General features: G+C 37.7%; 3 protein-coding genes across 7 annotated transcripts in view; 2 read left to right on the top strand and 1 right to left on the bottom strand.

The window, feature by feature from the left end:
- GLRX2 (glutaredoxin 2) overlaps positions 1-256 on the top strand; it is a 6,011-nt gene extending 5,755 nt beyond the window's left edge. Inside the window, exon 4 of the mRNA XM_067535183.1 lies at positions 1-256. This exon is cut by the window's left edge and continues 1,013 nt beyond it. The gene's annotated coding sequence lies outside the window, so the exon portion shown is untranslated.
- Positions 257-12,821: 12,565 nt separating this feature from the next.
- Positions 12,822-34,865, bottom strand: RO60 (Ro60, Y RNA binding protein). 3 transcript variants are annotated; one of them, XM_067535201.1, is made up of 9 exons: positions 34,507-34,865; positions 23,927-24,526; positions 22,451-22,671; positions 22,063-22,209; positions 21,195-21,332; positions 19,473-19,589; positions 17,082-17,195; positions 14,988-15,134; positions 12,822-13,564 (listed from the first exon to the last, which is right to left on the bottom strand). In XM_067535201.1, exons 2-9 carry the CDS (start codon positions 24,504-24,506, stop codon positions 13,412-13,414), a joined length of 1,617 nt encoding a protein of 538 aa, XP_067391302.1. In that variant the 5' UTR covers positions 24,507-24,526; positions 34,507-34,865; the 3' UTR covers positions 12,822-13,411. The 3 variants fall into 3 exon arrangements, with proteins under 3 accessions (XP_067391302.1, XP_067391300.1, XP_067391301.1); XM_067535199.1 differs by having other exon boundaries at positions 34,084-34,864; XM_067535200.1 differs by lacking the exon at positions 34,507-34,865 and adding an exon at positions 25,918-26,374.
- On the top strand, positions 34,745-61,588 carry UCHL5 (ubiquitin C-terminal hydrolase L5). 3 transcript variants are annotated; one of them, XM_067535203.1, is made up of 11 exons: positions 34,745-34,880; positions 38,905-38,968; positions 40,788-40,893; positions 52,034-52,159; positions 52,253-52,314; positions 52,403-52,533; positions 54,817-54,880; positions 55,446-55,548; positions 55,990-56,103; positions 58,251-58,349; positions 60,893-61,588. In XM_067535203.1, exons 1-11 carry the CDS (start codon positions 34,856-34,858, stop codon positions 60,935-60,937), a joined length of 939 nt encoding a protein of 312 aa, XP_067391304.1. In that variant the 5' UTR covers positions 34,745-34,855; the 3' UTR covers positions 60,938-61,588. The 3 variants fall into 3 exon arrangements, with proteins under 3 accessions (XP_067391304.1, XP_067391303.1, XP_067391305.1); XM_067535202.1 differs by lacking the exon at positions 34,745-34,880 and adding an exon at positions 34,997-35,239; XM_067535204.1 differs by lacking the exons at positions 34,745-34,880; positions 52,034-52,159 and adding an exon at positions 35,004-35,239.
- Positions 61,589-68,273: the final 6,685 nt, after the last annotated feature.

Genomic DNA, 68,273 nt, shown 5'->3' with positions numbered 1-68,273 from the left:
TAAGTACTAGTCACTTTGAGAAACCAGTCTGTTCTGTTTCAATAATGTAGTTAAATAGATTAGTTACTATACCTACTGCTAATTCCCCCTGCCAATTCTTTTATTTTTAAATGTGTGAAAGCCCAATATACATGGTAATAGTGAATCTGACTATATACAAATATGTAAAGTGAACAAAACTTTTGTCTAATCATTCAGGCACTGTAATCTTACATGTTGCATGTAACTATAAGCAGATTTTTATACAAAAATATGATTTTATGTTTCTGTGTTCAATTGTCTATATGCAGTATGAGGCATACTTTTAAAAATGTAAGTTCTGTACTGACTCAAAGCTCCTTTGTAAAACTTTGAAATAAGCAGAGGTTTTTTTCGTTTATTTTGGCTTTCCACCTAACCCTTTCAGTCCCTGACACGTCACACTACTAGTTACCTACTACCTAGAGGTCAGCATGCAAGACTGGGGAGGTCTACCTCTGGTTCTGAGGCAATAGCTGAGGTGCCACAGGTGTACCTAGCTTTTCAGCAATAGTGTGAAATTCACTCTTTTGTCATTTTCCTCCACAGTCCACCTGATTCTGAATACCAGCATGCCAACTGGCTAGAGGGCTATTACTTTCTTTGATGATTGGGAGAGCTTTGAGCAGTACCAGAGGGACTAAAACAATCTGTCTTCAGTCAGGAAGACAACATTGCTTCAGTTTATTCAAGTTCCTCCATAGGTGGCTATCCTCACACTTATAGGGGCTAGAAATTAAAAAAAAAAAAATCTGAAAACAGATGGTTTAGGCTTCTTGAAGTGCCAGGGAAAGCTTTGCTCATCAGGTGCAAGTAGATTTTAAGTCATGGCAGGGAACTATTGGAGTAATACAAATATAGCAATTTAATTAATGTTAATACTAGTAAGGCACCAGTAGATTGTCAGAGGTCCTGGAGTTAACAGTGCACACTAATCAGGTAAATACATGGCTTACAGAAGTTTTGTTATGGCATACAAGTTACTTGCAGAAGAGAGGCTTTGAAAACATATGAATCATAAAAACAGCCTGGGAAACTATGTAGTCCCTATGCACAATATTATAGGTCAAACACTGCAAATTCTATACTAATATCTAGAACAGTATAAGATATTATACTGTTAACAGCAGTTAATTAAAAAAGGGCAGATAGGAAGTCAAAGAAATTTTCTGAGTTGGTCAGTCAGTCACAGAGCGGTCCTTGAGATAAGGCACTGAACTGGGACTCACCCTTGCTTTATTTTTGGCTGTACCACTTACCTGTGGGACATGGGGGAAATCATTTCACCTTTCAACTCCACTGTAAAATGGGGACAGTTATATTTACTTTCCTCTGTAAGGTGCTTTGAGATCTTTGGGTAACAAACATTCCTTTCCCTTTCAGTTCTCCATAGTCAACCCACGTTCCCCTCAACTGTATGGTTCTCAGCATTTCCATGCTGCAGTAGAATCATAGAATCATAGAATCATAGAATATTAGAGTTGGAAGGGACCTCAGGAGGTCATCTAGTCCAACCCCCTGCTCAAAGCAGGACTAACCTCAGCTATATCATCCCAACCAGGGCTTTGTCAAGCCTCAGCTTAAAAACCTGTAAGGATGGAGATTCCACCACCTCCCTAGGTAACCCATTCCAACGCTTCACCACCCTCCTAGTAGACAGACTCATCCTAGCATCCTATACAGTTGAAGATCTACCAGCAGTCACATTGCAGCAGCGTAATGGACGCAGCTTGAGAGACTCTTAAAGCTTCATTGTACAATAAAACTGCACAGCTATTGCAGGAAAGACAGCATTTTTTAAAACCTCCTTTGGCTACTGTTATGTATATCTGCCTTGTAATGTAGATATCAGTCTTATAGCTACTGGCTACCTTAAAGCTTAGTGCTAAATTGGTGTAGAGGGAAGGGGAACAGTTAATCATAAAGGCTTAGTTGTAAAACAGTATCAATGCTCTGACCTCTATAAGCTTTCCCTAGCGCTCCAGGAAGCCTTTAATTGAAGGTAATGTCAGATTTTTAACCAAGACATCTTTTTATCTCTGTGTCAATTAGGCACTGGCATTAAATAGGTGTTAACAAAAGTTCTAAACAGTCTAAAAATCCCTTCTTCTCTTAAATGCTCTGCTTTCAGACTCAATCTTGTGTTTCACATGTTCTTCAGTCACCACACCATCTACCAGCATAGACCCACCCTGAATCACTAAGGGCTGGTCTACACTAGAGAATTTTGTCAACAAAAGTCAGCTTTTTTTTGACAAAACAGTGGAGGTGTACACATTGCAATGCTCCTCTGATGTAACTCACTTGATGTGCCGACATAATAAAACCACCTCAAGGAGAGGTGTAGGACTTATGGCAGGAGAGAAAGGGTGATACCGTGTCGATGTAGACACTTCCCTTACATCGGTAGTTATTTGCAAGAAAACCAGCTGGGAGTGGGGCAAAAAGCCCTAGGCAGCTGGACCCCCGTTCCCAGCTGGGATCAGGTGGGCGAAAAGCTGGTGGCTGGACTCTGGGTTCTGACTGTGAGCTGAGACAGGAGAAGCTATAGGCAGCTGGAATCCAACTCCTAGCAGGCAGGGGAGAAGCCCTAGGCGGCTTCTCTGTCGACTCCCCCAACCTTGTACATTTGAGGAGGCTGCCTGGCTCCCGGTGGGGAGCAGATGGGGTGGGGGGAGAAGCTGGGCAACTGGACCCCACTCCCCAGCGACAAGAAGCCCTGGGCTGCTTCCCCCTGGGAACTGGAAGGAGGGGAACTCCTGGTGTTTTCCTTTGGCTCCCAGCAGGGAATGGGGAGTGGAAGGGGGCAGCCCGATGACAGCATGGAAGCCTTTGGGGTTGCTGGCAGGGATCTGAGAGCTCGGTGTCTCAGCTTCCCACATTGCCCCTCTTAGGTCGGTGAAAGTGCTCCTGGTGTAGACATATTCCACCTCCCCAAGGAGGATAGTGTGGATGTCAGCCACCACAGAAATTATTATAACCATTAGGCAAGATATAGATAATAAAACAGTAAATATTATAATGCCACTATATAAATCCATAGTATGCCTACACCTTTAATACTGGGTGCAGTTTTGGTCACCTCATCTCAAAAAAAGATATATTAGAAATGGAAAAGCTATAGAGAAGTGCCACAAAAATTATTAAGGCTATGGAGCAGCTTCTATGTGAGGAATGATTTAAAGGACTGGGACTGTTCAGCTTAGAAAAGAGACAACTGAGGGGGATATGATAAAGGTCTATAAAATGGTGTGGAGAAAGTGAATAAGGAAGCATTATTTACCCCTTCACAAGAACTAGGTATCACTCCATGAAATTAATAAGCAGCAGGTTTAAAACGAAGAAAAGGAAGTATTCACACAACACACAGTCAACCTGTGGAACTCGTTGCCAGGGTGGTTGTGAAGGCAAAAGCTCCAACTGGATTAAAAAAAGAATTAGATACATTTATGAAGGATAGGTCCATCAATGGCTATTAGCCAAGATGGCCAGAGATACAACCCCATGCTCTGGGTATCCCTAGGCCTCTGAGTGCCAAATGCTGGGACTGGATAAAGAGATGGCTCACCTGATGATTGCCCTGTTCCTTCCCTTTGAGGCATCTGGCATTGGCCACTGTTGGAAGACAGGATACTGGGTTAGATGAACCAGTGGTCTGACCCATTATGGCCATTCTTGTGTTCTTAGTTGGAGGGGCTAGTGCACAGCCCTGGTGGTACTTGTTCTGGCCCTTGTGGTTCCCCTTCCTTCTCTTCAGACCCACAGAAACCCTTATTTGCCCTGTGGGAGGTAGGTTTCAGTAACTGGCACCTCTGTCTCTTTTTGGTTTGGGAATAGAACTGCTCAGACATGTGCTTATGAAAATAGTTTAGAACAGGGGTTCTCAACCGGTGGTACGCGTACCACTAGTGGTACGCGGAAGACGGCTCGGTGGTACGCGAGGCAAACCTCGCCGCCGATTCCGCCGCTGATTCCCCCCCACCGCCGCCGAGAAACCCTGTCGCCGCCTCTCCCCCGCCCGCCGCCGCCGCCGACAAACACTGTCGCCGCTCCCCCCCCACCGAGAAACCCTGCTGCCGCCGCCGACAAACGGTGCCACCGCCGCTCCCCTGCCCGCCGCCGAGAAAAGCTGCCGCTCCTCCCCCCCCGCCGAATCATGGCCCCCTTGCCGCCGCCGAAAACGGGCAAAGGGCTGCAGAGTTTCTGCGGAGGGCACTGATTGAAAGTGCTTACTACGCTTATTTTCCGAGTAGTGCTCTGGACAGGTACAGTCAGGTGAAGCGGTACTTGACCTGACCCTACCTGACCGGAGTGGTACTCAGGAAAAAAAGGTTGAGAACCGCTGGTTTAGAACAATGGTGTTCACATTTAGAGTTTATCAGGACTAGCTATTTTTTTTTTTTTTTTAACAACATCCCAGGTCGACTAGCCCTTATTCCAGAATATGACAAACCCTAAATAATTAAACAAGCCCTAAATAATTCCACTCAGAACTAGTGAAAAGTGCCACTTCTTGGCAATATCAACAGATTTAAACACATTTGGAGGTTGTAGGCTAACTTGTTGTGGAATTTATCTGGGGCAATTTCAAAAATTGGAAATCTTCCATTCCCATCTCAAAGGTTATATCTGATTAACTTGAAATTTGGTCCAAAAATTCTGCTTCAGAAATTTAGGGTAGATACGCTGAAGTTGAGAAGTCAAAAGGGGGCTACTTGCTTAAGTATGGGGAGACTACGGTCTCAATGCTTGGCAGTGGCTTTTCATATTTCCAAATGCTTTGATTTCTTTAAAGTTTAACCTTACCCGTGAAGTTCCTGGTTTGTAAATGTGTTAAAATAAAAAATTACAACATTCTTGTCAGAAATGTTACCCCAAATTACTGATATGAACCTCCCTTTAAAGAAGTGAACAGCTGTTCACATTGTCCATGTAGGATGAAGTTAATGTGACTGGATGTGCCAACTTGATACATCATGGTCAAGATTTTGAACGTTTTCTTAGAGCCTTCTTCGATTAAGCCAATCTGGGGGCTGTCAGAGGGTCTGATCAATTTTAAATTGTTTTAATGAGATTATCTTCTAAAGGTTTGAGGGATCAGATAAACCTCAAGAAATCTGGTTGCTTATTCAAAGCTATGTAGAGCTCTCCACAAAGTTCTCAATCTGTAACCAACTTTCCCTAATAGGCTTTTTATTTCTGTAATTATCTTCTGGGAGAGAAGTTCCAATGAATTGCTACTACTCTCAAGATACCTTACAAGAATAGGAAAGGTCTGTTTTCCATCGAAACACTGCAGACTCCTCTGTTTACAGGAGATAGGTAGGTATGAAGAATCTAACTTCATTGTTGCTTCTTTTTAAATTAAGGGAGATTTGGGTTTTGACTTCCTCATCTTTCTGTGTCATTCTCCCCCATCATCCTGGCCCCAAGATATAAATCCAAGGCCTTGAGAAAATGGAATATACATTAATGTGAAATTAGACTGGCAAGTGATTGATGCCTCTCTCTGTTTCTAGTTTGTACTACAGAGAATCTGTTTTTCCAGCCCTGACTGAGCAAAAAACTAAACACCATTTTCCAAATACAAAATCAAGATTATTGTCTTAGGATCTAAGCAGATTTTTCCTCACACCAAAATGCACAAACCATAGATTTGTTTAATATGAAACTAAATAACCAAACAAAAAATTGTCTGATATGCATAGTTTATTTAGTACTCATATCAAATTCTACAGTCATAATGCAGTTTACTAGCATTATTTCACTTGCAATTAAACATCTAAAACTAATAATTGCAGTATAATGTATTTCCAAGGCCAGGATATGGGTAACATAAGGTCCTGCAATATTTGCAAAAAGTTGTTAATATGCAAACAGGAAAGTACATCCCTTTCTTCCTCAAGATGGACCATTACACTGTTAAAGGTGCACTATTCACAACAAAAAAAGGCTTAAGGCTGATGAATTATTATTAGTCACTATTTGTATTAACATGGTGCTCGGATCCCTCAGTTAAGATTGTGATCCCACACTGTAGTGTACAAATCCACAGTTCCTGCCCCAGAGATGAAGCATCAAATTTCTCCTCTGAGCAGAGAACAATATGATTAGAAAGAGACCCTGTGAAATTTAAGACCTGCATACTTATTCTCATAATACAGTTAACTTGAACTTTTTAGGTTGCAGTAATTTTTCAGTTTAAATAATACTCCCTCTCCACAGTTTCTGAAAGGCATAGTGCATCTTTTACACATGTAAAGAGTTAATGAACACACTGATGCTGGTTATGTATTTTATTATTATTGTAAAGTTTACTACATTTTGCTAAGTTCTTCAGTGCCCTATTAAAGTTTTGATTTACAAGGACAGAGCCATGAAATTAAATGCACCTAAATGTATACCTCTCATACTAAATTTTGTACTAAATAATTATTTTGCACATACGGTAGTAAAGATTTTTCTTCCTTTTTCTATGTAGATTACTGAGGTCTGTTAATTCAAAACAAGACTTCAGATGAAGACTGGTAACTCTTCCCATAGTGTAAAAAAAAAAATAGCATGCAAAAGAATTTTTTCCAAGACCTTACTTTTCATTTCTTTTACTGTACAATTTAAAAAATCTTCCTAAAATACTAACCCTTTGAGTTCTACACTCTAGAAATCTGAGGGAATTGTTTAAGGCAAAATTCCGTTAACAGTTCAGGAAACATGCTGTATGCCTATAGATACTAATGAGTGCCTATTTATTAAATAAAGATGTATTTGTTAAGGCACTCAAAGGGTTAATTCTGTTATTATTTACCAAATTAAGGCTCCTTCTTCCAAAGATCTTTTCTCATATTAATTTAGTTTTATTTTATAGAAAGCAGCATTCATTTTTGGGTGGCACGAAGCCATATATTTATTTATTTTAAAGTGAGGTTTCTACACTAAAACATGATTAAAAAACCAGCTTTATGGGCTGGTTCCACGTGTATTGTTTATCAATTACTTCAGATCAAAATTGTACAGCTTACAATTACACACTGTTTTTCTAATTGCAAGCCTGCAAATTCACTTTGGGAGTTGAAAGTTAAATACATGCATCACCAATAATCAAGATTCTGCAACAGGAACATAGTTGTTAATTTTGATGATAATGCTTGAATCAAACAGAATCAAGCTTCTCATCTAGATCAAACTATGCATTGCTAAAATGTATGATAAATGGGAGAAAACACATGACTGTAAATCAGTTAAGTATGCATATAGAACTTGGAACGTGCTTCAGGTACAGAACTATTGCATAAGAAAGTGACTTTTAAAAACAATTTTTTCCATACCGTACTTTAAAATGAGAATGTAGTAGAAGAGTCATTTTATTTGTTATCTGTTGTGCTCAACTATAAAGAAGTTGGTAACATTTATTATTTATTATTATTTCTATTAATTATTTGTTAATGAAGCATTTTATATGTTTTTACCTTTAAGCATTACCATATTTTTATATATATAAACAAATTCAAAATGCAGAAATATCTGAAGGAAAAATGTCAATATTAGAAACTATAAACCCACATGTAACACACAAGCACACATATTTACAGACGTCATATCTCCTGCTAAGATTTGCTAATCTTAACCTCAATTTTAGATATGACGAGCAGCACATATACCATTTTACTGACTTACCTTTTTACCATATTCCACACTCAGACAATATTGCCAGTAATGTTATATACTATGCTATCTTATGGTACGGTGAAACATGTAAAAACTTCTACCTGTTACAGGAATAAATCTGTTCAAACAAATGTATTTACTGTACATATGTCTCTATGGAACCTTTGAAAATAGCTAGCATAAACCTGTAAATGCTGAAACATTGTCAAATCAATTAAATGTATGTACATGATAAATGAATCAATCTCCTTTGCTCAAGTTTCTGCCTACAGTCAAGACGCAAGAAAATTCCACTAACCAATATTGCAAAGCTGCTTATCTACCCAGAATATGAATTTAATAGGTCCCTTTTATTATGCAAATAATATAAACAATACATTTTTAAAAGAATAGAGAGCATAATCACTATACAAACTCTAGAAATAGAAACTTTAAAATTGCACAAGCCAATTTAAAAATAATTTTCTAAAAATAAAGCCTATTAAATCATCATACAGGTAGGTATTGGATTATCTTTGAGAAATGTTTTCCAAAAAGAAAAAAAATAGGAAGCAGAGTTTATGCTACTGTACTCATTTGATTTTATGTGGAATGATATATTTTCTGTATTTTACAGATCAGACTAGATGATCATAATGGTGCCTCTTCTGGCTTTATCATTTATGAAAAATTTGATCTAGTTGGTCACAAATGATTTTTCCTACAGATTTGTATGCTAAAGAAAGGGAAATTATTTAAGTTTTAAAATATTTAAGGCAAAACATTGTAAGTAAAAATAATGCTCTAGTGTTAGTTGTTATTAATGAGCAAAGACAGCAACCAACAATTTTACTATATGCACAATGAGATCATAAGCTCAAGCCAAAGTTAGAAGTTAAATGGGACTAAAGATTAAAGACCAGATCAGAGGGGGAAGAGAAAAAACCCAGTATCAATTGGAGAACAAACAAGAGAGAGAACAATAGATAGTATTAGCACAACTAATGCCCCAGCCTGGGGTGGAGGACCAGCTAGCTTCATGATTAAGTGGAGTGTCTGCAATGGAGAAAAATGGTTAGCTGAAGACTGTGCCTTTATAGATCAGACTTAGGTAAAAAATATTTCCAGATTAATTTATATACATTTTAAACCAAGAATAATAAAGTTTGTGCTGTACAACCTTTTAAGAGCTTAAAGGAATATAAAAATGTTGCTTATTATATTGAACTAGTCTGTCTACAAGCTAGCGGACTTAACAGGTGTTTTAGGCACTAAGTGGTTTTATGGCCAATTACTAATTACTGCTGTTTTACCAAATTGGCCCCAATACATCCAGAAGCTGAGTAGACTTATTTTTAAACTATCATTTCCATTGTTAGGATTGTGGGTAAATGGCACTATTTTTCCTGTATTTAAAAAATACAAATGGAACTCAAATTCTCCTTATCTGTTGTAAGTCCAAATTTCTCAGTGCAAAACCCAATTCTCGACAACCTATTAACTTCCCTTTTGACATCTTTAATCACTTGTATATTATATAGTTTAGATGTCATTATTTTAAATTAGTGTGTGATATATAATTGGTATAAAATGTAAACAAATGAGGCAGAACAGGAAGGGGAATTTTAAGTGTTTTCAGGAAATACACCCCCCCCCCCCCCCCGTAGTCTTAAGAAGCTACCCAAATTGGGATTTTAAATCATGGGGTTTGGTTTTATTTTTTGAAGTCCTACCTCCATATACATATTCTTCTAGCAATGGGTCTAGAGCTTGGGCTTCCTTGTCACTACTCTGATCAAGAAAGTACCCTCTCACTTCCTTGAGGCAAGCTTTTGGCATATAGTCCATGAGCACTTGATCACTCTTTCTGTATTTTACCTATATATTATGCTTCCAATTCTACCCCATCCCCACCAAAGCACAAGCTTGTCACCATTACATTCTTAAATATAAACAGTAGTTAGAGGTTTATTTTCAGATGTTAGGATAATGTTAGCTATTTCTGAAATGCTTCCAAATCCCAGTAGCCTCATTCACAGCACCACTTTATAGTATAAACCCAGCTATTACTAAATGTTGCTCATTCTTTAACGACCAATGTATGTATTCTGTAGCTGTCAAAAACTCTTAATGAAAATCTAGGACTAGCATGTGGGTTCCTAATGAAATGGAAATAGATTTGAAAGCCTATCATTTATTCAATCAGGTATCAGGAAATCAATCCACCCACCTAATGGACTTTTGCCTCCTGCAAACATTTGGACATATTTGCTTTGAAAAACTGAACTTAATTTCAAACTAGCTCTTAATTTTCTCCTTTCTGCAATAAATCTCAATGCACAATTATACCTTATGGCTTTTTTGTTTGTTTTTTTATCCAAAGCCAAATGGAAACAAAGTGTTCCAGTAATGCAAATAACAATATTAACTTGATAGGGTCATCTCTCCTCTTTGGTGAAAAGGGTAATTCAGTATATTTACCATAAATAATTTAATTACAAGGATTGGCAATTACGCCTTTAGCTCACAAATTTTACTTGTTTTTTTTTAATGTTACTGTAACTATTAGACTAGTTCTCACCCACACATACATCCGCACTCCAATTTGCCAATTATCTTGACCTATTCACTCCGCAGACTAAAAACTGTTGGGTAATTGGATTTAAGACTAAAGAACATAACAACCATAGCAATCATGTTATTCTCTATGCCCCCAAACCTTAGGGTTCAGAACCATATGTAAGAAGAGAATGAGGTGAGGGGCAATACAATGTCCTCCAGACTTGCAAGACTTCAGCATGTATGCTAATACTGCCCTTGTCAGCATTGACTTTCACTCTAAAGGGGAGGCTCAGGTGACAGCAGCCCCTCTGCATTTCCTCCCAGGTCCTGCCAGAGGTAAAGCCTTTGTGGATCTCAAGCAATCTGCTATTTGAAGAAAGGACTCCTCTCTCTACCACTTCCATGAAAGGCAGGGGCAAACCCTAGCCATCCACTAATGGAAACATTTAGGGGAGCAGCCCATGTAAGGGACAATATTGTCCTATCAGTACAAACAAAACCACTCAGACTGTAAAATTGTATCCTATTAGCATCTTTTAGTAGAGCGAGTAAGGTGAATATTTAGGAGCATATTCCACACTCCGTCTGCTTAGCTATGGAGAGGATATGACTAGGTGTGGTGCACAACTCTAACAAATGTGCTTCATGTCCTGTAGACTATACTGAATGTTTACCTTCAATCTGCTTATCTAGTTCAGTGATTTAGGTTTTAAACTGGACTTCTTTCAATTATTCAGTATTAGCATAATTCTCCATAATGAATCTGTTAGTAAAGTCATTAGTCCAAACAAATCCTTTTAATTATTATAGGTTTATGCAAGAATAGCATACGGTCATTTCACATTTCTTTTCTAAATTTACTGTTTCCTAATTTTCCAGTCCATTTACATTTATACCAAAACACTAGACTCCTTTTTCCAACAAGAAACTATAGTTACAACACCTACCCAGTTTTCATTAATGTTTCTGGCTCAGCAGTAAACATTTATATTAGATATGTATCTATTGTGTGATTTAGAAAAACATTACTATATTTAAAATAAAAAACAACTTAGTTCCTTTATTTGAAATCACTACCAACGTCTTGTTCAAGTGAATATGGTCCCTACGTTCACAGTGCCTCTTTTTGTAAGAGGCTTGATGTAAGGAAATTTTTCACTCAAAAAGGATAGGTTACAAGGAGAAAAACAAGATAGGGAACCTGCCTCTTGAAATCCCTTTTGCAAAAAAAGCAGTGGAGCTGCTTCTGGATGTTGTCACCTGCAAAACTGTTGGTAGCCCTCTATTCTGTAAACTTTATTCTACTACTATGCTATCAATTACGAATGATCATCTGCAAGAAGTTCCATTCCCTTTGACTGAAAGCCACCACTCTGTTACCACAAGTTCTTCAAATGACATGATTTTAAAACTGTCCGTGTAAAATAATGAAAGAATGGGCTTTTTCACTGTTCTGATTAATCCCTTGAATTAGGGCATAAATGGGAGTATGACACCTTGAACATCAGTCTGACAAACTAAGGCAGTAAGCATGGGGCATGCAGTCACCTGTCTAATATTTTAAATACTGTCAGAGTCTAAAATGTCCATCCTACAAACACTAACCTCCAATTTATTTGCTTTATACTTAAACTGAATAATGAAGTATCAAGAGTTTATCTATTGTTAAAATGTGAACATCTCCTCTACATCTCAAAGTATATTTTCAGCATAGGAACCAAGTCTGATGTATTATTTACTATAATTAGGTTACTTTATAACTACAATCATTTTCAAACAAACACCAAATTAATCTTTTAAAATAACTACACATAGCAGGACACACGACAGCCACATGTATACAATTTAGGGAAGGATGTAAAGTATTACTAAAAACCTTAAAGATAAAAACTTGTGTCCTTAGTCTGTGACATATTGAAAATACCCTTTGATATAGATACACATCCTACTAATTCCTGCTCTAGAACAGAGTCAAGAAATTATCTGTAGACATAAATTTCTTCCCTATGCCTTTTGTCCTCTCCTTTCCTTGTCATGCAGAAATTAAGACTCATTTGAAATCCATTGCTAAACAAGTAAGATTTTGAGAGTGTGAAGGGGGCAGCTGTACAATACAGAAAGATCGCTGTAAGAATGTCACTATGAAATGGAAGTACTTTTGAAATCAGATTACTGATTTAATTTCTTTTTGAAATCAGAGAACTACAGTTAATCTTTAAATAGATTAAATGCCATGAAATGCTCTGCTTTTTTAGGATGATCATTTCTGTTTTATGTGCACATTCTTTTGAAGAAAACAATTTTTTTCTGGTGATGATGACCAAAATTTAAGTTACATAAATCAGTTGCATTTAGTCTTCCTCATCAAAAAAGCACTTGAAACCTCAGCAAGCTATCCCTTTGGAGGATGGGACTTATTTTATGACTTCAGGGATTCTTTCCTTTGCTAAAAAGAGTTTATACAGATCTCTTACAAAGCATACAAATTCTACAATAGTGCTGCTGAAACTGCAATGTACAAAAACTGCCTTTCAATTTACCAAAAAAGTTACATATTTTATTCCAGAGGAGCCAGATAGTAATCTGTTCAGAAAAAGTCTGATTATCACAATTTAATCACACATATTTCCACTTTCACTTTATCAGTATAAAATTTGACAAGTAACTTTCACACTCCATCACAGTTACATGGTCTAGTGCACCCCAGAAAATATTTTTCTTTTATAGATTTGAAACTGAACAATGGAAATGGTTATATCTTACTTATTCTTTTCAAATACAAAGACTTAAAAAACCTCAAGTAAGCTGCTGTTAAACTGACGTTATTTTAAAACATTAACACCGTTTCCATTCCCTGCTCCACTCCCTATAGCAGAAGTAACAATTTATTATTGAAGACAAAGACATTGTACAGTGACTTAGTATTGTTAAACTATTATAAATAGAATTTAATCACACTGTGTACTCCTGTAGCTACACTTAACAGGCTTCCCTTTTGTTATTTTTAAACTATGTGCAACAGAAAAATAGTAATTTCTCATTTGCTTTCTTGGTTTCTCTTTACAAAAAGGTATCATTCTGATATGTGCATCATGTGCCATATATTAATATAGTACATTTGGCTGGGAGTTCCCAGGGCAGTCTCTTGCCAGCAATGGACCCATTGTGAATAGCAGGTTTCCACAGATCAAATCAAATCCAAAGTGAAGTTTTGAATGACATCTAGAGCTCCTGTGTCAAAGCCACATATATCCAACATGCCTCTATCATCTGGGTCTGCGATGGTAAAGCCATTTGATGTCATTCCACAAACGATCAGTTTAGATGGAATACCCATTTTCTACAGGAAGGAAAGAAAGCAAATAAAGTATTTTCAGAACACACATATACACCACAATTTATAAATCATCTGGGACCTAATCATGCAGTCCTTACCCAGGTACTCCACAACACACTGACTCAATGTTGATGGTAACATGAGATTTCCTTAGTAAGGATTACAAAATCTAGCCCCTTAATATTTTTTTAAACCAAAATAAAAGTTTCAGTTTGATTTATATGCAAATGAAATAACTGCAATCAGTTGCTTTTAAACATCATCACCAAAGCCTATGGACAGGAATACAGAGTTAACCCACTTTTCAGCACTGACTATTTGAAATGGAAACATTTCAGTTTTTTATGGACTACATTTCAAATGATGACTGTTGTCAGTAATGACCATCCAATCATCTGATAGGAATGACAGCTGCCTTTATGGGTAAAGCATAGCTTTCACAGTCAGAAGATCAGGTCTCAGCTCTGCCATAGACTTCTAGGTGACCCTTGGCCAAGTCACTCAACATCTCTGCCTCAATTTTAATCAACTGCAGAACAGAGATAATGCATACCTACCTCAGAAGGGTGCTAGCTAAATCTTTAGTGTTTGTGAAGAAATTTGAGGTTCTCAGATGAGTTATATAAAGTACAAAGTAGAATATGCATATAAATTAAATCTCTCTCCTACTGATGATGTGGAAAATCTATTATGTTCAGAATTTGAATAAAATTTTATTACAGTGAAACGTGTTTATAGTGAAGTCATTTTTCTGCAGTTTGACTTCATTGTAAGTGAAGTTTCATTTCAAGTCAACTTACAGAGCCTACAAGATCAGCATGAGAAAAGCTACTGGAGGCTAGTAGCCTGCAGAACTAGTAACTCCAGTAGCTTCCCTTCTGAAACATAAGATCTGCTTTCAGTGGCTTTTTCACTTCTGTGGATCTACCTTCTTTGCGGACTCCCATAACCTCACACTGGAAGCTATTTCTACACAAGGTTGTGCTTCATTACAGAAAACAGCTCCATCACAAAACACTGAGGAATATCAGAACTTCACTTTTTTTTCTTGTATAAATAGAACTTCACTGATTTCTCAATTATCTATCCAACAGAAAGGTTCAAAACTTCACTAAATGCTAAGTACATTAATTTTTGTTACAGGAACTTAAACACAGGATGTAATATCAGACCAATTAATTAATGACAACTTTATATCTGAAAATTCCTTTAGTCTTCTGTTCTTTTCAAGATTTATTTGCAACTAATGCCACTCAATGTACAAAAATTTCAAGAATGAATCTTTTTTCTGCAATACAAAAGCATGCATTTATTGCCTAAAACCACAAATGCTTATGTCTCCAGAAGAAATGTCTGAACAATTTAATATATTTATTCACCATTGTAGAAGAGGACAATTATATTGTATTATCAGAAGGTTATTTACCTCCCTGTACTCCTTCAGAGCAACTGCAGGATGAATATTTCCAGCAAATGTCTCGTTATCAGTGAACACAATAAAGACATCAGCAGCTGTATGTGTCTTTTGAGCCCATATCATTGGAAGAGAACAATCAGTGGCACCCATTGGTATCTAAAAATACATAAGAGTAAGAAAATTATTAAGAATTGAATAGGCCACTTTACCATAAAATTCTGGAAGTATTACAGTGATATCTTATACATATTATCTTTTTATATTAACAGCTATGATTAACTATTCAACAGCAATGCGGCCCTGAAGTTGAGTAGTACAAAAGAGGACATGAGAAAGTTAATGGCTTCCCTACTTCCATCTACAATGTAGCATTCAAAGGGTGGGTGTTCAATGCGTTACTTTTTCTTTGACATTAATTGCATTGGAAGCAATGAACATAAATGAATCACAATATATTTTATAAATAAATAATACTAAACACTGCCATTTCATACCTTGAATTTATAGAAGCTATTTAAACACAATGGTGTTTATTTATAGAGCTGGTTGAGAATATTCCAATGATACATGGTTTTGTCAGAAAATGATTTATCAAACCCAAAATATTTTGTTGAAAGGTATTGGCAGGTTTGAGGAACTTCTGATGAACTACAGGTAGGGCTCCAACAGTGAAATTAACAAATATCATGTCAATTTTAGTCAGCAGCTGGTGGGTCCCCAAGAGCATATTTCCTTTTGGAATCACAATGTGTTTCCAAAACAATTTTTTTTCCAGAATTTCCAGTTTGTGAGAAATTTCTAAAAATCGGGTTCTATTGCTACCTGAAACTAAACCAAATTTCAAAATACTGAAATTTCTAAATAAAAATTTAAAACATTGAAAGTTCCCACAAACAGGAAATTCTGAGTTTCAGCCAGTTCTAGATATTTAGAAACTAGTCAAAAAGATTTGTGAGCAATTATGGATAAACTGAACGTCAATTTCTCTGAGAATGGCTCCTTTAACCAAAATGACAAGGGACTCATGTATAGCTTACAAGCAACTCAATATACTGAAGTTAGCCTTAAAAACTATGTTTAATCCGAGTGGGTTTTAAGTGGATGTAGAGGAAATATGTCCCTCAAGAATATGAATCACAGTTTTTACCCTTCAACAACACTGGCCAATGTCAACAAAATTGAAAACATATAGAAAAATAAGGAGCAGCAACGTACAGTGAAAATTAATAAGTTTAATAATTAAAAGAAGTCTTTCTGATAGTAGATAGACCATGCAGTTTTATTCCTAACAACTTAGTTACGATGACAAATCAGCAGGCCCCATCCTGCAATGCAACGTATATGTCCACTGAAGTCAGGGGAGTTCTAGATGGTTGCATAAGTATGCCTGTACTCATCAAATTGTAGGATGGGCTTTGGATTTTGGCTTTTTTTTACTCAATACTTATTTAGTTGGAGGCTAATCCAAAAAACCATTAATATCAACTGCAGTCTTTCCATTTCCTGCAATGGGTTTTGGATAAGACCCCAGAGGAGTTTATTTTACAGAACTTGATAAATTTTATGGCACACATGTTGCTGCAAAGCACAAGTTAACTGCACTGAAAAATATGAACTGGAACAATGGTTTGCTACACAGAATTGAAGGTATTAAGATGACTGTTTATACAGTTGCTTTGAAAATGTAAAGCACTTTATGTCCCAAACATAATGATATGCAGAAGCCTTTTTGGTAATATTACAAAAAAAATTACACCATTTTACCTAGCAGAATTTCTTGTTCTCATCAATTTTTTTAAAAACCGTATGAAATTATGTGCTACTATCACTTCTCTAAAATGAAATTTAGAACTATTCAGAAAGTAAAGTAATATAATTTGCTTGACAGCTTTTCAGTAGAACTCAGATATATTAGGAAAGGAAAAACAACAATAAGAATATTTTACCAGGCAAACATGGAATAAACTCACTACTAGGATTAATTACAAAGCAAAACACAGAATGCAAATATTAAGTCACCCAAATATTTTTTAATTTTTGGCAATAGATTTATCAGAATTATACACCAGCTACAGTGCAACAAAACTAAAAATGTTCACATACTTCATACATTTTCACTAATACTTGAGGTAATGTCATGTCTTTCGTCACTGGACAGGGGACCATTTCATGGGAAAAGGCAACAATATGGGAATCTTTCTCTGTGCGTGCAACAACCTGAGAGAAAAGGAAAGGGGGGGGGGGAAATTAGTTCAAGTATTTTAATTATATCACTTTGTAATAATCTGCAGTTTGTTTTGTTTTTTGATAATTCAATATATTCTCTACTGAAAACACAAAGAACCAAATTCAAATACAGACAAGACATATCCAAAACAGTGGAGTTTATGTTTCAACTCTACCATTAATTCACAGTTTGTTGCCATAGAGCAGTGTTTCTCAAACTTTTAAGTAGCAAGTACTCCCTAACTTCTGAAAATTTTAATAAGTACCTCAACACTCAATTTTCCACTCTGAGAAGTACAATCTTTTTCCCTTTACCAATGGATGACTGTATTGTTCATAAAGCAGGAGAGTTCTGAATTCTGCAATGCTGTGGGGCTGTGGCAGATCACACAACCTCCTGCTGTTTCTCCCCTCCTTTCTCCTCCCCTTCCTCCATATAAGAGCAAAGGTCAACACCAGCCAATCACTATAGCCTGATGGCAGGGTCACATGGTGTTCTCCTCACACAGGCAGGAACTTGTGAGGTTTGAGCAGGCACTAGTGGCCCAGAGTGGATAGTAGAGCTCCCCATGGCCATCCCTAGGGGGTTGCGGGCCAGGGGCAAATCACCCTGTGTGGGCCTCTCTTAAGATTTTTATACTGGTAAAATCTGGGGTTGTCATAGTTGTCAATTTCACTGCTCAACTAGTAGAGCAGTGAAATTGACAAGTAAGCCTGTGGGTAGAATCCAGCTCCAGGACTGGGCAAGCCTGGCTTTCTGGGCACCAGGCTCTGAGCCAGGGAGGAGATGGGAGCTGCCACCTGGGCAAGTTGCAGGCTGCTGCAGCCTGGCTGCCAGCCCAGGAGGTGGGCGACTGCCACCTGCTCTGAGCTGGGATGGAGGAAGCTTCCACGCAAGCTGGGACCCGGGGATGTAGGCAGGCAGCAAGCAACTTCTGCCCATCTTCAAGCCAGGGCACAGGAGGCTGTCTCAGTTCAGAGGCGGGGAACGGGTGGCAGCCACTCAGCTGCGAGTCCAGCTCTCAGGGTGCAGGAGGCTGCCGCCGGGCTCCCACCTGGGAGCTGGGATTGGGCAGGAAGCAGGCGGCGGCTACCTAGCTTCCCAAAAAGCCAGCGGCTGCTGCCCAAGATAGCAGCTGCCACCTGGCATCCCAAGAAGCCAGGGTGCTGCCCAGCTTCCCAGGACTGGGGCGGCTGCCATCTACCTCCCAGGCAGAACATGGAACCGGGCGGGAAGTGGGCGTCTGCCGCTTGGCTTCCCCAGAAGTTGGCGGCTGCCATCCACCTCCCTTCAATGGGTTTTTTGCCGTGTACCCCCTGCCTGTGTCTCGCGTACCCCCAGGATACACGTACCACAGGTTGAGAAACTATGCTCTAGAGTGCCTAAGTATTGCAGCAATCCAAGAAGCAACTGCAGCAATCCAAGATGAACAACTAATAGATCTAATCACCATTACAAAAAGAACTTAACTTTTAGTTGCCAATTACAATGTTTGAATTTTTTTCTGCTCTTTCTTTCTTTCCTTTCTGTTATAGGAAACTGACTACATTTTGAAGACAGTACATTTCTTTTTTCTATATTCCTGCAATTTAAAAAATACAACTAATTTCATTTTAAAGTTCATGTTTTAAAAACAAATTGACTGCATTGAAAACTGCATTGAAGTATTTTCCTAAATTATTAATCCCCAGCAAAGCAATATTAAAAATTAAAAAGGAACAAGGTATGTATTTTCCCCCCACCATTTAAAACATTATCATCCCTTCTAAATTAACATTCCTTCTGAGTGAATATATTCCTCAAAGCATGGCTTGATGAGATGGAGTCATGTATAAATATTTTCCCAACTCTCTTTCAATTCAATGTACATTGTATTGTAAAGGAAAGTGATTTTAATATTTTCTGACACAGTAAATAAAAGCAGCCTGAAGACTCCTCTAATATATGCTGGGAACCAGCCTAGTATTCAGGCTGTTTTTATTGACTCTGGTTACCAACAGCCTCCAGGAGCCTTTTTAGCAACCATGCATAAGGGTGTCCTGGCCATATCTTCTGTGCCAGAAGCCGGCGGGTGAGAGGAAGAGGGATTGGCACAGAAGCCATTTTTGAAGGTCCTATGCCACCCATTTCCACCATGCTTAGGGAATCATCTAGTTGCAGTTTGAAGGCATCTTTGTGCCAAAAGAGCAGTACAACACTCACTCAATGTTCTAAATAATCAAGCCTAAAGAATTCTGGACAGCTACAAGAAGAGATCCATTTCTTACCATACACATTGCTGCAGCAACTGTACTAGCATTGAGCACACTGCCCAAAACTCTTTGTGTCATGGAAGCACTGACATCAACTGCAAGCAAGAAACGCTTTCCTGTTGGTTCCACTGTCTAACAATGACAGAAAAAACATACATATACAGAACAGCAAAATACTGATTTATTTTCAATCCCCTCACATACTTTTCTATTATGAGTATATTTATATCAGTTAAACAAATGAAGTAAATTTCTCCTCTTTTTTTGACACAATATTAAGTTTTTAAACAATTACTAAATCTTCACAACAAAAATTCAATATTATGTTATACATTGCATTTACATACTGCCTCTCATGCAAAAGATTTCTAACTAAACAGAAATTTAGCTTGACAGAAGGAAGTTAGTCATGTTGAAATCTTGCCAAAAAATGGGGTTAAATAATAATCCTAGCTCTGGTAAAAAATGTCTTGAAATCTTTATTGACAGGTGGTCAAGACCGCAGTTTTTAATTTTATCTGAAAGACTGCATTTCTTAACAACACAGTTGCCCACAGAATCATGAGTAAGTAAGAAAAGTGCCTCCCACAAAATCACCAAATCCACATGACATTCTCTCACAAGACAAATGAAAGGAACCATATTACCAGCAGCTGAATTCAATTTAGCCAAAACAATTATTTTGGTATTGTTTACATACAGAACTACTATGACTTCAAAATATTAGTGACAGAATTTACTGCACAATGGAGCCTTTTAAGAATTACACACAGCTTACTTCAACATTTACCAGCATTCTTTTCATGATCAGTAGATTAATAGTTAATGTAATTATAGAACTCATTAACTGGTGAATACACATCTGAAGGTCAATGGACATAAAAATGTGTTAATAAAATTTAGTTTTCACTTCATAATATTCTGTTTTCAGGAAAGGCTAATATGCAAGGGAAACACACACACACACACACACACACAAACCAACTAGCTAACCAAAGGTTTTGGTTAACTCATCAAAATTATCAATTTCTAGCTTAGCTTCACTGTTTGTATATTTCTCAACTGAAACTGTTGGTTATTTGAAAACATCATCTTGTATTTTACAAAGTGAAATGCTAACAGCTAATGAAAGACAACTTTATTATGTAATGATTTCATAACGTGATTTAGCAATTTTTAGTATTAATTTAATATTTTTATTTTGTGTCAATGCTTCTGAACAAGCCACAAAAGTTAAAAAGGACACTATAGTTAAAGATACCCAAGTAAACGTGGGGAAGATTCACTTATGGGGAGAATACCTGTACCCTAAACACTTCAGATATTAATCATGCTGATCAGAGAAGGCATATTTACATCAAGACCATAAACTTCTTTACAGCTGACAACTTCTCATGGCTAACAAAATGGACACTAAAAAGTCTGTCCCTCAATTTATAATAACCCCCCCCCCCCCCCCCACACACACACACACATTATGACACACAAACTTAAAAAAAAAACTCAACAATTTTGGGCCATCTAGGTTTAAAAAAATCCACTAATAATGCATTGGGCAGGTAGAAACCAATCCACTTGCACTATATGAAAAGGAATTAAGAAGGCAGGAGGGAGTAAGTAAATCTATTTGTACACCTTATGCTCACATGATTTTAAAACACTCAAGGTATTTGCAAAGCCAGACTTATGACTTCTTTAGCAGGGATCTACAGATATGATAGTTAAATAGACCATTACCTTGAATGTTTTGTAGAAGGAGGCATCAAGAGCTACTAAAATATCTTCATCAGGAAGCCACCGAAGTTTTCCCCTGTTTCCATGTCCTGCTTTGTAGGTTTCTAATGCAACTAAAACATGGAATGGGTGTACTCGAGCCTACAAGCAAAACATGCTTTAGAAGTACATTTAAAGTACAAAGAAATTCAATCAATGCAGAAAATATTAACTATAATTTAGATTCTCTCTCTACAGTTGAAATTATCTGCTTTATTTTATTGTTTCTTCAAATTTTTAAAATACAACTATAGTCACCCATCTAATGCTCTGTGCACTTTATTCCATAAATTAAAAATCACAACAAAACAAAAACAAATGGCTAAGCACAAATATATCCACTTCAGTCCGCACATCCCTTAACAGCAGCGAATTTTATAAATTCGTAAATTTGAAGTATTTCTAATTATATAGCAGTATTCAGCCAAACTCTGAAATTGGAGTGGGTCATAAGAGCATGTACGATTGATTTCTAAAGCAGCGCATGAGAATGTTTAAGTTATTACATTAATGCATGAGACCAGTAAATGAAACTCACCATGGTGCCAATTCAGGAAAACTCTTAAGCATGTGTTTATCTTTAAGTATGTGACTAAGTGCTTTCCTGAATTGGGGTACATAAACAAAGCGAAGTCAAATGCAGAAAAGAACTTTCACATAAAAAGATTATCTTGATTTGCAATGTCTTTATATGTAAACGGATTTAACTACTTCAACACACACCTAAACATTTCTCAGCAATACATATACTTCTGAAGTTTCTAAGAAATGCAGTTTAGGAAGAGAATCATACAAGAAGTAAAAGCACTGAGTAGTGGAAAACAGTTCTTACCTTTTTTAACAGTTTCTCATTTCTCAGTCTTTCACATACTATTGCTACTTCTGGGCTTGCTGGTTCAAGTACTGAATTTGCAGTCATCTTTCCTAGATTCCTCAACATTGCTGTAATGGGCATCTCCTGCAACAATGCCTTCCACACCTGTTACAGTAATATATGGCGATTAGGAGGGTGGGGAGGGAGGGGGAAAAGAGAAGGTAGGGGAAAGAAACACAAGAGAGCTTCATCATGCTGAATTAACTACTTATTTAAAAATAAAAGCTTTAAGAGTTCCCTTTGAGTAAAAATAAATTTTCAGCAATCCAAATTTATCCAGATATACAAGATATCACATTTTTGTTGATCTAATGCAAGATGTTAATATCTATAAAAACATACCCACCTCTTTAAATTTCAAATGGTTTGTCTGGAGATGCTCCCTAACCAACCTATACTCTTCGATCAAATGAATAACTTCCAATTCATCCTTCGTGCGTTTCACTTTCTCCACAGCCTCCAGATATTTTAACAGTTTTTCAGTCTCAGCAGAAAGGTCCTTGTCTTTATATGCCTCCTGGACTTCCTTCCACCCCTTGGTGATATACTTAGTGACTACAGCAAGTCCTATTAAAAGACAAAAATATTTTCCATTCAGGATTCAAAGGATCCAAGTATCATACAGTGTTTAGTAAGTCTTGCAGGAGAGTTGGTTAGAGGGATGCTTTTAACTACGGTTTCATTCCCAGAACTGCTAGTCAGATATCAATAGGGTGGGTCTAAGTTAGAACAATACCATCAAATACATGAAGATGCACAATTCAGAATACTTTCCAAGATTTTTTTTATTCACTGTATCATCTCCCTTTGGAAGGCTGAAACCTAATACACGTTGTTTTCTTTACCATGTTTTGTCCCCACCCTATGCCACAGCAAACACAGGGTTGTTAAAAATAATGGGAAAAAATGAGCCAGAACCGCAGAGTTATAAACACCAGAGTTATAAACTGACCAGTCAACCACACACTTCATTTGGAACTGGAAGTATGCGATCAGCCAGTAGCAGAGACCAAAAAAAAAAAAAAAAGCAAATACAGTACTGTACTGTATGAAATGTAAACTACTAAAAAAAATATAAAATTTACAAAAAGATTTGACAAAGTAAGGAAACTGTTTCTGTGCTTGTTTCATGTAAATTAAGATGGTTAAAAACAGCATTTTTCTTCTGCATGGTCAAGTTTCAAAGCTGTATTAAGTCAATGCTCAATTGTAAACTTTTGAAAGATCAACCATGGATGGCCTTTTGTTCAAATTCATGAACATTTCAGAATTATGAACAACCTCTATTATAACTCTGAAGTTCTACTTGACTATCATCTTTTCATTGTACATCTGCTATGTGTAAATATTTTGGCTACCCCAGCACGCTGCAAAGCATTAAAACATTTTGAGGCAATCAGCATTTTTTTACATATAAAAATAGATTATATTTGAGAAGAAACATAAAACTGGGACCAAAGGTCAAATATAATGAGGAAACAACAGATCCAGTTGAATAATGACTAAATATAATTGATGGGAAAAAAATCAACTAAATGATTTGAAAGAATTATTCAGCTCTCTCTTGACAGCAATGACAAAAAACAATGAAAAGACCATCTTAATCCTAATGAGTCAAGATAATAGACCGTATTTTCTAGCTATCAGTTTCTGTATTATTTCTAAAGTTTAACCTGCAGGATACATGGATGTTGAGAAACCATTACTCCAACATGACCTTTAGACCTCCAGGACAGACATAGGCTAGAAGTGAAAGACTTAATGTAGTATCTGATACAGCGTATTTTCTAAACTACTCCAGTCAATAAAACATTACTGTTACCTTCGTTGGCAGGTTTTAGGTGGGACAACCTCAGCAGATCTTTATGAGACCAACCATTTCTTTGTTTATATTTTGTAACTGCTATAGCAACAGCCATGCCACTCTTTCCATTGTACCAGTCTGCAACAGCTTTTCTCAGGGCACGACCCCACATGCCACACTTCATGCCATCCTTCAGATCCTTTTTAAATTGGATGAAAGTAAACAGATGAGTTGGTATGCGGCAGATTTCAGAAACTGCCTTAAATGCTGCTTGTTTTGTTTTTGCATCAGAGCACTGTGAACAAATTGCAAGAGCAAAAAGCATGGGCTCCTGTTTTGCTGCCCTGCCTTCTTGGCTGAATGTCTTTATTTCCTGTACCACATCACAACCTTTGCCGTCTTCAATCAGTCTTATTAAAGCTTCAGCATTTTCAAAGCCCAGTTTCTGCTCCTTTATGTAGTATGTACCACCTTCTGAACCAAAGCATAAGAAACGGTGCAGTCGATTCATATCGGTGACCTGCCATATATATCCACCTTCAGAGTTTAGCACCTGCTTGTCATTCAAGGACTGCATTTGGTTTGTTTCTTCATCCATTGCTTACAGTTTCAGGAAGCCTGTTGAAAAAGAAAGAGTACAGCTTTACTATAAATAAATGTTGAAGTATGTTGGATTTTTTGGCTCTTAATATTGCCTATTCTTACATCTGTAGCCAAATAAGTATATCATATCTATAAAGCCCTCTCCCCCCCTCTCCTCTAGATTTATATTAAACATACTCCAGAACAGCAATAACATAGTCCAGTAAGTGCTTAAGATATTAGTTAAAGGGAATCTTCAATGAATATATTTAAAAATTGGGTTGTGCCCTTTTTGGTTTTGGTGTAACATAGAACCTCAGGAATGGAGGTTGTTCATAACTTTGAAGCATTCGTAACTGAACAAAATGTTATGGTTGTTCTTTCAAAAGTTTATAACTGAACATTGACTTAACACAGCTTTGAAACTTGACTATGCAGAAGAAAAATGCTGCTTTTAATCATCTTAATTTAAATGAAACAAGCATAGGAACAGTTTTCTTACTTTGTCAAACCTTTATTTTGTTAAACTTTCCTTTTTATTTATTTATTTTTAGTAGTTTACATTTAACAAAGTACTGTACTTTGTATTTGCTTTTTTGCGGGTCTATGTTGCCTGATTGCATACTTCTGGTTTCAAATGAGCTGTGTAATTGACTGGTCAGTTTTTAACTCTGAGGTTCCACTGTAAGTTGTGAAAAGGGTTTGCTTTTGCTTTTTAAAATTAAATATAGCAGGATGTCAAGTCTTGTTTTAATTTCCCTTAGTTGGTTTGTGTTCTGAAGCATTTTTATTATGAGCTCTAATCCCTTAACTGAAGGGGTAGAGGTACTCAATATTTAAATACCTCCTTTATCCAAAATGTTGATCACTGAAGTTAAATAAGCATTGATAAAAAAAGTCATAAGCAGTCTGACTAAAAATCCTTTTCTGAGTGATGTTATCATTTTACTAGTTCTCCAGACAGGAGAGTTTTCCAAGGCAGTTATCCTGAATCTCTGTGGAACAGACTGTACCTAAAACTAGCAAAATGATACTAAACTTTAGGAAGGGGAATTTTTTAAAATTCAAGCTAATTAGAATGAACCTTAATCCCAAAGACGAAAAGTTAAATTCCTTAGAATTAGCATACAGGCTAGTTAAAGGTGACCTGCAATGGGATAATATGGAATAAAGGAAGGATGGTGTTTGTGCTCTTTCTAATGTTATAAAAAATTATTATAAATATTTTTTTAAATTAAATTTATAAGTTCTTGTTCCCCGATTTTTTGCTGAAGAGCTGGATGACAGCACTGTACTTGATAAACGATAGGAAAGCCAAGCAATTCAGAATGCAAGAGAGTCCTAGGTTTAAAAACAAAAACAAAACATAATAAAAATCTTCGTGTTTTGTTTTGGTTATTGGTTATTTATTTGGTTATTGGAAATACCTGACAAAATGCTATCTTTATTGAAGCTTCAAAAATGCTTGTCCTTTCAAATAAGAGCTGCAAAAGCTCACGAGAGAGAGAGAGAGAGAGAGAAACAAAAAAAGACATCCCAAACTTTTCAGGTCTTGTTTGCACACTGCAAGACAGAGAACAAACATACTGTATTATCATCTATAGGCATACGATATTCTTATTCCTAATCAAAATAAAATGCAAGGCCAAAAATTTGTATGGTTAAACTCTAGATAAAAAGTTATTTTTTGAAAAGTAAAAATCCAGTTGTAGTGAAGTCAACAGAAAAAAGCATACATCACAATAAATGTTCTTTTTGATACTTAAAAATGTATACACACCCTATGCAGGAATTACAAGGGAAAGTTAAAGATTAGTGGTCTCATTGTATCCTTACTCTGCTAGAATATTTTTTTGAAGCAGTGAAGTACCAGCAATTGGATTAGGAATGCTAGTTTTATTATCTTTTATTTTCAACCAAATTTCCAGTATTTCCCACTGTGAGTTTCAAAGCAAACGTGTGCAACTTTCTTTTAAAGGTCAACAACTCTACATTCAAAAATTGCTTGCAGCCAAACTGCAATTTTAAAACACACATTGACTTCTGAGACACACTAGATTCCCTGAAAAAAACAAGTATTAGCTAAAAGGAGTGCATCTATATAAGCAACAAGAAGTGTTTTGATTTCTGAAACACAAACACATATAAAGTAGTCTGCTTTGTCAAATAGCAGCTATAGTTACATCATATTTTTTAAATACTAGTCCACATTAATCTTTGAAGTCAAGTGTTACAAAAGAGATTAATTTAGTCAATTAACTAGCTGCAAAAAGATTTTCTTCCACCTGTAGAAAGCCTGTGGTATGGAACACTAACCTGAACATCTCATTATTAATACAAGTGGGACGTTCAACAGATACTCTCAGTAATCAGAATCCTGAGTGTGAAATCTATGGGGTAATTTCACCCTACATTATAAGTACCTACACTTCTGTAAAGTATTATTACTGTCCAATTAGACTGAGGGGAAAATAATTCTATTCACTTGTCCAGGGACAGCTAAGACTTAGAATAATAGAATTGGAAGGGACCTCAGGAGGTCATCTAGTCCAACCCCCTGCTCAAAGCAGGACTAACCTCAGCTAAATAATCCCAGCCAGGGCTTTGTCAAGCCACAACTTAAAAACCTCTAAAGATGGAGATTCCACCACCTCTCTAGGTAACCCATTCCAGTGCATCACCACCCTCCTAGTGAAAAACTTTTTCCTAGGGTCCAACCACTGCAATTTGAGACTGTTGCTCCTTGTTCTGTCATCTGCCACCTCTGAGAACAGCCTAGCTCAATCCTTCCTGGAACCTCCACTCAGGTAGTTAAAGGCTGCTATCAAATCTCCCCTCATTCTTCTCTTCTGCAGACTAATTTGAATTCTCTCAGAAGAAAACATGGTCATCCAAGTTTTCAGACTATGGTCTTATTGTCTCAAATTAAAGAGAAATATTGTTGCTGCTGTGTTTACCTAGAGCAGTGTTTCTCAACCTGGGGGTTTAGAGGGGTCGCAAGTGCAGAGCTGGTATTGGGGGTGGCAAGAAAGGCGATTGCCTGGAGCCACAGGGGCGCCATGAAACTAAGTTACATGCCTCAGCCCCGTGGGGGTGGGACTCAGGCTTCAGGGGTACAGTAGTTTGGAAAGGTTAAGAACCACTGACCTAGAGGCATTTCTTCTATGTTCTACTTTTTCTTGTTTCAACTACTACACCAACCTCTTATTTTAGTTCTCTTGTTTTCAGTGCACCTGTTTCTCCTGGTCTTAAATGCTCAGTTTTGTCTTTGGTTTAAAATAAATTAAATACCACAGCCCCACCACTCTGAGACCATAAGTCAGAATAGACTATTTAATCATTTATTTTAAATTCATTCCAATAGCTTAATAATAATATGAATAGTGTCCATCTAGTTTGAAATCTAAGGGTATGTCTACACTGACCATGGCAAAGTCGCCGCCATCAGATCGATCTTTCTGGATCGATTGAGCAGTTAATGAAGATCCGCTCAATCGATCAGGAAGTCGACCTAATAAAACCACCTCCTCAAGTGGCGTAGCAAGTGGCATAGTGAAGACACGGTGCAGAATGGAAGTACAGCAGTCGACGGGAGTTACGCAAGCTACTCTGTGTCGACTGCTGCCAAATTTTCATGTAAGTGTAGATCAGACCTGAATTACAGACAACAGAATTAGTCTAATTCTCTACTAATACTGCCTGTTGTTGCTGCTGAAGGCTCACTGCCATTGCGTTCACAAAAGTGTTCTATTCTAGTCCTCCTTCATGTCTATAGAGAGCAGCCTGAGGGTAATGTAAATCAGTGTTTCTTAACGTTTTAGGTAGCAAGTACTCCCTAACTTCTGAAAATTGTAATAAGTACCCCAACACTCAATTTTCCACTCTGTGAAAAACAATCTTTTTCCCCTTTACTGCTGGATGACTGTATTTCTCATAAAGCAGGAGAGTTCTGTAGTGCTGTTTGGCTGTGTCAGATCACACAACCCCCTGCTGTTTCTCCCCTCCTTCCTCCATATAGGAGCAAAAGTCAACACCAGCCAATCACTATGGCCTGATGGCAGGGTCACGTGGTGTTCTCCTCACACAGGCGGGAATTTGAGGTCTGAGCAGGCATATGCGGCCCACCAGAGTGGATAGGAGTGCTCCCCACGGCCGTCCCTAGGAGGGTGTGGGCTTGGAGCAAATCACACTGTGTGGGCCACCTGCCTCCCACCTGCAAGCGGGTGGGAAGTCGGCGGCTGCCACCCGGCTTCCCCAGAAGTCGGCAGCTGCCACCCACCTCCCTTCACTGGGTTTTTCACCGTGTACCCCCCCCGTGTCTTGCGTACCCACAGGTTGAGAAACTATGATGAATACTATCTATGCTTGAGTCATTCACTTGCATCTGTATCACGTCCTTGTATGTGCTCTGCTACATATAGTTGCATGGGTTTGTTTTAATTAAATTTACAGTGGAAAATGTACATTCTACCACAACAGGGCAACTAGCCTAGTGGTTAAAAGAGTTGTCATATGTTACAGATGCAGTGTCATTTATTATATTTTTATAGTAATAAAGTGTAATATTAGAGGTAACAACTGATGTAGGGCACTCTCCCTCACTCCTTCTCTCTATAAAGTGGTCTAGCAAATTGTTAATTTGTGCACTGCAATAATGTATTTTTTAAAAATCATTTGGCTGCTGTGTGGAGTCAAAAGCACTGAAGCCCCATGTGTGTTAGTTACGGTAGCCTGGTCAATCTGATATCTGTATATTCGATATCAGCGTCAAGCTTACATATTCGATTTTTCTGCAACTTTGGCTCTGAAGACCCAGCCCTATTCACTTCTTTAAATGCGCCATTTATAAGGATATATTTTTTGGATGTAACAACCAAGATTGTATTTCACTAGTGCAAGTTCTAGCTGGTGCAAAGCTTCAATCAACACACACCTTGAAAAGAAACTTCAATCAGATGGTAATTAACACCATCTTGAAATAAAATATGCCCACAAATCTGCTTTTCTGATCTTCTTAAGAATGCCCTTAACTTCGGCAAAGTCAGACCTGACTCAGTTTCTACAATATATTCCAAATAGGCATCAGCCAAATAATTTTTATTGCCTTCAGTACTGTGGCTTAACTAGCAGCCCACTGGATACCTCTGAAATAGCTCAGTTATCTCAACATCTTGAATTTGATGTAATATTTGGGCCTTCAATACAAAGTAAAAAGGTCTTTCAAAATAAATTCACACTTAAGATTGGATCTCAAAGATTATCCCTGAGTATCAAGCTCAAAGTAGCAACTGATGTACTGCACAACCTGAGAAACATCTTCTATAAACTTGGCCAGCACATCAATGTAAAAGTTCATATTCAGTGCTGTATCATCTAAACATGATAGAATCAGTTTCGATATGAGCTCTGATCTGTTGACCTCCCAACTCTTAAAGCTAATTCTGCCCTCCCACCCCCACATGTGATACTTTTGGTCCTCCCAGATTTCAGGACTATAATGTTAGCAAGGAGAGGATCTATGTTAGCAAAATTTTCTACTCAGCACCGATGTGTTGTACCCCATCTATCATCCAACATGCATTACCAAACTCCGAACTTCAAATTAATGTACTCTATTGTGATCTGAAGTTCCTTTGTTTAGTTGCATAAGCAGCAGCAGCAACAACAAAATGCAAGGGCAATAATCACTTTGTTGATTATCTGATTATTGTCAAATTATTTGTACAGTGTTATCCAGTAATATATTGGACTATTTTTTCTTAAAAAAAAAAAAAAAAAAAAACAAGGTGTGTGTGGGTGTCTGAAGTGTGTGTGGGGTGGTGGGGGTAGGTGGCTGAGTGAGGATGCAGGGACATGTGGGGGAAATGGGTGCAGGGACACACGGGGACAAGGGCAGATGTGCCTCATTGAATGGAGAGGCTAGGGGTCAGGCAGGGTTTGCATGGGGAAGGTTCCCAAACTCCCTAACAATCCTCCTCCCTCCCCCTCCGCAACCCCCCCCCCCACAAAAAACCCCTGTTCCATATTTCTCCAACCCACACCCAACAACTCTCCAGGTTCACCCCCAGGCGCCACTTACCTCCCTCTCCCTCATCTCCTCTCTTGCTCCTGACTTTGCAGTGCTTCTGAGGCGTATGGGAAATTCATTTCTGTATTGTAGTTTAAATGAATTATTACCCAAAGTTCTGTATTTCTATGTCTATTATGGAATCTATTTGTCAAAAAACATTTCCTGAATCTTTTTTGTTGTCTGTATTGTTACAGACATACTTGCTGACAATTATTTTGAAATAAATTACCAAAATAATTGAAACTTGAGTGATTATATTATTTGACAAATAAAATACATATAATTTTAAAATAGTATGCAGAATTTTTAATTTTTTGTTGAAGAATTCCACCAGGAGTATCAATAGCATCTTTCCCACTCAATTTATCTATCCCAAAATAATTAGATACTAGTAGCAGAGTGAGACTGTGGTCAAATTTAACAATTATATGCTCAGCAAGAGCTTGCACATAACCCTGGACATTCAAACATAACGTGTTGGGAACATTAGTCAATACAAATGGATTACCTACTATTTTTCATTTAAAAATAAAAGTAAGGGTATCATAATCATGAACTTCTCTTTGGACAGCCAAAGATAATTGCAAATGTCCATTTAATATTACTAGCATTGGTTTTGAATCGAAGTCTTGGTGCAAGACTTAAACCAAAATCAATGACATTCTGGTTCAAGTCACAAATTTTACCACCTGAGTTACTCTCACATTATCAACATCACCACAAATCCAACTATGTTGGGCTAGCTGCTTTATAATAAGAAAAACACACATTCAGAGCCAAATAATATCACAAGTACTCATCTTGGCTACCAACTGAATATTAACATGACTTTTGTTCGCTCAAGAATGTACGGTTCCTGCCAACAGCAGAAACATTAGGAATAGCTACTGCTGATGGAAACTGAAAATTTGAAGTTAAAACCTTATTTTAACTAAAAATATTAATTCAAATTTTTTAAAAATAATTTTAATATATTTAAAAATCATGATTGTTATCCACTCTGACTATATATTTTAATGGATTTTTGTAATGCCATTGGTAAATAGTTATTTTTAGTCTTTAGTATTTTTTTTAAAAACACTTACATAAGCTTTCCTTAATTTACAGAGCTGAATTTTATCCACCGTGAAGATTTACAGGAATATATAGTACCTTATATACAGAAACTTCCTAAAGGAATTTATTAATTTAATTTTCAAACCACATACAATTTCATCAACCTATGAAATATAGCTCAATCTGGGATGGAACCCAGAAGCTATTAAACAGTGCATGGAGACACTATACTACATGTTAGGACACAAAGTGAAGAACACCACCCTATCCAATGGAAATTTAAGAAGAAAACATTTATTCTCTTACATTTTTGTTTATTGGTATATAATTTCAATTACAGAATATGAGCATGACAAAACATAAAACTCTATTATACTATCTATTCCCAATCATTGTGCAGGCATCTATCATCATGATATCTAATTACATCAAAGCACACTACAGAACTTATAATGCACTGTAGTAATATCTATATGGAGCACAGCTGTGCAGCAAGCTACTGAGCTGTAGTCACACACTGGCTTGCCCCACTGTCATGTCCCGTGTAGTCAAATCCTTGGAGCTCTTTATTTGGTCATTTTTACACTCTGCTATTAAAAAACTGGAATGTAGTCCTGACCAACACCTATATAGTTAATATATCTAGAAAAACTACCACGTGATTTTTGAAGAACCCAAATGATCAAATGTTAGCCTCATCAGAAATACAGCACTAGCAAAAGTATTGTGCTAGATATGCCATAGCGGAGAAGGAATTCAGCACTGACTCAAAGAGCAATCTTTGAATCACCATCACCTTCTGAATCACCATTTCTCGCAAAACAACAACATTGAGTAACTGTCTCAGAATAACTGTAGATATAGTGTTACAACTGCACTTGTATTTGTTATTCATATGTGCTCTAGAAGTTCACAAGTGATTAAGAAAGCAAAATGTCAAATAATTTATTTCAAATTTTAAAGGTTTACATAAAAAAAAAAACTCATTTAAAGAAAAGTGGTAATAAAACAACAGGTTCCAACCTAATTTTAACAAATCGCTACATTTAACAGGTAATTGAATTATAGCACTTCTGAATGAATTTGAAATTAAACTTTGGTTTTCCATTGGTTAAGCGATAAACACAGTACACTGGAAATCTACAATGATTTGCAGTATCTATATTTGTCTGTAAATCCTATGAGACTATATCTTTTCTGTTCTGTAAAAAACTGTATTCATTTGCAGTCTTTTAAAAATATTAATACTAATACTGAGGCCAACAGCCTAGCAGGATTCAAAAAAGGATTAGATCTTTATATGAATATTGCACTATCAAATTAGATGAGATTATTTAAAAAAAGTACCAAAGAGCATACCTTTGGAGCAATATAAACCTTTATTCTTCAGGACACACCTACATCTAACTGGGGAGTTTAATAAGAAACTTCCCATTAAGAGGCTGTTCCATAGTTGCTCACTTCACAGTTCTTGCACATCTGATAATAGCTGCTATCAGATGTAGAACGCTGGACTACTTAGACCACTGGTTTGATTAAATATAGCAACTCCTATGAAAAATAACATGGTCACTCTCTTAAAGGAAGATTGGTTCAGAACCTTGGTTCAGAACTTTGATAAGGTAATGGGGTTCGATAACATTACCGCTTAGCTCATATGTAGCAGTTTTCACTTGCAGACCCCCAGGCACTTTAGGATCATCATCTCCATTTTACAGATAGGGAAATGAAGGCAGATGGAGGTGAAGTGACTGCCAAGTCACCCAGAAAAGCAGAACCAGGAATTTGAATCTTGAGTTTCTTAAGTCCCAGGCCACTGCTTTTCCCACTAGTCTATGCTGCCTTCCTGTTCCACTCCTTAGTCTGATTGATGGGGTGCTAAAGAGGACATCTGGTTCGCAATGTATAGTAGGCAAAACTGTGAAAGAATATCCAAGCCAGGGACCAAACAACTATTTATTTTTATTGGATGAGAATATCCTCTTCTGCAAGAGCTGCACAACCACTTTCTATAGGAACTGAAAATTTTATTCTTCGAACGTGGTTTCGTTTTTATCAGGAAACGATCCCTCAAAGGACCATGCGGAACGATCCCATCTCACTTTCAACCCCACGTATGACTTTGCGAGGCAGCCGAACAAAAAAAAAAAAAAGAAAATGCAAGAAACGAATGCCAACATCCCAGAGCACCAGGGGCACGAACACCGGCGTCCTGCACTGTGTCTCTCAGCCCCTCTCGGGGGGTTGTTTCTACCCGTCGCTTGTACACGGGATCGCGGGCACCTGTCCTCGGCGGTTTACCGGGCGCCTCTCCCTTCCCGCGGAAACGGCTCTGCCAACCCAGCAACAGCGGCCGTTCGGCGGCCCCCAACCCACCCCTAACTGGGACTATCAGCAGCGGCCCGGGGCGAACTCTCCTCCCTGCTCCCAGCCCGATTCCCTCGGCAGCGCCCGGCCCTCTCCTCACCTCCGCCTGAGAAAGGCTCCCCGCCCAGCCTTGAGCTGACGGGCGGCTCTCGGGGCCTCCTGCCGCGGGTAAGGGTGCGGACTCGGAGGGAGCAATCCTTAGAGTGGTGCGAAAGGCGTCTGGCTACGCCACTGCCCGGCCCGGCCCTGCCCGTAGCTCGGAGCAGTGGCGCAGGCCAGGACGCTCTGTGGAGGCGTCGAACGAGGCTGTCGTTGCTCACGCGGCGCTAGGAAAGCGGAGCCGAGCTCTAGCTGCGCGCGCGAGCCGGGTGGCTGGGCGCAGCCGGAGGCTCCACCAAGGGCTCCTCCCGTAATGTCGCGCAGCGGCCGGGCCGACTCTAGGTTCCTTCTCTCCTCCTCAGGATTCCCTCGAAGTTAACCCCGCCCTGGTAGGATGGGATGGACGGATCCCGGACAGACTCACTAGGCCCGGATGATTGATAGAGCCGCTGGAAAGTCACCTCCCCCTTGCGTTAGCGACAGCATCGCTAGAGGACCCGGATGGAGCCGCCTGCCCTGCCCCGCCCTGCCCGCAGAAACCAGGCTGCAAGGACCCGGATGGAACTGCTCGCTCGCCTAGCCTCCTTCCCCTCCCCCACTGACAGGGACCAGCGACCGCGCATATAGTTCCCCGCTTCAGCATCCCAGGCCAGCAATGAAGCGAGGAACATTAGGACCCGGATGCAGTTCTCCGTCCCGCCTCCCCCACATCCACTCTTTTCTATGGGCCCGGCTGGCGCGCTCCCCATCAGGAACAGCAGCCGAGAACCCGGATGGATGGAGCTCTCTCTTCTGCCGGTACGGTAGGCGAATGCGTTTCTTGCGGCATTGACTGGTATTAATATCCCGGATGTGGGGGGGGGGGCCGTCCTTTCGCTTTACGGCAAAGGTCGAGCCCGCCCCCACGCATTCACCATAGAGATGACAGCGTGGGCCGTGGAGCTTGCCGGGAAGGAAGCGGCGGCGCGCGGCCGGTGGCGGGGCGTGTGCGTGGGGAAGTGCGGACTCAGAGAGAGCCTCAGCCGGAGGCTGGTGGCAGTGGCTGCTGCTCCGTGAGAGCCTGCGAGCCGCCACCATGTCGGGAGGCGGCAGCGCCGGGGAGTGGTGCTTGATGGAGAGCGACCCGGGCGTCTTCACTGAGCTCATCAAGGGCTTCGGTGAGGGATCGAGCGGGGCCCCGGCGGGGGGCTGGGGCCGGCGCCTGGGCGGGCGGGCGGCCGGGGTTCTGAGGCCTGCAGCTGCCTCCGCCTGAACCTCGCCTTTAGCCACTTCAGAGGCGGCACCCCCCAGTCCTGTCAGGGGCGGATGGGACGAGACGGGGTGAGGCGGCGGTTTTCCTCTGGTGGGGTCGGGCGGTGAGATGCTCAAATTCTCGCGGGCTAGACGTCCCCGTCCGCCGGGAGGGCGCAGCACCTGCAGCGCCCGCTCTTCGCCTGGGAAGCTACAGCCCGCTTTGCCGCTCGCACTCGTCAGCTTGCCTCGACGCATCCCAGCCTGCAGCATGGCTCAGCTCCCAAAGAAACCAGTCGGGTCCCATCTGTGCTCTAGGATGTGGTTGTTACGAGGTGGCTGCGGCCCTCAAGCACTGAACTGATGCTGTTTCTTTAAGGCCGATTTTGCCCTCACTCAGTAGCTAGAGTGAGGCCTGCCCAGGGTGTACATGTTAGCATTATGAGAATAACTTTAAAAAAAATCCTGAATGGACAAACCTGGACACAGGTCTGCATGAGCAGGCACTTGCTGATCTGTGAGAGGTTTCTTCTGTGTCAATATATATGTTGTATTGAAGACACAATACTTACATAGCGCACTTGCATCTTCCAAGAACTTTGTTAATGGTAACTAATACTCAGGAAACTTGTGTGTGAGGTAGGTAAATAATGTCTTCATTTCACAAATAGGGATGTTAAGTTTCAGAGGACCAAGTGCTGCATTGACTTGCACCAAATGCAATGCCATTGGCACTGTGGGATTGTATGAATTGTAAATCACTGTAGAACTTGGCCCAAAGTGACTTATCCAAGGCCACACAGTAGATTAGAGTCCTTCAGTGGACTATTTTGATTTACAGTTCCAGGCATGCTACTTCTTGCTTCGCTTTTTTCTTCCTCACTTACCTGACCCAGGAATGTGTCTGACTTGCTACATCGGGACTTGGAAAACCCATTCATTAGTGACACAAGTGTAGGAGTCTAAGCCATCAGTTTCTGCAACCCATAAACTTTTTTTAAAATAAAAAATGTTTATCCTTCATGGCTGTGAAGATGAAATGCAATAGTTTACAAGTTACAGTGTTCCTATGCTGGAGTCTTCAGACACAGATACAGTTTTCCATTAGATCTAGTACATATCTTTTCACTTGTACATATCTAGAAAACTTTACAAACTCTGTTTTACACAGTCTTAGTTCAGTAAACTCTTGGGACGGCTAATTTAATTTCTTCTACAGATAATGAGGAAGGAATTAATATAATTTGGCAGCTGGATGATGCAAAGGACTGGTAATGGGATAAAGAATGTTTTTTATTTTATGTTTGGATCAGGGTCAAATTTGATCTTGTTAAATAATGACCAGATTTGACAGTAGATCAGTAGCTGGTGCCTTGTGAATTGTACTGGCAGTGTGTCTGATATATAAAGCAAGAGACCTCTCAAACTCTGTATCTGCAACCTCCTTCACTAGGGATAATTTGACTATTTGTCTTTGGTGGAACCTGCTCCTTATTCACGCTTCCGGACTGACACTGAAATAGGCTTCCTTATCCTTTTGCAGCATGTCCTCATATGCTACAAATATTCATCAATAAAACATTTTGTCAGTTCTTTGGACAATTTTTTTATTAGAGTGGAACCCAGAGTGTCATTTGAAGCTTGAGGATTGAAACAAAAAATTCCAAGACACATCCGAGGACTGGTTTTGATTGGTTAAACATGGTACTATGTTATGAAAAAAGATTGGTTCTCTCTCTCCTGGTTTAAATGTCCACCTCTTAATTGACATGGTGGTTGACGGTGTTATCAGCGAAGTGAAAAACTGAAAATGGACTATGAAGACTGAACCATTCTCATTTTTACTGAGTGAAAGCTAGGGCATATTTGGAAGCTGTGCAGAAAGCTTGTACTGACACTTGGTTTACTGGCAAACTGAGAACTTTAGTCTCCAGGATTGCCTAGTTTGCATCTTTCACAAGCACTGACTTGATTTTTATAAAATTATTTGTGCAATAGTTAAATCTGAATGAATATTAATTCAAACTAATGTGTTTATGTAGTGTTGCAAAACCCTCAGATTTTTTACATGCTTTTAGCTACTATATTTTAAAATTGCTGTCTGTCACAAAGTGAAGATTAGTGGCCTTATGAGATTCTTGCAGTTCTCCATTAAAGTATTTGACTGTTTCTTATTCAATCAACAATGATTTCTTTCTTCTCCCCTGTCCCCCTGCTTTGCTTTTGTGCTGTTGCTTATTCTTGCAAAGAATGGAAGATTTTTGTGGCTAAAGGCATAGGTCTGGGAGTTCCTGGGCTTATCTCCTTGGCTTAGTCATAGACTTCCTTTGTGGTGAACAAGTCACTAAATTTTCTTGTACCCAAATGTGCTCCTTTTTAAAAAAAAAAAAAAAAAAAAAAAAAAAAAATGAGGCTGATAATTCTACTTTGGCTACATGATGCTATAATAATGTTTGCGAATCACGATTACTTTTTCTGATGGAAGGTACTGCTATGAGGTAATGGTTGTTGTTAGTGTTACTACTAATATATAGCTTAAATAAAATAAACACTAATTGCATTTATAGGTCTTGTAAGAAATTAATGATTTTAAAAGAATGCTGCTAACTTTACTCTGCTTTCAGAAATGTTTTGTTTTTAAAGCTTCAGAAACTGCACAGAAACTGACTGTGAGTTTGCTTGCCATTTGCTGTAGTTTAGGAGAAATGTATTGGGTACTCCTGCTTACCCTTGCTCGCATAAGAATAAGGGGATGACAAATGAAATTAAAAGGGAGGAGATTCAAAACTGATTAATTTATTTAACGAATGCAGACGTAATTTGCGGCGCAAATCATCACAAGATATGTTTGATGTAGAGAACAGTAGGATTGAAGGGGAAAAAAATGGACACCTAAGAATATTTGCTACTACATTAGACCTGCTGTAAATCCCCAGCCTTAAAGACAGAAGTTTACCCCTAACTTTTTGGAGTAGGAAGAAACTTCCTGTATAGATATATTGGTTATCCACTGTACATCTAGTATGTCATCTCCTATGTTGTTAGGACTGGAAGTCAGGATTTCTTTATTCTGTTCTTGGCTCTGTCTCTGACTTGGTTTGTTTTGACCTTGGTTGGGTCACTAAACTTATGTTTGTTTTTCACACTTCAAATAATGTATAATCCCCTTCTACTGGGTTGTAATAAGATTTAACTAATGTTCACAAAATATTTTGAGGTCCTTTATCGAAGGAAACCTGTGATAGAAGTGCTTAATATTTTGAGTCTTGCGTAACTTGAAATCAGGTAATTTTGAAAAATAAAAGTTTTAAGTACTTTTGTATATTATGCTTGATTCAAAATACCTCCTGCTGATTTTCAAAGAGGGAGGCTGACTAATGAAACAGTGACATTCTGTCCATTTAACAGTGCTCTCTTTATAAAATGTACATAAACTGGAATAAACTAATTTTTCTCATCTTTCATTCATACCAATCATAGGCTTTTTCTTTTTAAATCTGGTATTATTTATAAGTAAGTGCCTTTAAGTGTGTGTGTATATGTCCTTTTTCAATTTAGGATGGTTTAAAACTATATATCTTTGCTCTTTCAGGTTGCAGGGGAGCACAAGTTGAAGAAATATGGAGTCTGGAGCCAGAGAACTTTGAAAAATTGAAGTAAGCTATTGGATCTGCAAAAGCAATCTGTGCTTTTATATCTTGCAGTCTCCTTATATAAGATTTGTTTATTTGAAATTCTTTGAACTGAAGACATATTACATTGCTGTTTGTCCAATACACTGTCTGGTTTTTTATTTCCACAGCAGTTTGCCAGGATTTTAAGCATTCAATATACAGTATGTTCAAGTTAGTGGACTTTCAAATGTGCCTTTACTGTGTGCCTTTACTGTTTAAACTAGCTTCCCTCTTTATGGAAAGCAACATAATCCAGTGGCCAGATTGTGTGCCTTTACTGTTTAAACTAGCTTCCCTCTTTATGGAAAGCAACATAATCCAGTGGCCAGAATGTGGGACTGGGAATTAATCAGCATTGCCATTGACTTACTAAGTGTTCTTAGGCAAGTCAATTACCTTCCCTATTCTTTGGGTTTTTGCAGTGGTATTTAAAGCATCTATCACCTTAAATTGATTTACTGCAGTTGTGCACAACTACAAACTCTTTCCTGCCAAACCCCTCCAGTCATCATAACTTTGTTGTCATTCTGTGTGTCTGATTGATTAGGAGTATTGTATTTGTCAATTTATAGTTCCTTAAAAGAAAAGTGTCACTAATCTAGTTTGTCACTCCTGTGGAAATATCCTACATCTATATAATTTATCTTCCAGAAAATAGGACAAGAAGTACAGAATGTATGGTCTCAACTGCTATCTCACTAGAGCTTCTTATATTAGGAATGTGTTTGAGACTAGATGTCTCAAACATAACTTGCCCTGTCTACATTCGCATTTTTAAAACCTGTTAGCTATCACATTTTAAAAGCACTTGGGAAAAAATTGTATATTCGAGCCGTTAAAGAAGCATCTCTTCTTATAGCTGTAGTAGTGAACTTGACACCAATGCATATGAGCACAGACTGACTTTTTCATTTCTATAGTTGTGTCTGTGGCCTTTATTTTAGAGCTGACACTAAATTCAGATTACTGTGATGAGGAAAAAAATCTGTCCTAATGCTTTTTTAAAACATTTCCTAAAATATTTTTAGAAGGACTTTTCCCTCCCTAAATATTATTATTAGTATTATGGTAATACGTGGAGGCCCAAATGAGATCAGTGTTCCCTTGTGCTGGATAATGTACAAACGTAGTAAGAGAGTGTCCCTTACAGATGTCAACTTAAATAGACAAGGTAAACAAATGATGGAGGGAAAGGACGAATTACCCTCATTTTACAGATTGAGAACTCAGAATATGAAATCTTCACAGGAGATCTTAGCTTTATGAATTTTGCCTTTTGTGCACCACAGGAATACCAAACTTACAGTTCCAGTTCTTATCAGTGATTGGCTAATGATTCTGATATTTGTTTCTAAAGAAAGCATTACAAATAGTGTTACTGATAAAATCACCAGGTACATCATGCAGGGAACTGTTTGTTTCTTGTGCGGGTGGCGAGGAACAGGGTCTAAGGTTAATACATACTGGATTTCTTTAATCTCACTGTCAAAATGTGTATTAGAGCTGAAGCAAATTGGCACTTAAAGCCCAGTTTATCAAGTGACCAATGAGCCAAATTTTGACATTTCAAAAATGCTATTTAAGCAGCAACTCCAACTGGAATTGTGGGTAGCATCTCTGAAACTATTTAATCATTCAAAGTTAAAGGCAACATCTGGAAGTCTGAGCCTAATTTCCTGTGCTTAGAAAGGAAGAGTTAACTGAGTTGTCTTATTAGATGATGATGATACACTTTGATTAGAAATAGTTTGTGCAGTTCTTTACCAACACACTTTTTCTGCTTTGACTTTTTATTTTATAGACCTGTTCATGGGCTGATCTTCCTCTTTAAGTGGCAGCCGGGAGAAGAGCCAGCAGGCTCTGTTGTTCAGGATTCTAGACTAGACACAATATTTTTTGCTAAACAGGTACAGTAATTTTAATGACTTCCTTAAATGACCCATGAAACAGGATTTTTAATACAGAATAACAAAAGATAACTGAAGAGTGCACAAAGGTGAACAATTACTTACAAGGTATGTTTAGTCAGATTAAAATCTTGCCAGCCACAGAAAAGTAAAATTCTGTTGGGAGAAGGAACTTGAAGAGTAAATGAAAATGATAATTTTAAAACTTCCTTTCAGTACCATAAAGGATTATTTTGAAGGTTGTTTTTTTTTCCCCTTAAATCCTCATGGAAGAATGATATTTTGAAACCACTTTCAACAAAAGATTATAGTAAAAAATTGTTTCAGTCCATCAAAGCTGAGCTGTTAACACTATATTTCTCAAATGCTCTTCATTATGGAATGTTCACATCCTAGAGCCATATTTAACAGTTTTCTGTACAGACTTGATCTGAAAGTTATCCCTTTAAATTATTTATTTTAGTAATACATAAGGTTTGAAACTAATTACTGAAAATGTTTATGCTAATGAAATCCATCTTACATCATTACAGATCCCTGCACTAATACAAAATCTTGTATTTTTGCTTTGGCAGGCAATGTATATCACTAGTGAGCTATAAAAACAAAAAAGAGTAACCAGATCAAATGTATATTTTCTAATCACAAGAAGATAGTTTAGTAGTAATTTTATAAAAAATGCATATAGGTATGCATGACTGGCTGTTACGAGCTTTTTTGGCTCCCTATATTAGATGCCCTGTGTCCTACTCACCCCACCCCAGGAAAGAAGCAGCAAAGGTGGATCCTCTAGGCCTGCCTAGAAAGGCTGCAGAAGCAGCCAATCAGAGCCCAGGAGGCTCGGATAAAAGGAGCTGTAGTGCCTTAGTAGGTTAGTTTTTGGCTGGGACCAGAGGGGCAAGGAGATGTTCCTTGAGCTCTTTTGGCCAGAGAGAGGAGCAACTAGAGCTTGGTTCTGGCTGCATTTGCTTAAGCTGTGGGGGAGAGGGGACATGAGAACTTTAACCCTAAGGTGAAGTGTGAAGATAAAGGAGCCAAGTGGGAGGTGGCACAGGGAAGTAGCAGCAATGAATCAAAGTGAGCAGAACATGGCTGCTGTTTATAGGGTTCCTGTGTTGAAACCAGGTATCAAGGGGAGTGTGGGTTCCTCCACCGACCTCTGGCAAAGTGGTGTAAACACCAAAAAGGGGACTAGGCGTTTTGGTGGCCCCTGCGAAGGGCTGAATTTAAAGGGCCCAGAGCTGGGACTGAGTTATTTGGACAGCGTCATGGCTGTCGGGCTCACTGTCAAGCCTGAAATAGGATATCTGATCTGCATTAGAGACAGGAGTAAGCATCACACAGCATTGACATCCCTTCTTGACGGGAAGGGAGTCTTGTAATACCAAGTTGTGGTGGAGGGGGGAACTCGCCTCTTGAGTGCCTCCTAGTGGCAGGTTGTGCTACCCGTCCTTTTCCTGCTCCTGGCATCCCCTGTAGGCTGTTGGTTTCATTTTTTGGGAGGGAGGGGGAAGTGGCATGTTTCTGAAGCTTTGCACTTGGTGTTTAACAACTGCTTTCATATGGTTATTGAAATTGAACTATAGAATGCAAATACAGAGACTAAGCTCAGGTGACATTAACATTTTAAATGGAAAAGCTAGGAAACCTCAAAGCAAGGGTGGAAGAAGTGAGTCTTTAATTTCCCAGGCTCTTGGCATTCTCTGCATCCTGAAGATACAGCTCATCTGTGTAATGGGAGAAAGGGAAGTCATTAGGCTTTCTTGGGTACTCTCTTACAGGCAATAATGACTGCTCTGGAGTGACTGTGGTCTACTGTACCAATATATTTGTTGTATTTCTTTTAAATTGTGTAAAGTAGCTAATGTACACAGGTAACTACTCTTAAAGTAGTAGTTCATGATTTTGCCACGTGATGGCATCAAATATTTTTAAAAATGACCTACATGGGGGTGGCGGGAGTAAGCTGGTACCTTTTTTGCTTCTTTGGCTTTTTCTGTATTAGACAAATGCAGTGGCTTAACTAAATCAAAGCACTTGATATAAGTATGCTTGAAAGTGTTTCCTTGTTTGTTTTTTACATTAGAAATCCATGTTTGTCTAGAATGAAACATTTAGTGTGACTAAGGAACTTGTAAAATTATGATTTACGGATGAGTGAAAGCTGATGATTAAGAGGGAAGACTTTTTTTTTCTAATGAGACTGTTTAAAACTTGTCTTGATGTCTTCATAAATACCTATATAACTTTTAGAGATTAAAATGTAGGGGAAAGTAAACCTACAGTAAAGAAATTATAGAATCAGACCCATCAATTGTGGTCTGAGAGCAACCCAATAAGTCTTCCAGAAAAACCAGGGAAGACAAAAGCTGATTTTTTTTAGTTTTCTTTTTTTTTTAAAAAAAAGAGGGGGGGGAATAAAACTTTCTTTATACATCATTGAGAAGCAAAAAGGGACGTAAGCGTGGTTTCGTTTTTTTGTTTTTGCAGGTCATCTTCAGAACAGATCACTATTTTATAAAGTCTTCCCACTGTGTGTGTGTGTGGGGGGGGGTGTTTTGTTTTTTTTAAGAATGGGTGAATAAAATATCTTTTGTAGGTAAAACCATAGTGTAAGGGAGTGTGAGCAGATCTTCTGCCTAGGCAAGCAAACTTTTATGGCAATTGTGTAAGCCTGCAGTAAGCCAATGGAGTAGTAAACATTGGGGATTGGTGACCTGTCAGTTTGCATAGTTTCTTTTAAAAAAAAAAAAAAAAAAAGAAAGAGTACCAAACAGCTTGAGGATCCCAACTTTTTTGCTCTCAAAACCCAAATTTTGGGCCATCCTCTCCTTTCATATGTTTTCTCTTTAAAAAAATTATAATTTAGATAGAGACCTTATAGTCTGTGCTGAGAAATTTTTATAATGTAATGAGAAATCCTTATATTGACAAGACTAAATGTATATCCTTGTATGGCAGTACTACAATATGGAAACTAAATGAAGGTGGTATCACTACAATTCGGTTTGTACATACATTTCCATACATCTTCAAATCTTGAAAGTTTTTAAAGAAGATTTCAAAATAAACTTTACATGAAAAGATAACTCTAAATAGTGTCTTTATAAAATTACTTAAAATACCGCACATAGCAATGGAACGATCTAAAAACAAACTTTGAATGTTTTTGAGTGCTTTTTACAGCACATGCTGTAAATGTAAATACATGCCCTGTAGTTGTGTGTTAGTAATTGAAATCTAACAACTACTCTGTATTGGAGGTTAGTAGAGCTTGAGTATTTTGAAAAATAAATTGAATGATATGAGTCAGTTTAATATGTATGCTTATTAACATTTTATTATCTTGGTCAGTTTTATATGTTCTCATGTTTAATTTGGCCTCCCTGTTATGCCTAGGTATGATATGGGCTAGTATTTGGGGCCTCTGAACTTTGGTCTTACATGCCACTTGAGCTAGGATACCTAGGCACAATAAGGTGAGCTAAGGATACTGTTTCAGCCTTAACTCTGAATGTCTTAACGTCTGTGTGTTGTTAAACCAGACTCTTAATGTTATTTTCCACAAAGTGGTTGCATGGGTTAATGCTGCCACTAAAGTGTTCAATAATTGTTAATCTTTTTGCAAACCACTGTTTCCCAAGAAAACAGTTGCTCATGGCTTCGCACAAAGATCTGGGGGAAATAGACCCATCTCGTTTCTCTAAGGCTGTACTACTCAAATATCAGGATGACACATGAATTCTTACTGAGTATTCATTCACTACTTTGCAGTAGCATGATAGAACACTAACTGGGAACCAGAGTGGATAAAAATAAAAAAAATTGTTTTTATTTATTTATTTTTTAAAATATCAATAAAATACTAAATTTCTCTCTCGTTTAAAAAATAAATTACAATTAAATCTCATCACAAACATGCTAAACCTACACTTAGTCTCATAAAAATGAATTTATGGCTCTAGTCTGTCCAGCCTAATTACCAGCTCTTGCTTCTTGAAAGTTCTCGACTTTCCATTTTTGTTTCTCAGCAGACTAAAGTCACACGTGCAAAGAGAGACAGGCTGGATAGGATTGTTGTTGTTCTGTGCTTATGTGGTGGTGGATCTAGGCCAAGCAAGGCAGGAGGAGTTAGAGAGAGACAAAGGACGGAGGCAGAGTAGAAAGGAACAGTGGAGTGGACTGGAAAGAAAAAGGGAAGACCTTATTCAGTGTACACACAGCTTCCTATATTCCCCCACATTTTTGCCACAGAAAAACTGTCATGGCTTCTGGGAATATTTTGAAGAAATTCCTTCTCTTGGTTTAAAAAAAAAAAAAAAAGAAAATGTGTCAAGTGTAAGGAGGAGATTCAGGGCCTAGTTCCAAGAATGAAACATCATAATGAAAACTGCTTATTGGGAGAAAATGATTGAAGAACAATGTGGATCAACTGGTTAGTAACTTAAATAATTCACTTCGCAGTGTATCATTCTTCAAGACTCTCTATGCCTTTTAGTATAAGTATGATTTAACAAGTAAATTCCCAAGTTGTTTGCTACATTGGATGTTTCTAGAAAAAAAAGTTTAGCTTAGCTAATCCTTATGGCTTGTTTTATTAGTTAGCTAGGTTTAGAATAGATCATCCAAGAATATGGTACAGAAAGCTGCAGTAAGAGAAATCTAAAGTTGCCAGTTGCCACAGGGTGTCATTTTCTTATTTTATATTACATAATACATGCCCCTTATTTTGGAACATCATGGCCACAAACCATAGTGGTGTTGCCATAAGTCTATTCCCTATTTTACCTCAGCATAACTCAGTTTCCCAAGGGAACCCCATCCTACACTTGTTTTTTCAAAAAACAGAAGTGCCAGTGAGTTCTATGGGGCTTTACTCCAAAATTAAGTGCACTCTAAGTGCAGTCAGTCTTAGCTGTTTTGGTAAATTTGGAATCGAATCTGCATCCTTGCTAAAAGGAAATGTAAATGATTAACTGAATAATAAAGTGAGAAGAACTGAGAAGAACGACTATTCAAAATCATTTTTGAGTTTTGTTTCAGGATTTCATTTAAGCATAAGAGACTTTGACTGACTGTCTATCTGCAACAACTTCAGAGTCATCCATTGGTACTTTTAGCAGTAGTGCTGCAACTAAACGTATTTCAGCCAACAAAGTATCAGTAGCAAGCAAAAGATTTCAATCATCCAGTAAAACCACCACCGTGAATAGATTTGTAGTAAAGACCAGCAAATACCAACAAGACACCATAGATGGAAAGATTGCTCCGTTCATTTATGCCACAAATTCTCCCTTTCACATTAACAACAAACACTTCATTGACATGGTTGAGTCCTTACAATCAGGTTACACTCCACCTGGTAGACCACCAATGTCTGGGGGAAGGTTGCTTGATACAGTGTATGAAAAGGAACTTGCAAGAAATACTGAGGGCAAATTTTCCAGTTTAAGCCTTGATGGATGGAACAATATACACAATGATCCAGTAATATGTGCCTGTGTTACAACAGAAGATGGGGTTGCATATCTTTCAGAAACAATAGATACATCAGGCAATGCCCACACAACAGAATATTTAAAAGAAGTGGCAATGACAGTTGATTTTTTGTTCAGTTTATTAGAGTTTTCAAGTGTGCAGTTTTGTTACAGACAATGCTGCAAACGTGGCAAAGATGAGAAGATACTTAGAAGAAGAAACTGAAGAATGCTCTTTAATTACGTATGGCTGCAGTGCCCATTTAATGCATCTTTTAGCCAAAAACTTAAGTACGTCTTCTCCAGGAATAAAAGAAAATGTTGTTGAAGATGACAAGTACTTCTGTAACAAGCATATATAAAGGTAGATGCCTAATTTCTGAAGAAGATGCTGCTGCCATTGCATCTCAAAATCACTCCTCAGTTATGCCAGTCGTAATAAATTTCAGGGCTGGAACGGAACCATTTAAACGGCACATGTTTATTAATGATGTTTTGAACAAAGCCATTCCCCTGAATTAGTGGAAATCATTAGCCAGGCACATTGAAACAGAGTTCCTTCAGTTGCTAAGCCAACTTTTCACAGCAGTAGCTGCTTCTGTGGGCGCAGAGAGAATATTTCTATCATTTGGTATTCTTCACTCAAAGCTAAGAAATCGACTGGGAGTTGAAAAAGCAGGAAAACTCATATTTTTGTTTCAGTCTATGAATAAAAATGACAGTGGAAGTGTGGAAGATGTTGTAGAAGCTAGTTGTAGAAGTTTTAAGGACGGTATGTTTAGTGTTGTGATGACTCTGTTAGAGTTAAGAAAATTGACAGCCGGCAACTCAGGAGACTGCTGCAATTGCAAATATGATACATTTATATAACATTTAAGATTTAGTTTAATAAAATATAAGTGATAGTGTGAGTGAGTGAGTGTGTGAGTGAGAGAGAGATTTAGTTCTTACCATTCCTAATGTGCTGCTGCTGCATTTGCAGCTTGACACAGGTAATGAGTGTTATGAGTATTTCCTAACTTGATTTTTATTAATTTATCTAAAAATTACACAAAATATATCCTCCTAGATGTTGTAAAATACTGTATAGAGTTGTAAATTAACATGTTTTAGTGATCAGATTTGCACCATTGTTTAAGAAATAAGTGAAGAAATATCAGTAGGAAACTTGATTTAAATAATTGATTTTCTCTTGATGATTTAAATCAATGATGTAAATCGCCTTATTAACTCAATCCACCCTGCTAGGAACTTGAGTATATTGTACTTGGAGCAGGAAGAAGAGTCATTGACGAAGAATGGATTTTAGGCAGAACTGCATCCAACTAATCTGAGGAGATTTGTTTTGTTCTTGCAACATTCCCATTAACTTAACTTGGTTAAAGATCAAGCCCATGGTGTTTGCAGGGCTAGCAGTGCTAAATTACTCCAGGTGATTGTTGGCACAATTTGAGAATTAATCAGGTTAATAGACATGACTTAATTACCAAAAATTTGCAGCTCACGGTACATATAATACAGTCACAGTCATAGAGGGATTGTCTATAATGGAGTATAACTAATAGAGAGAATTTACCTTTGTTCTGAAGGGTAAAATTAATAAAATTGTTCTTGTGCTGAAAATAACTCTTAGAATCCAAATATACCTACAGTAACATAGTTGCATTTGGGTGCAGATCTGGTAAAATCAGGTAGTTTGTGGCATGCAGAAATTTAGAAGATGAATCTACAAGATCACAATGATACAAATCTATGTATCATCATGCAAGACCCACAGCCCTTATCCTCTTTGGTTCTCCAGAACTCTTTGAAAAAGAGAATATCTGACTTACAAGACCAAAGTACTTCTCCCCTATCCATGAGACAGTGGACTGGAATACTGCATTGCACTGTATCTGGTGCTACACATGGAAATCAACCCAGAAACTCAAGCTGATGATGACTATCACTGGGAGCATGTTACATCAGTGCTCTAGGATATGCTATAGCTGTGTATTGGTTTATGGGTGGATTTATGATGTTGGGTTTAAACAGTAAAGCCAAAAGCTTGGTACTAGCTTATTTAAGATAGCCTTATGCCATGCTGCAGTTGCTATCAACACAAGTGCTTAAGTGAAAGGACAAATACCTGGGGAAATACTAGCAGAACCAAATAAGAGACAAAAGGTGGGAGTGGGGTTAGGTAACAATCTTCCTTTCTGTTTTTGCTCTTGTACATCTGGCTGTCATCTGAATTGCCCATCTTCATCTTCAGTTACCATGTTGATTTCCCATCCAACCCCTTAACCTACATGGTCTCCCTCTTTATTTGACTTTCAGTTTTGGATCAGATTTCCTAGTCACTAAAACAGCCATTTGCTCAACCTTCTCGTCACTGCTCCTTTTCACCCTCCCTCTCATCTTCCAGCTCTTCTACCTTCCTCTGATTTATCAACTCAGTTATAGACTCCTTTTCCCCTCATTCCTACTGCAAATCCCATCCCACTCCTAATATCCATGTCCTCCACTTGCTCAGCACCTGTGGAGAAAGATCCATAAACATGCAGACTTCCTCCACTACAAACTGTCTTCTCCTGGGGTTCCTCAAACGTCCTGGTTAAGTGGAGCTACTTCTTCACTTTTGTTGATCCTAGGCCCACAACCCCAGCAATCGGTCACCATTTGGATCAGTCCAAGAAGAATGGAAGGGTTTTACAACAATCTTGCCAACTTTTTCAAAAGAGATTTTCCCTTTTCCCTACTTCTCCACAGTCACTGAAGTTTCTCACCCCCTTCCCAGTTGCTTCCATTACCCATCTCCTCCTGTCTCATGATTCCCTATGCCCCACACTTTTCCCCATATTTTTCTCAATCGCTTGTTCTCTTCAATTTTTCATCTTCTAATAAGTTTTCTGTGGTCTCTTCTCATCCTAAGGTCCTATCTTCAACTTCATCTGTCACTCCAACTAATCCTACCTCCCTTTTCTCTCTGTCACCTAAATTTCTTAAGTATTCCATCTTCATCTGTTGTCTCAACTTCTCCCCCTCAGTTTAGCTTGTGATTTTTCTGCTATACTGAAACTGCTATCGTCAACATCTCCAAGTCCTCTTCCTGGTCATTTCCCTAAGCTGCTAACCTCATCATCCTCCATCTTGACCACCTTTTACACATCATGCAGTTTTTGAAATCTTGTCCTCCCTTATCTTTCACAATTGTGTGCTGTTTTCCACTTTCTGCCAGTTTGTTTCAGTGTCTTTTGATGATTCTACTCTCCTTTCAAACTTTCTTAGTTGGGGGACATGATGGTGGTCCCCTGGGCTCTCTCTTATCTTGACTGTATAACTCTGCATCTAGATGGCTTATGTAACCATGTGTTACTGTAATTATGTCCTAATTCTGCCATTGTTTTCCCTTGTCTTACACCTACTTACTGCATTTTATCTCAGATTTGACTGTTCTTTCTTTGAAACAAAGGCTCTATTACTTTTTATTTTGTTCAGTGCTTAGAACATTGGGACTCCAATCTTAACAGATGGTTTCTGGGCATTTTTGTAATACAAATCAATTAATTACATCTGGCATGACATTCAGTGTTAGAACAGCTGAGCCTTGTCAAATGGGTAATGTTTGTGGCTCTTTCTAGGAGATGAGGGCAAGGAAAATGAGAAGAGGGTATTGATGAACTAAGAAATAACTATCTAGGTTGGCTTTGTCCTCCATACCAAGATGGCTGTAATTAATGTGCATAACTTTAACTACTCAAAATAACTTTGTCTTCCCCCTTCCTCCCATGTACATTTTGAGGCATGTTGTAACAACGCATCTTTGGAAGAAGAGCCAGACAATCTCCAAGAGCATAATTCCACATTTTCCATTAAATACCAGATGTAGGTTAACTTTTTATTTCCTACATGCTAAGCTATGAATGAGCTTGAAGGGGAGGAGGGACTGGCTAAATATATATTCTAACTTGGTATAGATACAGGTTTTTTCCAGTCACATTTATTTTTGGAAAACTAAATAGTAATCTCGGATCATGGAGGAATATACTGTTCATGACATAAAGTACAAATCCAACCCTTTCTAGCACCCTGGTATCTTGTAGTCTTTTTTTTTATTGAAGGTGTCAGTCTGTTCTGACTTGCTTTGACTAGAAAACAGATGATGTCTGTTCATCTTTTTGTTGGAAGTGGTTTTGTGTTTACAGCCCTGAAGTATAACTTCTTACACTGTCTTCTGTTAAAGTGTATGTAAATCTTCATATTGGATGCTACTCTCTCAGACTGGAAAGTCTGTCTTTTTTTCCTGACCTACAAATTTACTCAATGAAACAACTAATAATCATTTCTCACTGTACTGCACCTAGTCCCATACCAATACGAAGTAATTACTTGTCCAAATTCTGCTCTTAATTACACTCTTGTCAACTTCATTGACTGCAGTGGAGTCAGAAAAAGTTAACTGAGGGCAGAATATGGCCCCAAACCTTTTTTGGTAACTTTTAAAAAGGTAGTATTCACTCTCTGTCCTTCCACAAATATAGCTATATTTCACTTCTCTCTTTTTAAAAAAAATGTTTTAGGTTATGGATCTTTCTTTAATGTATAAAAGTATGACTAACATTAAGGTTTTGATTTACTTTTTCAAAAGATAGAGTATTTTACTAAAATAATACCCTGCAAGATGAATTAAGACTGATACTCTATCTTATCATTAACTGTCTTGAATTTTTTGGTGTATTAGTTTATGTAACAATCTCGGCTTTCAAAAATAAACTTGGGGTGAAGGAAAATAAGCTTTTGTTTTTGCAAAAATGAGTGGGAAAGCAAAAACTTTCAAGTGACGTTTACAAAAACTTTTTTAACAGAGAACAGCTCTGAATTTGAGAGTGGCTCAAATATGATGGCTAAGTTTTTGATGTGACCATCTTAAGTTCCATGGGATACCTTCTTTTAATTTAAATATTGATATTTTGGTATCCCTTTTTTCTTAGTCTAATTCTACTGTTCATTGAATGGTGCCATAATATTTTTAAAGTGTAAATGCTCTTCTGGAACACTAATATATTAACAGTTAGGTTCAGTCAAGTTTTTTTTGTGTTGAGTAATACCATACTCTACCAGAGGTTCCATTGAAATCAAGCAAGGTGCTGGTCAGCTTGAGTGAGGATGAAGCCCTGAATAACTAGTAGAATAAGCATATACCCTAAAAATAACAAATGCATCTTAAAATAATCAAAAAATTCTTTGTTGTTCTCTGGCTATCAATGACATCATTACATCCTGCTTGTGCATTTTGTTGTGTTCTTCACTCTGTTTTAATTGTTCTTTTAGAAGAAGTGAGGGGACAAATCACAGAGTGTGTCTAATATATTTACTTAGAGTAATTGCACTTTTTTGTCTATTTTGCCAGTTGCACCATTACAACTGCCATCCAGCATCACTTGGTTTGTCTTTTGTAGCAGAGGCTTTTATGGATGTCCAGGCTAGATTTGCTACTTACATGGTAATATGTGTTTACCAAAAATTAGGTACTGCTTCCACACTGAAATTTTGCAACCAAAGTCAGAACCATGTAATCCATGGAAAATAAGAGTTTATAAAGGAAGTATTGGCCCAATTTTAATTCTTTTTATGTCATCATCTGTACTGAACTGGTCCTCACTTTCCATACCTCTTTCTAGGTAATAAATAATGCTTGTGCTACTCAAGCCATAGTAAGTGTGCTATTAAACTGTATCCATCAAGATATCCATCTAGGAGAAACACTATCAGAATTTAAAGAATTTTCACAAAGTTTTGATGCTGCGGTAAGTGCAACTAACTTTTGTACTTGGTGTGTACTGATTGGAACAGTTGGCTTATGTTCTCTATCTTATTTATTTTATTTTTATATATTTTAGATGAAAGGTTTGGCACTAAGCAACTCTGAAGTGATTCGGCAGGTTCACAACAGTTTTGCCAGGTAACTGAAGTTGTGCATATTACAGATGCATATAAAATCCAGTAACCTTTTCTCTTTCACTTCAGCATTGTCTCTGTTTACCTTTTAGACAGCAAATGTTTGAGTTTGACGCAAAATCATCAGCAAAAGAAGAAGATGCATTTCACTTTGTAAGCTATGTTCCTGTTAATGGAAGGCTGTATGAACTAGATGGACTAAGGGAAGGACCAATTGATTTAGGTAAGTTTAGTTCACTGTGGTTAATTTAAACATTGTAGCTTGTTGCATATTTAACAACAATATTTGGTGGCTATATGTGGCCAAAACAAATTGTTGTTTTGAGATAACACAGCTGGTTCTTGTTAATGCTTTTTGATCTTTCATTGAAAGACCTATTTACACAGTATATTGAAAAAGGTGATTAACTGGAAATAGGCTGTTTGTGTGTGTGTGGTTTTTTGTTTCAGGCTTTGGCCCAGTTCTCCTTTCAGCTGGTTTTTGTGATGTCAGAATCATGAAATTGTACTATTCATTCTTTTAATATTTTAGTTCCAAATCAACTGATACAAAGAAAGAGAGCCTGTTAATGCTAGGTCAAGAAATTAAATCTAATCTTTTCATTCCACTTAAAACTCTGTCATCTAGCAGATGTCTCTTCTAACTTTTAAGGCTTGCAAAGTCTTATTTGTTGTTAAAGAAACTCAGTTTCACCTGGAACAGTTCTTGTTACCATTTCTTTTTTCGTACTGCCTTCCACCTCCTTTTCCATATTCTAGGAAAGTATGTTAGTCATCTCTGTAATCCTAATTTTATATGAGTAGAAGTGTCACTACTTGGCACTAAATTCATGCTTGTCATAATAAATACTATAAGGAACCAAAAAAGTAAAAATTGTATATATATTAACGAATCACTCATCTTTTTTTATAATTAAATCTAAAGGTGGATTTCTGTCAGTTTCTCAAATATTAAGACAAATGTGAAAGATTATTAGTTTCAGTATAGTGCTTTTTATTTTGAAAGATTCTGATAGTTTTTTTTAAAAAACTTCCCATTAAACAATAGCCCTTATAATGCAATCAGTCCTGCATGTCATACTATCGAAGTATATGGGTTTTCTGTGGGCATAAGAGTCTGCTGGCATGGGATCCAGTTACAGGATTGGGGTGCATGCATATATAGTAACTGTGAAATTCACTGCTTAGCAAAATACAGAATTTAAGAACACGCTATGCAACAGTTTAGGATTGGAAGTGAAGAATAGTGAATACCTAAAATTCCCCCCTGTAGCTTTATCTGTATCATAATTCAATAACCAAAGTTTGAATTGGTTAAAACACAGAGCCTAAACCCTAACTTTTGGAAAACGGCTAAAGACAGCAAGAGATTGGGAGCAATCAGTGCTGATTCAGAGAAGAATGCCATTTAGGTGGTTATCAAGACATTCCAAATGCACAAACTTCAGTGCTGAATTTGTGTTTCCATAACCTGTGACTGACTTGCTCTGACACTGAGTGAGACATGTTACTTCTTTGCCATGTTATTCCCATCTGTCAGGTGTGGATACTAACTACCTTGTACGGCGAGGATTAATTTGTGAATATATTTATTTACAGCTTGTCTATGCAAACAATTAGTTCATGGCAATCTGAGAATGAGATGTGATTCTATCCATGCTACTCTGCTGTGAACTAACTGTCCATGTGTATCCTGCTACTGTGCATTAACAGTTCCTTGATGTGCTTTGATCTAGGCCTTTTTTAAACTAGGTTAGATCAGAGTGCCCCAAGGAAGTGTTAGTGCACATCAGCAGGGTGCGCATGGACAGTTAGTCCACAGCCAACTAGTGTGGATAGAATCACATCCCAGATTGAACATTTAATTTGTGGCATTTAGACAAACCCTTAGTGTTTCATCTTCAAGTGCTTTACAAGTGCTTACTGTTTTAAAACATGGGGTGGGAGGGGAAGGAACCCTCCAAAATTTGGAGAACAGGATGGAAGAATAGGTTATTCTAATGATATAAAGGCTTTTAAATTCTAAAGTTCTTGCAGAAATTACTTGAAGAATTCAAATAAAGCTTCCATATACTTGCTCTGACTCTTCTTCCTTCCCCCCCCCCCCCCCCCCCCCCCCGGCGCGGCGCCCAATTTGGAAAACCCTATTTCTACCTTCAGTCACACACAGACTTGTGCTTCCCCCCCCTCCCCCCCAACAGAGTAAAGGGTAGAACTTTTTTCCCTTTTAGAATCTATGCCATCTCTGTTGCCTTTCCCTATACAGTCTAAATATTATTTAATAGAATATTGAAAGGTATTAAAAAGAACCAGTGTTTAACTTCCTATTTCAAAAAGACCATTTTGAACAATTTAGTATTGTCATTCTCCAGAGAAAATGTGCGCTAGTAGCCTTTGCAAATTAGTATTCGGAGCCTGAATTATCTGAGTGTCTTGAACTTGCAGCAAAGCTGACCTTTTTTTTTTTTTTTTTTTTTTTTTACTTTTTTTTATTTATCCTATCTAGGTGCCTGTAATCAAGATGATTGGATCAGTGCTGTCAGGCCTGTCATAGAGAAACGAATACAAAAGTAAATGTTGAGGGCTTTTTTTAAAGAAAATACATATATAGGTTACTTCAAAAGAACCAGTTCCTAACTTTGATTAAATGTAGAGTTTTCTTTTTTCTTATTTAGCTTTCTAAAAACAAGCTAAGTCCATCAGTTTTCGTAACTACTTAACCTTCCTCCCCATCACAACTCCAAAGCAGCTTGGACTAGAAACACAATTTTTGTGATCTCAGTTATGGAAGTTACTAACTAATGGCCAAATTATATAAGAAGAAAGATTAACTTCTAAACTCAAGTGGGGAAAATAAACTTTGGCACAGGTGCTGTAAAAGGTAGTCACACTGGACTAATTGCCATACTACTGTTGTTTGTAGTTAAGTGCGGTCATCTATAATGTGATTTTGTTCCACAGCAAGAGTGGAACAGTATGCCACAACTTTATTTCATAGTCTGTGATCTTTTATGTGAAAGGTGGTTTTTGTTTTTTACAATTAAGGAAACCATAAAGAAAATATTTGTATCTTATTTTTTTGCAGATGCTGTGCAAAATTATCGTAACTTTGAAAACTATGTTCTCTTCTTTTAGATACAGTGAAGGAGAGATAAGATTTAACCTTATGGCCATTGTATCTGATAGAAAAATGATATATGAGCAGAAGATAGCAGAACTACAACAGCAACTTTCAGAGGTAGGATATATTTAAATAATACAATAGTTCCATACCTCTTTCACTTTTTTATAACCCTTCTAAGCAAGAAGTAACTTTTAATCAGTATTTATTTTGCAACTAGCATTCTATTCCTGCCCTGCAAAGGAGGGAGAGGGGGGAAGAAAAACAGGCCTGTCATGGCAGTGTTTTTATTATACAAAGGGAGAAGTATTAGAGGCCGAGGTCTGCTATGGACTTCATATTGCTATTGCTTTTAAGTGGAAGGTGCTCAGATATTACATTAATGGGCAGCAGTTGTATAATGCTAAGATAGAATTAAACACTGAGATGTAGCCTACTGCTACCACTATTCTCAAACCCAAAAATCTTAATTTAAGTAATAGCAGTGTAAGCACTGTACAGACCAATCTTTTTATAACTTTTTTATGACTTTGTGTTATTCATTTTACTTTTTTTAAGGAAGAGCCAATGGATACAGACCAGAGTGGTAATATGTTAAGTTCTATTCAGTCAGAAGTTGCAAAATATCAGCTATTAATGGAAGAAGAGAACCAAAAATTAAAAAGATACAAGGTATGTATAGTTTTTTTTTTTCCATTATAAAACTCTTGGGAAGATAGTAGTGAAGAGCCAACTTGATGCAAGGCCTGGAAATCAGGCCAATCTCATACTTCTTCACATCAGGGCTGGAGGAATTAAAAGGGTACTAGTAAGGCATTGCACTATATTATTCATGTGCATCAACTAGTTACTCCTGAGCTATTGGTTTGTTCACTCACTATCTTTCTTTCTAGATACAAGGGAAATGGATATTTGTATCTGTTCTGTTTATTTGGATCATAAAACGAACACATTTTCTTTTGATATAGGTTTTCTGAAGCCTCCCCTATTCTGGCATTTCCTCCCATTTCAGTATGTATATGTAAAAGTTCATCAGAAAGCTCTTGTAAATAGTGAAGTGTAGAATTCCTGGGAAGAGACAGTTGCATGTGCCTCGAGGAGTTGAAGCATGTTATAACTGTGGTCATCTGTAGTTCTCTATAGTGGCATCCTCTTATTTCTCAGAATTTGTTTTTTGTTATAGTGATTTTTTTTTTTTTGTCGCCCCTCTGAACTCTGTATGTTATATTAATGAAGAACACTGATACCCAGTTGATCGGATGCACACATTAGAGTGGCCATAAACTACAGGAAAAAAATGAAAGCACTTAACTGTTTATGTTCCATGTTTGCTGCTCTATATCAGAACACATCTGTGATCCCTGAATATGGCACAGAAACGGCTTGCATTTTTTGGTCTTTAAATTAGGTATATGCGTGTACAAATGTGAGATTACGCTCTGCTAGTTTCTCAACAGTGTACATTTTGATTCTTCATTTTTTGCAGCCCAACTCATAGCTTTTGATGATTGGAATGAAGTGCAGAAGAACTTGGAATGTTCAGCAGAGATTCTGGCACATTGTCTTAATAAGAAATTAATCTGAATTCATTCAGTTGTACTCATGGAAATGAGAGATGGGGGAAGGAAGGTAAGGTATGTCTGCAGTGCAATTAGACACCCATAGCTGACTTGGGCTCGCAGGGCTGTTTTAATTGCTGGTGCAGACATTCAGGATTGGGCTGCAGCTCGGGCTCTGGTAGCCTTCCACCTCACAGGGTCCTAGAGCCTAGGCCTGAGGCTGAATATCTGCACCACAATTAAAACAGCCCTGCGACTTGCAGTCAGCTGGCAGGAGCCAGCCATGTGTTTTTAATTGCAGTGTAGACATACCTTTGTTGATCAGCATTTGGAGCTGGTCACCTATGATTTCAGGGGATATAAAATAAACAACAAATAAGCTATTTTAAAATTATTTGCTTTAGTTTCTCCAAAGTGTTGTCCAGCTAGCTCCATTGTGTATTCTGTAGATGTAAAATGCTGTTGAATGTTTAGAGAAATAAGAGAATGTTAATCTCTATGCTCCTTGCTAGGTAGGATAGAAAATAATTCAAGTCACCATCAAGGGGAGATACTCCTAAAGCTTTTTACTGAAGTGCATATCTGTACAAGGGTACAGTCATTTCTTTTGGAGAAATTTATTTTACTAGTTCCCTGAAGATAGAATTTTTTTATTGAAACCTTTTGCCTCCTTTAAGTACTTAAATTCTGTTTCTGGTTCGCATACATTCAGGCCTTTGTCATATTACAAAGTGCTAAGAGATATTAGGAGAATTTATCTCTGTAAAACATCCATCCTCTGTGGTGTCATAAATTGATAAATATTACTAATTACTTTTTGTATTGCAATTTTGTCTCAAAAACACCAGTCCTGGAGCAGAGCCCCATTGTACAGGGAGTATAGAAATACATAACAAAAAGACTGTTCCTGCTCCAAAGAGCTTACAGTCAAAAAGTATAAAACAAGAAACGGAGCACAATGAAACAGTATTTGTCAGCGTGATAAGCAGGAGCTACAATAAGCTAGCTGTCTAACCATTGTCAGGTTGGTGTGTTGTTGGGCTTTTTTGGTAGAAGAGTCTTAAGGAGAGTTTATATTTATGCCATATAAGCTTAGTATAATGTATTGACTCATCTGAGGTGCTCTAAACCTCATCACCTGAACTTGGTAACTCAAAAAAAGAGAATGTAACCTTAAGAGAACGCCTATAATGAAGGGGGAGGGAGCATCCTTTTTGTCTGACACATAGCAGTTCCATTAATGCCTGCATTAATTTTCAGATTGAAAATATTAGAAGAAAACATAACTACCTGCCTTTCATCATGGAATTGTTAAAAACTTTAGCAGAACACCAACAGTTAATACCACTGGTAGAAAAGGTGAGCATTTCTTGTATGACATTTAAAGAAGCAAGATATTAATTCATGTATCTTGCATGCTTTCTACTTGAACAGAGATTTAACGTGGGGAGAGCTCTCTTGTTGGCATAATAAACCACCTCCCTGAGAGGCGGAAGCTATGTCAGCAGGAAAAACTCTCCTGCCAACATAGTGCTGTCCACATTGGTGCCTTGTCACTAAGGGGTGTGGCTTAATCACATCCTCGAGCAACATAAGTTATACTGACATAACCTGGAGTGTAGACAAGCCCTAAGACTTGTTACACACGCAGGGGAAGGAGTGGAGAAATCCAAAATTTATCCACATACAATGCCTGTGCACCCTTTGTCATCTTAGATGCCAGGTCCCAGTCTTCATTCAGTAAAACTGATGTATCTATCTGTGAACACTAGATGGCAACCCATGTCTGTGATATTGGTACATAGGGCTATTGTACATGCGTGGGTCCTTTGTTTGATCTTTCCTGACTATTGATTTGCCAGCTTTTTGCTGTTTCCTTTCTATACTGCTTCCAGCTATAGCCTTGATTTGCAGTTAAACATGCCTTGATTTAAGTTTTAAATAAAGTATGTAATGTGCCAGTTGTTTCCTTGGTAAGATCATTAAACTGCTTGGTTATTCAGACGGCAGACTTAATTGGGAGTTTTATCATGTTATTGGCTTGTACATGTGTGTCTTGCAGTAGATATAAATTGTATCCCTGATGCTGGACTCTTAAGCTAAATAAATAACTATTTAAAGTAACAAGCATCTGCATTTAATTGAAGGTTTGGGGAAGGAAATTTAGGAGCCCAGTGCTTGGTCAGATCACTGCTTTTCCAGTTGATGTTAGGACAGCTGTTTTGGGATGAAAATATTTTGGTCTCTTTCACTTTATAGTGTTTTTTGTCTAATGCCTTTTAGCACATGAAATACAGATAGAAAAACACCTAGAGGCTAGTAATCTTAAGTAATTGGCTTCACTTTGCTCTCTGTGCAGGTGCAAAGGTGGAGAAACTTTCTTACAGATAGTAGTTTAAATGTGACACAGAAATTAACTCAGCTTTGATTTTTCTTGTTTTGAACTAAACTATATGTTTGGCTGTCTTGTGTTACCAACAGTATTGCATTTTTTTCATATTAAGTTACATATTATGAGTTTGTATCTCACTACTGAACTTCAGGGGAGCATTGGTTGGTTAGAAAATTTATAATAGGACACACAGATTATTACTTTAAAGTCTTTAGAGCCAAACCAGTTCAGTGGCAAGCAGATCCACACTAGGTGCATGCACACCCTTATATGAAGAACCATAGTTACTATAGGGTAAATAATCTATCTCAGTATCATTTTAGTCTTTAAACTCTTTATATAAAGGGAAGAGGTCAGGTAATTTGACATCAAGTTAAATGCTGGCAGGTACTTGTAAGGTTTAATATGAAAACTGCCTCAAACTTGAATGACTGAGATAAGTGAGAATTTTTTGATTGTATCTTTGTGGCATATTAGTGTGCTCTGTGTGTAAAGGAAGTTTAGCTAAATTGGGAGCTATCGAGATATATATTCATCAAGAGGAAAATCACCCCACAGAGTTGTGTTGCTGATCTTACCACAGCAAACAATGTGATGTGTAACAAGATAAAACAGAAATCCCTCTTCATTTTGTAGCAGATGGCTTTTTTTTTTTTTTTTTTTTTTTTTGCATCCTAAGGGAAATGATTGCCTGTCTGATCTTCTCACATAACTATTCAACATAACATTTTCTAATTGAATATCGCTAAAAACAAAATTTGCATATTAGTATTTTACTACATGGTGTTATGAAAATGATGTACCAGGCTGCAAGTATGTTGCAAAACAATGATGTATATTTGCATGGAACAAAGACCTTTAACACCACATGGAAAACTGAGCAAGAAATTCTATTTGCAAATAATTTCGCTCTTAGTTTCTGTATTTTTCTTCCTCTTTTTTTTTGATAATGAAATAATACATACGTAAAAGATCTTTGTTGTTTCAGAGCTCATCAACTGATAATTCTTCCCCTGAGCTCAATTTCTGTTTCATTTACATGGGTCTTCCCACAACATCAGTTGTAATATTCATACAGAGGATTGTGTCGGGTAGAGAATAAACTGCATGAGCAGATCACCCCCAAAGCAATAAAAATGTTGCTAGGTATTTCCTTAGTTATGTAAAACAGGAAAAAAGATAGAAACTTAAGACTAAACTATTCTTAAGTAAAGTGTTGGATTTTTTTCAGAATTTTTCACGCGGAGTCCAGAGGTCTTTGATCTCCTTTGCGTTATATAAGCTTATGCCCAAAGATATTCTTACTGTCTAGTAATTGCATGTGACCAAATAATATTGGGGCATTCAATAAGCATCCAAATTGGGTTTAAAGTGGCTTTTGTTAGGATATGTTTTAGATTTTAGTGTATGTTCCAGGAAGTATCAGGCGGTCGTGTATGTTTTGAATTGCAGACAAAAATAGACAGTATTTTTATCATAGTGAAACATGTTCTCTATTTTTACCTTTTAGGCAAAAGAAAAACAGAATGCCAAGAAAGCTCAGGAGGCCAAGTGAAGATAATTTTGGAGGAAAAATATATACAATAATGTGCTACTGACCTTGTTTTCACAAAAGAAATAAGCCTAAAAGACTTTTTTTCATAAATTTTAAATTTGTTCAGCGCACGTTTGACAATTGTAACCAAGTTTGTCTTGTATCGTGTGTATGGGTCTATAAATCTCCTCCCCTTGCATCATGTGCATGTACTACCTACTAAGTAATGTTTAGAGTCTCTCGATCAAATTCCATTATTTAACGGTTGTATCTGAACAATTCCTCATAGCTTATTGGGAAGTAGAACTGCCACTGTTATAGACCTAAAAAATGGGCAAGTAATGTACCCATATATTTTAATCTCTTCCTAATGAAAATATTTACACCTTGTCCCATGTTATGGGACTTGGATTTCTGATGATTCAGAAAGTGTCAGAATTTTGAAGTAACAGTTGGGCTTTCTCTGCTTATCACCATTAACAGTTGTTATAGTCTGACTCTTCACCAATTTCCCCTGTGTCTTAGTTTTTATGAACTTTGACTAATTTTTTACAGAGTATAAAAGTATGAATTAGCTGTAGAACCATTTGCAAAGACCAGTGTGTAATCTCAAAAGATCTGCATTGCTTTAGTAGAAAAGATAATAAATATTCCCATTTTTATTTTGGCAAACTTTCTTCAGGTGGTATTTTACAGCCCTATCATATGATAATATAACTGTTTTTGGATAGGATGGCTTCTTGACCATGTACAAGTACTAAGATTACATCAAACTTGCAACAAGAAGGTTCACAATTGGATTCCAATTGTTAATATTTCTGGAGATGTGTTATTCCACAGTTTTAGTTTTAAACCTTAAACCTCTACACTTTGGTAGGATTGTGGAGGGAGGGGGGGGGGGTTGTACCAGTGGGGAAGACAGATTTGAGGAACGGTGGGAAGGGGAGTGACTTATATATATAAGAAAACTAAATTCATGGAAAACTTAAAATACCAGAGTTTAAAAACAAGTTTCAGCATTAACTTCAGTCCAGACCATGGGAAGACTACTCACTGAAATCACTAGCTCTGCTAGTGAAGTAACTCAGTTTTAAATCTCAAAGTGAGAGAGGAAGGTATTTGTTTGTATTCTAACATGATGATGCTATTGTTAAAGTGGTATGGTATTATGGAACAGACTTACACGTCTTCTACTTCATTTGCCTATCTGTACAGGATTGTTCTTATAGTATAATCTGAATTGATTGTTCAGTCTAGTTTTGAATAACTCAGACAATGATTCTGCCACTTATTTAGGGAAAATTCCCCCCCCCCACGCCTTTTTTTCTCCCCTTCCCATCTAACGTGTGTGTTTCATGACGTTCTTTATTAATATATTGTGCTTATTCAGAAATCTTCCTCATTTTTGGAGGAAAGCTCAGTGTTCAAAATACATTGGCTACAGCGAATAAAATGTACTGTCTTTCGAAAGACAGTAGATAATATTGAAAGTATTAAATGCCATTTAAAGGGGTGATATATGCTAATTTTATGTTCAGTCCACTTTTGGTCCCTACCCAGATGTCTTAATTAAAAAAAATACAGTAAAATCAATTCCAAGAAAATACCCAAATGACTTAAAAAAGGAAGACGTGTTTAAAACTGGTAAAAGAAAATAGTTTTACATAACCTGCCTGCAGGCATACCTTCTTGGGCTGCAAGTTTCTCTGATTTCATATGCTTTGCAGGGCCAGTTCTGCTCTTTTTTTGGGGAAGATCTTTAAGAAGACAAGGGAAATCTGTTTAATTGCTAATGCAATGCTGCTGGTCTCTTTGTGCCTCGCAACTCCCTGTACACACAATGTCAACAATGCACACAAGTCCATGGTTCCATGATTTTTTTTCCCAACTTGGTTGTTCCTTTCTTTCCACCCCTTTCTTGGATCAAAGGCATTCTTGTTACCGGGGGGAGAAGCTAATTAACACTGTGGACACCATGTAGATGTTGATGTGGTATTTCTGCTACCTCAGTCTATGGTGGTGGGGGGAGGAGGTCTATGTATGGATTTTGCTAATTCCTTTACTCCATCAGATGGAGGGATGATTTTGCTGCCACCTGCTTCCTTCATGAATGATGCTGAAGATTTATATCGCTCCATTCCACTTGAAGATAAATGTTCTGATGTTGAAGCATAATGGCATCTGTTCTCTACTGCCAGTGAGGAAACCCATCTGAAATAAAGGAGGATGAGACCTGGAGCTTCAGATAGGGACATGGGAACCAATTTAATGTGTGTTCAATATACAAATGATCAAGTAAGCAATCAGTGAGAAGAACTGAGATGTAAACAGTCCCCCTGGCTTTATGGACTCACATGTGTCCATTGTTTGGGATGGGGAAAGAAAATTCTCTTCATAGTGACAAGCCGTGCTGGGATCAGGTTATGTTCGGAGCTCTATTTCTACAGGGGAAAAGTCTAGCTACTTCCATCTTTCTTTTTTAATGGCAGCCTAGGACTCATACTTTTTCCAAACATCCATATAAAGCCATGATATTTAATTTTTACAGTCACTGCACACAAGATCTCAGCTTGGGAAGCCTATTGAACTGGGGTTTTTGTTTTTGTTTTTTTGTCCCCTCTTGTCTTTCAGTTTGAGGGGAAGGGGTTTGGGAAAGCTTTCTGAGGTGGGTGAGGTTTTTTTGTTTTTTTTTTTTGCTACAGAGTGCTACTCTTGCAACTGGAAAAACATCTGTGGGGATTGTGAATCGGCAGCACTCTTTTATCCAAAACACTTTAATTCTCCCTATCCTCCCAAATGTGTGTACCAATCCACTACTCTTTTGAGGAGATGAAGGGTGTCAAGATGAAGATTGTAATAGACTCAGTTGCAACCATAACTGTATCACTATATGATCATATAACACTGAACTCTGTCTACACTAACCTAACTTTTGTATGGGAAAAACAAATTCAGTTAATGAAAAAAATTAAGCATTTTTTTAAGATTAAGCCTATTTGCCCTTTTATGTATATAAACCTTTCCTCCTCAACAAAAGCCTGTTCTGACTTTTTCAAAGGTGGAAGATGGAAGTGAATCGCTTTTGCAGAGAACAAGAACATAACAGCCATACTGGATCAGACCAATGGTCCATCTAGCCAAGTGTTCTCTCTCTCCCTCTCTGACAGTGTCCAAAACCAGAGCTTCAGGGAAAGTGTATACAACAGGGCATTTTGGAGAGATTCATCACATCTTCCCTTGTCAACAAGGATAAGTGCAGAGTTCTGCACTTAGGACGGAAGAATCCCATGCACAGCTACAGACTGGGGACCGACTGGCTAGGCAGCAGTTCTGCAGAAAAGGACGTGGGGGTTACAGTGGACAAGAAGCTGGATATGAGTCAACAGTGTGCCCTTATTGAAAAGCTAATGGCATATTGGGCTGCATTAGTAGGAGCATTGCCAGCAGATCGAGGGAAGTGATTATTCCCCTCTGTTTGGCATTGGTGAGGCCACATTTGAAGTATTGTGTCCAGTGTTGGGCCCCCACTACAGGAAGGATGTGGATAAATTGGAAAGAGTCCAGCGGAGGGCAACAAAAATGATTAGGGGGCTGAAGCACAAGACTTATGGGAAGAGGCTGAGCGAACTAGACTTGTTTAGTCTGCAGAAGAGAAAATGAGGGGGGTGGATTTGATAGCAGCCTTTAACTACCTGAAGAGGGGTGGGGGTTCAGAGATGGTGGAGCTAGGCTGTTCTCAGTGGTGGTAGATAGCAGAATTAGGAGCAATGGCCTCAAATTGCAGTGAGGGAGGTCTAGGTTTGATATTAGGAAAAGCTTTTTCACTAGGAGGGTGGTGAAGCACTAGAATGAGTTACCTAGGGAGGTGGTGGAATCTCCATACTTAGAAGTTTTTAAGGTGCAGCTTGACAAAGTCCTGGCTGGGATGGTTTAGTTGGGGTTGGTCCTGCTTTGAGCAGGGGATTGGACTGGACCTCCTGAAGTCCTTTCCAACCCTAATTCTATTATTCCCTTTTTGGCTTCCACTAGTTGGAGATTTAGGATCACCTGGAGCATAGGATTACATCCGTGACCATTTTGGCTAATAGCCATTGATGGACCTATCCTCCATGAACTTATCTAATTCTTTTCTGTATCTAGTTATACTTTTGTCCTTCACAACATCCCATGTCAATGAGTTCAACAGGTTAATTGTGTATTGTGTGTTTAAAAAAACAAAAACAAAAATCTTTTGTATTAAACCTGACGCCTATTAATTTCATGTAGTAATTCCTTGTTTTTGTAGTGGGGGGGAAAATACTGAAACTTTAAAAGTTGTATTATAAACTGATCAAACAAACTACAGGTGGCAAAATAGAGCTATATGTGCCTTATTCCATTTTGCCTTCTTTAGTTAAAGGTGTTTTTTCCTTCCTTTTATATCCAGGAGGTGAGGACATTTCCATTCTAGTTATGGAACAGACTGTTTATTCCAGGAGCTGTGGTTTCTGCTGACATAAACAAATGAAAATTTGTTGTGGTAGGGCTTTCAGAAGCGGATGTATGTTGTCTATATGTAATATAAGCCTCATATGTTTAGTTTCTCTGAAGAATTCTGTGTGTTCTTGGTTTTTCCCATCTCCATCAAAGCGAGCTGGGGAATGTTTTTTGGTTTTTTTTTTTTAAATCTACTTGCTGTGAAGTGGTGGTGGCTGTTAGGTTTCCTTGATCACACTGCATTGTGTTCTTGCTGCCACTGTCAAGTCTAATAATAACAAAGAATGCTTCCTTGTCTCTGTTAATGTCAAGATTTCCTGACATGTGGCTCAGCTTTGGATTGTTCTTAATTTTGTTTATCTCCTTCATTGTAACATTCAAGTGAGTTATGACAATTAATGTGTTAGTGACAGTCACCACACTTTAAAAGAGAAGTTTTTTTTTATGCCGCATCAAATAAGTTTGAGTAATTTAGATATAATTTAAAATTAAATTTACAGAAATACTCAAATGTAACTAAATGTGAAAATTATTACCCTAAAGCTTCATGGACAGTGAGAATAGATGGGTGCATGATGCATTCCCGGAAACCTTCAGTGGTTCACAGAAGGCTTGGGGCCAGCATGAAAGCTGTCCTAGGACAAATCCATTAATGCCATGTTATAAAATATCTTTTCTTCTCCAGCTGTTTAATTACTTCCTTACTGATGACAATAACTGCATTAACCTGTATAATGATTTGAATGTAAATGAGTATTTTAAAGATAGAACAGTATTCTGTGAAAACAAAACTCTTAAATTAAGGATTTGCATACACAGAAGTTAAGGATCCGGCTGTAACCTGGCCTTTTCCTTTAGAGGTAGCATTTTGTATTTCTGTAGATGACTTTAAAATTCACACTGTGTGTGTACAATGGGACTGGGGGAGAAGGATGTCATTGTAATCAAAACGATAGAGGCATCTAGTTAAAAATGCAGTAGCCAGTTTTTTGGTAAGAAGGAATGACAGGATGGAAATATCAGGCTTAAAGCATATTGTTGCATTAGGGCAACATCCCAATTCTTATCCAGTGGAGAACAGTAATATTCTTTCCCAGTTCTTTAGTCCAAAATTGGTCAGATGGGAGCCAAATGACTTCTGGACCTGTGCCAAGAGAATGGAGAAGAAAAAATAATTTAATCATAATAAATAATTTAATCATAATAAATAATTTAACACAAGCTTCCCCAGAGGGGAAACCAAGCATTAGATGAAAGTCTAGATTCAATAGTGAGGGCATTAGCAGGGCGAGGAATTGTCAGCCAAGGAGACCAGGGAAATTTTAGAAAAGAAAAATTGGTAAAGTATAAAGCTAGTATTCAATATGTTTTGAATAGGTGTTTACACTAATTTACATCTGTTCAAGAAACTGACTTCCCATTAGCAGTTGATGCGTTCATATTACAACATCTCAAATCTCCATACAAACAAACCCTCACTAACAATGCAGCTAGATAGAGACCCAGCTAAACATTTTATTTATGGTTCATTGTTGCCACTTCAATACAGGGTATTACAAACTCCTTTAATGTCCATATCTGTTGTGGTATGTATACATCAATTCTTACATTTTTATATATTTTAAGTATGCAGTATGGGTTGCAAAAACAGGACATATTGCGTATAGCCCCTGTGGCTACTTATAGGCTGTTTCATGGAATACAATCAAAGTCCAGGTCATTTCAGGGACTGAATGCTGAAAATCATTTAAAACCATTAATCGTAGACTTTAGTAACGGAAAATACCTACTAGGTAATCTAATCTTTTTTTTCCTGTCGGCACAGAATTCTTCTCTACAGTGTGTTCTCTGATTTTTAAATTACTTGATTGGTGAGGATTTCATATTTAGTTGTACTGTCAGAAAGGTTTACCTTATATTTAGGCCACATTTTCAATTGAAATTCATTAAGCCTTCTCCTTCAAAACCACTCTTTAAAAAAAAAAAAAAGCCTACTTCTTACAGGAATCTTTCCTTCCTTCCCTCCCACATGTCCTCTCCCTTTTCTAAATGTTCGTCCCACATCTTGTTTGGTTGTCTTTTTTTTAATTATTTTTTTAAATCTTCAGGATCTAATCCTGAAAACATCTGCATGTGTGAACCTTAACTTTCCCGCAGAGCTCTAATAAGTCCATTGACCATCCAGTCCATGAGACTATGAATGGAAGTAAAAAAACTGCATGTAGATCTATTTGCAGGATCAGTCTCTTAAACTAAGACTCTATTAGACATTATTCTGTTAATTAAAAACTTTCAGCATTACCATGTTAATGACATTAATAAATATTCCTTTGTTTAATTTCTCCCCATTACTCCTAGTTATGGAGATAAAAATATATATTTAAAAGGTATGATCTTTAGGCGCTTCATTACAATGAAGTTAAATATAGAAAAGCAATATCATCAGGATGAGTGAGTGCAGGGGAAAAAAACATAGGGTGTATTTACCTCAAACCCTCAAGAGTTAATCTTCCCTCCTTGATGATTCTAATGTTTTTTTGACACTCCATAACTTTTTTTGTTTGGGTATATGCCAGAGGCACAGCTCAGCATTTAAGAAACACTTGTCAGAGACTCAAGTGGTGAACAAACTACTTTTTCTAAAAAGCTCTGCACTACAACTGACAATACAGCAATTTCTTCCAAAATCTAATCACCTCTACATTCACTTAAACAAAACTCATAACATTCTCTGTAGTGGTGTAAGTTGATGATGCCCATTCCAGTTTGTAAAACTTATGTGTTTGTAATTGCTGGGTTTATGCAATAGACAAACAATGTAATGTAAAGATAAACAACTTCTAATTGTCAGGGAAACATGACAGTAACAAATGCTTATGGA

This window comes from Emydura macquarii, unplaced genomic scaffold (assembly GCF_026122565.2).
Source record: "Emydura macquarii macquarii isolate MOO-44397 ecotype Brisbane River unplaced genomic scaffold, CSIRO-AGI_Emac_v2 contig_3477, whole genome shotgun sequence".
Lineage (NCBI taxonomy): Eukaryota > Metazoa > Chordata > Testudines > Chelidae > Emydura > Emydura macquarii.
This window is presented reverse-complemented; position numbering and strand designations above follow the sequence as displayed.

Excerpts from the sequence above, each read along its gene's own strand:
- RO60 (XM_067535201.1), bottom strand. The coding sequence starts at position 24,506 with ATGGATGAAGAAACAAACCAAATGCAGTCCTTGAATGACAAGCAGGTG. Across the intron at positions 21,333-22,062 it reads ATGAGAAACTGTTAAAAAAG|GCTCGAGTACACCCATTCCA; the intron begins GTAAGAACTGTT and ends TTTTGCTTGTAG. Across the intron at positions 19,590-21,194 it reads CCTTCTACAAAACATTCAAG|ACAGTGGAACCAACAGGAAA; the intron begins GTAATGGTCTAT and ends TGTCATTGTTAG.
- UCHL5 (XM_067535202.1), top strand. The coding sequence starts at position 35,158 with ATGTCGGGAGGCGGCAGCGCCGGGGAGTGGTGCTTGATGGAGAGCGAC. Across the intron at positions 40,894-52,033 it reads CAATATTTTTTGCTAAACAG|GTAATAAATAATGCTTGTGC; the intron begins GTACAGTAATTT and ends ACCTCTTTCTAG. Across the intron at positions 56,104-58,250 it reads AAAAATTAAAAAGATACAAG|ATTGAAAATATTAGAAGAAA; the intron begins GTATGTATAGTT and ends ATTAATTTTCAG.